Source organism: Phoxinus phoxinus (genome assembly GCF_949152265.1).
Source record: "Phoxinus phoxinus genome assembly, chromosome: 9".
NCBI classification, from domain to species: domain Eukaryota; kingdom Metazoa; phylum Chordata; class Actinopteri; order Cypriniformes; family Leuciscidae; genus Phoxinus; species Phoxinus phoxinus.
In genome coordinates, this window is record NC_136884.1 from 23594785 (window position 1) to 23666873 (window position 72089).

Consider the following 72089-nt stretch of genomic DNA (forward strand, 5'->3'; position numbering starts at 1 on the left):
TCGGTATGGAGTTGGATTCAGTGCTGAACTGCTCGGATACGTTCAAAGGCAGGACAGCAGTCCAACTGAAATTGTTTCAGAGGCTCCTGGGGCATATGGTAGCCACAGCGGCAGTAACACCGCTCGGTTTGCTACATATGAGACCACTTCAGCACTGACTTCATGGCAGAGTCGCGAGATGGCCGTGCAACGTGGCACTCACCGGGTGATACTGACACCGGCGTGTCGCCAAACCTTCAGCCCATGGTCAGACCCTTCATTTCTACAAGGAGTACCGCTAGAACAAATGTCCAGGCATGCTGTGGTGCCTCTGCCACTGGCTGGGGGGGGGGGGCACGTACAACGGGCATGCGGTCTTTGGGATCTGGACGGGTTCCCAACTGCGTTGGCACATTAACTGCCTCAAATTGCTAGTATTACATCTTGCTCTGAGCTGCCTAAATAAGCTACTACAGCACAAAGATGTATTGGTCCGTATGGACAACATTGCGACTGTTGCCTACATCAACCAACAGTGCCCCATTCAAGCCTTTGCAGTCAGTAGATTTAAAGATTTTGTCTATGAAGCCTTTGCTGTTAGTTGCATTGGCCTCCATCAAGAGGATAGGGGACTTGCAGGCATTTTCGGTCTACGAATCGTGTCTAGAGTTCGGGCCAGGTGACGCCCATGTGGTACTGAGACCCCAGCCTGGCTAGTTCCCCAAGGTTCCTACCACTCTCTTCAGGGACCGGCCAGGTGGTAAAGATTCAGCCCGGGCTTTGCTCTGTCCCGTCCGCCCTCTGCGCAGACTAGCTCTTTGTCTGTTACGGATGCCAGCAGAAGGAAAAGGCTGTCTCCAAGCAGAGGATGGCCCACTGGATAGTGTATGCAATCGCCTTGGCTTATCAAGCACAAGGCATGCCTTGCCCACTCAGGTTGAGAGCCCACTCTACTAGAAGTGTTGCATGGCGCCTTACTAACAGATATTTGTAGAGCTGCGGGCTGGGCAATACCCAACACGTTCCCTAGATTATATAGCTTGCGTGTCCTCTTGCACCACAAACGGGTAGAGGCACATACACCCTGACTTTTTGTCAGCTTGATGAGCATAACTGCGCTTATTCTCCAGAGAGTTCCCACTTGGGTAAAGCCTGTTGAGTCCTCCGTCACCCTCGGCAGTCGGACGTGGCGGAGCGTCTGGCGCCAGGTCTGTTTCCGTTGGATCCATGAGAACCGGTACTAGGCTGGGTGCTCTTGTGGGACCCAGAGGGGATCCTATATGTGCATTATTCCACGGTATAGCTTCTAAACGGAAGCCTGTGTCTTTCCCTTGGGGAAGCCCCCCTTGTGAGGCTAGAGCCACCCCCGAAACATTCCATATGTAGTTCGGCCCTATGGGGTTAGTCCATATGTTAAACTCCACATAACTCCCTGGGGGTAGGATGTGGCTTCCGCAGCGTTCTTTTTCCAGTGAAAGGGGCACGCTTTCCCAGTATTATCCAATAGTCTCACTGAATGGGTCTTGTGGAACAGCAGTGATTGACAACCCTGTCCCATCGTAAGCCCTAATAGGCAGGAGGGATCAAGAGCTAATGCATGGCACTGGAAGGGGGCAGCAGTTGTGGCGCTTTGGTAGGGATTCCCTTTTGTCAGTCACCAACGTGGCGTTGAACGTGACAGACTGAAAGGGAACGTCTCTGTAACGTATATAACCCTCATTCCCTGCTTTGTACCCTGCTGGGTGGCCGGGTCACCGGCTAGGCTTCTCAGCGAAAACCTGGAGATGCGATGCACCTGCTTGCTCATTGTATACACGCGCTGCGAGGTGGAGCAGCTGATGCAATAACCGTTTTGTTACACTCAAAGTAGATTGGCCTCTCTAGCAAGATTCCTACTCATTGATCACTGATTGATTGCGTCTCGGTTACCTCCTTCAGGGAACGAGGGTTACATACGTAACTCAGATGTTCTTTCTTCAGTCTCACATGTGTTTGTGAGAACCTCTCTGCTGCCAATCTCCTCTTAGGTCATGCACAACATACCATAGGAACAACGGAATTCTGTATAGATGTTAGCTGGTTTGTGGTTTGCCAACTCACATTTTATTGACCAAAGACATCTCAGTCTGTAGTTATAGCTCAACCTGCCTTGCATTCTTCATTGTCCAAAAAAGATAAACGGTGTAGAAAATCAAATTATTATTATTATTATTATTTTTACCCTTAAAAATCTTCTCTATCTCTGCACCGTCTTGACCATCTGGAATTATTCACTTCAATCCAACATATGTTCTAACATTCTTACAGCAATTAGATGTTTTCTATACACCTCTATTGATCTATCCATCTAAAAAGTTGTTAAATTATTTTTCCTCTTTCAAATACTGATTATAAAATTAGTTACATGGTAAAACTATTTATAAATATCTAGTAACACTGACTGACAGTTTATCATATAATTTAGACCTCTTTAAAATAACCTGACTTAATCACTCTCTCAGAGCCTGACAAGATTGTTTCCCTGTGTTTTGATTTCATTAACACACTTATAATTTTAGTTATTTACCCTTTACTGTTAGTAATGTGCACATAAGACGTACTTCAGACTTTGTTAAAATATTTTCTTAATAATAAGTGAAACAGACATCTCTAGTGTTTTAGCAAGCTTTAACAATTGAACCCTTCAAAAAGTCCCCTCTCCTCGTACATCACCTCATAACACAGGTAACCCCTGTTTTTAATCCTCTTTACTTTTCATCATTCTCTGAGTAACTTTAACTAGATTTCCCTCGTGAGGCCTTTCTGGCACCCACGGAGGTCTTGGATATAAATCAGGAAATTCATCATCGTCATTCAGTCTGATCATTTGATAACCAACTAAGTTGGACACAGTAGTTTTGATTATTTAAAAAATGCAAGGCCAAACACGTTTATTAAAATGATAATAATAATAACACATTCAATCATACCGTGCAATCTCTTGCATTGCATTTCATAGAGAAGACTTTGCTCTGTGAAAATATCATAGCCAATAGGCTATACTAGGGACTTTAGCCGTTAAATATCTTTGCTGCATTGGATCAGTCTCCTTTCTAGAACAGCCAAGAGCTTTCTAGCCTCGCTCACTTCTGACACCATTTGTTATGGAAAAATTAATATTCAGTTATTTGTGGTGAGTATGCAATAAACCAGGTAGACCAAACCGTGTCTTTCTTGAGTTTTATTCTTGCAAGAAGGCCATTCACACACAGACATCAGAGATTTCTGCCGTGAAAAGACAACCTCGCCTAGTGCGGGGTGTTTTTATATACGCACACACATTACCATATTAAGAAATGGAAAAGTACTCAAGAGTTCAAAATCTCAAGTCTAGCTCCTGGAAAAGATAGTTTCAAGGATGTGCAGCTGTGTCCATAGCCACAAAAACAAGTTGTTGTAACTTCTTATTAGAGCCTGCCAGTAAATTTCCACATAAGCTAAGCAGACTCCATACAAATCATATAAAGTACAAAACAGAAAGAAATGCTAAGAAAGAAATTTTCCACTACACCTGCCACATTTTTTTTAAATAATTGCTACATGACTAGAGAAAACGGGGGAAAAGGCTTTGCCAAATAGGTGTGAAAACTTCAATACCTATACTGCAATGTTGCCGCCCAAGGCAACTCCCAGCAGTCTGCTATGGATGCGCTTAACCAGAGTCAAATAGCACCTTGCTTTAGTAGGAAATGCTTCTTAGCAAATGCGTAGTCATAACTTTTTTCTTCCTGGGTGCAAGAATTCAAAGAGTAAACGTATAGCGTAAGTGAGTTTCTTTCGGTTGTAGCAACCAACCACGTTGTAGGCAATGGCAAAAGGCTGCAAAGAATCGTATATATGGAGAGGATGCTACGATGGAAAATCTGAAAAACTCTGTGTTTGCAGTCAACAATTCAAACAAGATGACCACCAACAGTTTTAGGCCAAACAGAAAGAAACTGCCCTTCTGTTAGTTCCCCACGAAGCAAAATGCTGTCACGTACAGGTAAGAAAGCTGTTGTCATAGTGTTCCATTTTTACCATAAAAATTATGTTTAAAGAGTAGACATAAAACAGTTATTTATGGGTTGGTTTATACCTTTTATAGGTAGGTTTATAACCTTCTGTTGGTTTGACTGTCCTTGGGTGGGGATAAAATAATGTGGAAGTATAATCTACAGTTTTCACAAAAGCCCAGACATTTGTTGACAAATAAATGTGTATTTCTCGGTTCAGGCAATACGGAGAACGGCTAAACATTTTTCATTTGCAAGTACTACCAATATTGTAAGAGTACAAAACAGCTTTTTATCAGTGACTGTTCATTTGATACACACATTTTAGTTGTGCAGTGAAACTTTTTCCACCGTGAAATCACCTTTATTTATATAGCAATTTATACAATACAGATTGTTTCAAAGCAGCTTTGCAGTGATAACAGGAAAATTATGCAGGTATAATGCTTCTCTACGGTGTGAATTCTCATGTGTTTTAAGGTTTCCTTTTTGATTGAAACTCTTTCCACACTGTTGACAGGTGAAAGAGCTCTCTCCCGTGTGAATACTCAAGTGCCTGTTAAGGGTTCCTTTTTGAGTGAAGGTCTTTCCACACTGATGGCAGGTGAAAGAGTTATCTCCAGTGTGAATTCCCATGTGGATTTTAAGGTTACATTTTTGAGAGAAGCTCTTTCCACACAGTTGGCAGGTGAAAGGCTTCTCTCCAGTGTGATTTCTCATGTGGGAATCAAGGGATTTTTTATATGTGAAACTCTTTCCACACTGAGGGCATGTGTAAAGCTTCTCTCCAGTGTGAAGTCTCATGTGGAGTTTAAGGTTTCCTTTTTGAGTGAAGCTCTTTCCACACTGTTGGCAGGTGAAAGAGTTCTCTCCAGTGTGTATTCCCATGTGGATTTTAAGGTTTCCTTTTTGAGTGAAACTCTTTCCACACTGTTGGCAGGTGTAAGAACTCGCTCCAGTGTGAAGTCTCATGTGGATTTTAAGGTTTCCTTTTTGAGTGAAGCTCTTTCCACACTGTTGGCAAGTGAAAGAGCTCTCTCCAGTGTGAACTCGCATGTGCCTGTTAAGGGTTCCTTTTTGAGTGAAGCTCTTTCCACACTGTTGGCAGGCATAAGAGCTCACTCCAGTGTGTATTTCCATGTGTATTTTAAGGTTTCCTTTTTGAGTGAAGCTCTTTCCACACAGTTGGCAGGTGAAAGGGTTCTCTCCAGTGTGATTTCTCATGTGGGCATCAAGGGATTTTTTATATGTGAAACTCTTTCCACACTGAGTGCATGTGTAAGGCTGCTCTCCAGTGTGAAGTCTCATGTGGATTTTAAGGTTTCCTTTTTCAGGGAATCTCTTTCCACACTGATGACATGCAAAACAGTTCTCTCTCGAGTGAATCTTCATGTGGTTTTTATAGTGTACTTTACGTGTGAATCTCTTTCCACACTGATCACATTTGAATGGTTTTTCTCCACTGTGACTGTTCATGTGATACTTAAGGTTTAGTGATGCTGTGAAACTCTTACCACACAGTCTGCAGGTATAAGGCTTCTCTCCACTGTGAATTCTCATGTGTTTCTTAAGGTTTCCTTTTTGCGCAAAACTCTTTCCACACTGAAAGCAGGTGAAATAACTTCCAGTTACTGTCTTCAGAGCTGTTTGTCGTGAGGAAGTCTTGTCAGTCTGTGAGCAACTAAATGCTTTTTCTCGAGTTAAAGCATGATGTTTCTGGTACAGGTCTTTCTCTTCTTTTTCATTCAGGTCTTCACGCTCCTCTTTCAGTGGCATCAGGTCTGAGTGAAAAAGAGACCTAAAAGTTAACCCCAGTTTAATGGCACAAAGCAACAAACATTTAGACATGCAAGGCATCAAAGTCAACAAAAAAGCATCAAAACCAAAAACGTGTATGTTAGATCCCATAACTACTAAGACACTGAAAGAGGTGCAGAGAAACGCCTCGTCAATAGTCAAATATTTGCTTTATTTAGGACATGTCCAAAAACTTCAATCAAACCCTTTAAAAAAACAGTTACATTTTGATGGTCTCTTTTACACATTCTGTTGACTATAGGAAAAGATGCACCTACAGGTCTACAAACTCTTGAGTATTAATACAGATACAATAACTTGACATGTACTTACAAAGTTACTTACAGTCAGTCAAATGTTTGAGGGACCATCAAAATAAAGGGTTAGCATATTAAGCAGTCTACTAATACTCTAATGAGAGTTGGTGGACACATAGGTGCAACGTTACTTAGGCCCCGTTTACACGATGGGAAAACGCAGATATTTCTCTGCGTTTTGGCCTGTCATTTACACGAAAACGCCGTTTTTATCCCAGAAAACGATTATTTCTAAAAACTCCGGCCAAAGTGGAGATTTCTGAAAACGCCGGTTATATGTTGTCGTGTCAACTGGGAGAAACGGGGTTTTAGGTTCTCTCTTGTCGATTCTGAGGATTCTGATTGGCTTGCATGGCTTTATCCTTCTCCCTACACTGCCGCCCATAGGTTTAGCATAGTTATAAAGGCGCTCGACGGCGTATTTATGCGGGTTGTGTGCACGATGTTATTATTGAAAACGGAGGGGGAGAAATATTCGTTTCTCTAAATACCCGGCTATGTGTAAATGTGGCCTTAGTCAACAGAATGTTCAAAGGGGACCATCAAAATAAAGTGTAAACACACAAATTAACTTCTATTAAATTCTGGCAAAACACAATCATTAGTTATTGGATCAAAACCTCTGCAAAAAAGATTCTATATCCTGATCGATTTACTGTTATTTAGTTTTCTAAAGTTAAGAAATGTTGTGTTCTTCTGATTTCTTACATTTGTAGAACAGCCTTCTTCCAACTTAAAAAAGTTGCGATAAATAAGCTCAAGTTGGTTTAAAAAAATCAGCATCTAGAGTGTTTAACCCTTGTGCATCAATTAAAAAAAGTTACACATAGCTACATAAAAACTGTCAAAAAAACTGTCATAAAAATTTGAAGCTTGGGAGCACAGGCTTACATTTGGTATCATTTTAAAGAAGACCCTTGGTAGATTATTGCTGAAGTAAAAAATATATATATATAAGTACATCCAATTTTTTTTTATATTGGTTTAAGTTTATGAAAATTATTTATGAACATTTTTATATAAAATATATATTTTATGAAACAAGTTGAACTCTAAAACGGCAAGAAAATCAAAGCCATATCTCTAAACAAGTTGTGATCCAAATTTGAGGTTGATATCTCAAAAAATGAGCTTTTGGTAAGATCTTGTTTGGGCGCAGTAACAGATTTTCCCTATTGGATGCCAGCAAAACTCCACTGGTGAATACAGTAATTGTATTTGTGATTTGCAGTTGAGTTTCTCTTTCAATATTAGAAACACACATCTTTTTTTATAACGCACATACCAACCACACTCTGACATCCATACCAACACAATCACACAATTATTGTTGCATAATTTATCCAATTGGCTCTATAATATGCCGAAGCAGAAAACAGGAATAAAGCGAGTATTTTCTTTATAGGCCAAACCTGAAAAAATGGCACCATCCGATTAAAAAAAATAGTAAAAAATTTTAAGCCTTGCCAACAGAATGAAAGCCTCTTAACAAAGATTGCATCATTTTATAGTTAAACGGCCCTGACATTAAAACATTCAGTTTTAATGGGTTTCAATGGAGACATTTTTGTCCAAAAGGCGCTGAGAGGAAGTATTTTGTGTAACTTGTGCAAAATAGATTTTTTTAAAGGAAATTTTTTTAAATTTTGTGAAAATTTACGGTGAATTCAGCTGTAACATCTCCCTACAACGTTCTCACTGCAGTATTCTCTGATCGTTGATTCGCTGAAACCCTTGCACCTGCGTGTGAGAAGTTCAGAGAAAGTTCAGACAGAGCATAGGTTCAGAGTCGGAGCCCACTGATGCGCGTTTGAAAGTTTGCGCGGCAGAACATTTCATATATATATATATATATATATATATATAAATATATATATATATATATATTAGGGCTGTCCGTTATCAACGGCGTTAACGCAAACCCATTTTAACGGCGTCAATTTTTTTATCGCGAGATTAACGCCTAGCAAACTTTGTAGTTTTTTTCACATGCTTTTGCAACTCCCCCTTCATTATTTTTCTGCTATCCGAAGTGCCAAAACATCATATGGGGCGACCGTCCAGCCTTGACTTTTGTTAGGACAACTGGTTTAAAAACAGTTTAAATCAACTTAAATATATCCCTTTTCCTAGTTGGCATAATTTCAAACATGTTTTACATCCATTGACAAAACTATAAAGCATTTGCACATATATTTCTATCATGATATACAAACAAATGTTGTCCGAATTAAGTTGATTCTATCCATATCATCCAAGGCGACCAACAAACCACAATTTTGGGACCTTTATTTTGAAAAACATCTCAAGGATGGGATATTTCATCAGCCAGACACAAGTTAAGACCCCCTGGAAACAACTGTAAGGTAAATCAGTCTCTCTTATATAGTAAGAAAAAGCTGTGTTTTAACTGCTGTAATGTCGTAGTCTCTCATATAGTAAGAAAAAGCTGTTTTTTAACTGCTGTAATGTCGTAGTCACTTTTGGTCATCATGTGGGGCGACCACCCCAAAACTGTGAATTATAAATAAAAAAAATCCCCCAAATCTATATTTTGATGATAAATTTGATAGTGCTTTGTCACTAGAATAAGCTAGTTTGGTTTCTGAGGCTAACTGTTAGCCTGTTATACTTGAGTGAACTTGAAAACATCATATGGGGCGACCGAGTATCATGTGGGGCGACCACTGCTGAGTGTTTTAAATGATAGATATATGTCCTATATTTGTAGTTTTAATTTTGTAAATTTGTAGAGTTAATTGTTTAAGCATAATTATTTGTAATTGTTTAAGCATAATTATTTGTATATTTTAATTATTTGTATATTATATATATTTTTTAATTCAGCCATTTTCCATTCCTTTTATAGGGATAAACATTAATTTTTTGTTGTAGTACAATCCCTACAGGAAAAATGTAACAAAAAAACTACACAATGACATTCTATTTATGTGACTATACATGTATTAGTAATTTAAAACAAGTTTTAACCTTTTTAACCTATTTCCTAGATGGCACGATTAACAAGCAAAGAGAAGACTGCTCGTTATAGACGGAAAGTCAACTCCGACCCTGCAGCAAGAGCAGAGTATCTTGCAAGGAAAAGAGAGAGGTAAAGAAAAAAGAGCTTCAGTAGCAGTGAGCTAGAGTCACTAGAGCTACAGAAAGTAGGAGACCAGGGTAGATCAAATAAACAGTTTAGACTGTATGCTACAATGAGCTATTAAAGGGGTCATGAAATGAGAAACCAAATTTGCCTTGATCTTTTGGTATATAAGAGGTCTTTGTACCATTAAAACGTCCTGCAAGTTTCATAGCTTAAGACGTCCTCCCCATTATAAACGAATCATTTATTTAATCAAGCTCTAAATACAGCTCGTTCTGGATCCATGGTAAGAAGTGACGTCACGGTACGAAGTGACGTACCAGCGTTTGCATATGACCACCTCCAGCGCAAGACAACTACGCTCATTTCGTATCGTTGTCGCGCCCCGCGCGCTGCGCGCCTCACAAGTGTTCAGTCGATGGACAGCGAGTGGGTCTGTGTACAGGGAAATTACGATGCCACGCAGATGTGATGTTCCTGGCTGTGGACAAACAACATCTTTGAATACGCTGCGAAAGATCCAGTCGTCAGGGAAAAATGGATGCACTTTATTTTTTGAGGACGTCCCAGTCACGGCAGTGTTAATTTAAGCGTTTGTTCTATACATTTGAAGGATGACTGTTTTGAGAACAAATCCCAAAATGATGCTGGCTTTGCCAGAAAACTGTTGCTCAAAGATAAGTCCGTGCCGACTATTCTGGGCTCAACAACGACGACACAAACTGTAAGTAATGTATTTAAAACTTTAAACTACTTTTTAAATACGCTGAATCCACAAATGTTCTGGCTGGGGCGTTAATAATGGATGCATAGGCACTGACGTTAGCCAATCATAACAGTGGGCGTTAACACTGAACTCTTAAAGGGGAAACACCCCCAAAACAGACTGTTTGAATCAGAGGATGAGAAACGGGGTGGGAAAAGGTCATAAATCACTACATTTTAAAAGTTTTTTTGTAAAAAAAACTATAGTAATACTATAATTGCACCTAAGGGAACATAATAATAAAATAAAAAAACATGTCATGACCCCTTTAAACATTGGTCACCGAAACAGCTGTTCTCTAAAGAGAGTAGGTTCAGGATAAGGAGGAAAGAGCAGATTGTAATGTAGAATGTTGTAGAATGATCATCTTGTTGTTGATGAACAACTCTGTACACTATTGTTTCAGCTACCAAAAAAGAAAGCATGAGGGGAAGAATCCAAATGTGAAGTCAGATGAGTTATCAGAGAGGGAGAGGAATAATCTGAGAAACAAGTGGAAGGCTGCATCCAGAGGATACAGGGAGAGAAGAAAGATGGAGAAGGCAATGTTGGACCTGACACCTCAATCCATAGAGAACACTCTTCCAGATCCAGCAGATGTAGAAGGAGTGGAGGGGCAGCAAGAGAGTCCAGGGGGGTGTGTGGTGGTGGATGCTCCACCTCAAAATGAGGATTTCCATCCACAGATGTCCTCCACACCAGAGAGAAAAGATAGAGAAACGTTGTAAACGACTGCAGGCTGAGAAGCATGAATTAAGAAAGCTAAACATAAATCTGAGGAAACAACTTGCAAAGATGAGAAAAGAAAAGGGCCAGAAAAGGTGAGACGAGGGCAAAAGAACGGTTAAACCACAGTGAGAGGCTCAAGCCAAAAGGGGGGAAGAAACTGGCAAAAGAGAGAAAGCTGGTTGTTATTAGTTTTCTGACTAGCGATGAGAATAGTCGACTTTTACCAGGGAAAAAAGATACCATCACAAAAAACAAAATAAAAGAACAGCGAAGAATTCTCACAAAGCCACTCACAGAGCTCCATGGGCTGTACAATAGTGAAATGAAGAAGAGCCTCCACCTATCTTACAGGCAGTTTTGCTAGAAGACGCACGCCCCTTCTATGTCACTGAGCCAAAAGCCAAGGATCGGGACACATGTGCATGCATGGACCACGAAAATGTCCACCTGCTGGCCAACAAGCTCTACAGCAGAGGGCTGTTGAAAACAAAAAGCATTTCTCAGCTGCTGGTTATGATAGTGTGTGATCCAAAAAAAAAGGACTGTATGGACCGTGTTTGTGCCAAGTGCTGCTTTGAGGAGGTAGAATTCCCTGAGACAGAGAGCAGCTCAGAAGTCACCTGGGAGCAGTGGAAGAGGGTAACTTCCACAAATGGAGAGAGAATGTTTGGCAACATGGTGAAACAGATCTATAGTGGAACCATCAAGGACTTGATGGAGCTTTTCTCTCAGAAGTTAGAGTCCTTGGCGATACATCAGTTTAAATGGCTGCACCAGGCAGAGCAGTTCCGCTACCTTAAACAAAACATCACAGGGTGTGAAGCTGTTTTTCATGTTGACTTCTCAGAGAATTATGCATGTAAGCCAGGGATGGGCAACTTCAGTCCTGGAGGGCCACTGTCCTGCAGAGTTTAGCTCCAACCCTAATTAAACACACCTGAACAAGCTAATCAATGTTTTCAGGATTACTAGAAAAGAGTTTTTGTCAGGGTTGAAGCTAAACTCTGTAGGACAGTGGCCCTCCAGGACCGAAGTTGAACATCCCTGATGTAAGCTGAACACAGAGGTTCAGGCATTTCACTTTGGAGGTAGCAGACAGCAAGCGACCATCCACACAGCAGTCCTGTACACTGTGCATGGAACAAAGTCCTATGCAACACTCTCTGACAGCCTGCGCCATGACGAGCGGGCGGTGTGGGCACATCTAGAGCCCATCTTAGGAGAGCTTCGTGAAACCTTCCCACAGATCACAACCCTCCACATTCAGAGTGATGGTCCGGTTACACAGTACCGGAATAAAAACAACTTCTACCTCCTCAGTACTGTCCCTTTCCTTTCTGGGTTCACTAAGGTGACCTGGAATTATTCAGAAAAGTCTCATGGGAAAGGGGCCCCAGATGGGATTGGTGGGGCAATAAAAAGAGAAGCAGATCGCTTTGTCCCAAGAGGTGGTGAACTTCAGACACCACAGCAACTCTATGAGATGCTGAACACAAGATTAGGCTCAAGCATCACACACTATTGGGTAAACAGAGAAAGCATTGAAAAGTGTGATGAGCTAATAGGCCGTATGGACAGCTGCACTACTTCCTGAACTTGTGCAGGCTCCTTTGTTTCCTGTCTGCCAGGATTGGCCAAACTGATTAATCCAGGTGTGTCTGACCAATAACAATAATCAGACACACCTGGATTAATCAGTTTGGCCAATCCTGGCAGACAGGAAACAAAGGAGCCTGCACAAGTTCAGGAAGTAGTGCAGCTGTGCATAGGGCCTATTCCTGACAACTTGGAGGCTGTGAAGGGCACCTTTAAAATACACCAGGTTTGGTCTACCCAGCCTTCACAGATCACTCACAGGACTGTGTCATGCTTCTGTAGGAAAACAGACAGGAGTCCATGCCCTTGTTACAAGCGCGTAACAGTAGACCTGAGAGTGAGATGCACTGTGTGCAACACTGAGAATCCCCCAAGCTCTCCTCCTCAACCACCTAGGGAACAAGAAAATCTAGATCTTTGTGGCAAGTTTGTTTATTGTCATTTATGATGAAAAGCCTTATGTTGGCCAAGTGCTTGAGGTTGTGGGAGAAGAAGTGCAGGTCAATTGCATGATACAATCTGGAAACAAAAACCTCTTCATGTGGCCACAAACTGTAGATTTAATTTTCTACTACAGAAAAGATGTGCATGCTGTGATCTCAGAGCCTGAGCCAGCAACATCACGCTTCTCAAAGCTGACTCTCCAAGATTGGGTGAAGTTCAAACTTTCTCAGTTTATGGCAAGCAAAAAAGCCGGTGTGTGTGTACACTCATAGACAATGTGTTAAAATTTTAAATACGAGGCGCTGCGCTTCTCGTCCGGTGTGCGACCCCCTTTAACGTTACGTTTTGAGTGGATGAATGATGAGCGCGAGACGCCGAAATGGATGCCAACAAGATTCTGAATGGAAAGTTTACTTTTAAAAAGTTGCCGAATGGTTCAATTGACAAGACCAAAGTGATCTGTGTGTTGTGTCGTTCTGAACTGAGCTATCATCGCAGCACGTCCAGTCTGAAATACCACTTGATGGTCAAGCACACACACAGCTGATGCGTTTCTACGCTCACTCGTCAATATCAGTAACGTTACCTCATCAGTATTTCTTTCACCCTTTTATTGATGGACAGTGTTACATTGTGTGAGAGATTATTTGCTCCAAGTGAGAATGTTAGTGTGAAAAATTGAACACAGATGCCAATGTTGTTTTCAATAAAAAACATTTGCACAAAGCCAGCTGATCCACTTTTCCATGTTGATAAGAGCATTAATGGGACAAAGAAATCCGACATTTATGGCGCTTTTCCACTGCACAGTACCAGCTCGCCTTGGCTCGCCTCGCCTTTGTTTGGTTTTCCACTGTGTAAAAGTTGTATAGTGTCGTCACTATTCACTGCGCCATCATTGCATGCGCCAGACGGAGAATCCTGAATAACCCCGGCATTTTTAAATAGTTTGACCAGAGATTGCGTGATATACCCATTACTATATTATGTAAAACATACACTCGATTTCCTCCATTGTCCTGTGTGTGTATGGGTAGCGGGTGTGTGTCGCGTCGCTATGACGACCAGGTCCTATTGTGGAGGTACTATCTGCAATGGAAAACGGAGCGAAAAGCGAGCCGAGTCGAGCTGAGCTGGTACTGGTAATGGAAAAGCGCCATTTGAATAGATAAAAATGTGTGATTAATCGCGAGTTAACTATGACATTCATGCGATTAATCGTGATTAAATATTTGAATCGTTTGACAGCCCTAATAAATATATATATTATATATATATATATATTAGGGCTGTCAAAAGATTAATCATGATTAATCGCATCCAAAATAAAAGTTTGTGTTTACATAATATATGTGTGTGTACTGTGTATAATTATTTAGATAAATAAAAAAAAACACAATCATGTATATATTTAAGAAAAATTGGTTATATTTATATATAAAATATTTATATATAATATAAATTATATAAATGTATATACAGTATATAAATGCAATTATGTCTTAAATATATACATGAATGTGTGTGTATTTATACATAATAATTATACACAGTACACACACATATTATGTAAACACAAACTTTTATTTTGGATGCGATTAATCACGATTAATCTTTTGACAGCCCTAATATATATATATATATATATATATATATATAAATATAAATAAATGAATGAACACGTTTTACACATGAATCCGTCTCTTCTTTGGTCAACAGGTGTGGTAAACTGGAACACATTTTCAGGAGCATACAGAACTCCGTCTCTAATCTCATGTTGCATTCGATGCAATTCTCTCTACAAAGACTGTGAAGCCTACAGTGGATGCGGACCGAGGGGAAAACTACAAGGATTAGATTCTGTTTTTATGTGGCTGGGGGCACTATCTGAGATTCTATTGGATGTAATGCTGCAGCAGTAGCCCAGAACAGACAATATTAGTGCCAGAACATATTAGATTGGGTTTGCATAAAGCCTCATTTTGTTGCCTTTCAATTAAAAGATTTTGTTATGCTTGTTCATTAATCTCAAAAGTATCATAAGATTTGTTTGTCAGCGGTGCATTTAGCCGTTCATTAGTGCTGATTATATCAGTCAAAAAAAATTTATCAGCAGCAAATTAGGCATACAATAAGACATCAAAAGATGTTTAAAATTATTTATTTAAAATTCCAAAAAGGATATATTAGTGCTTGCTCCACACTCTACTTGAGGTGGGACAAATAATTGATAAAACAATATATAGCAATATGGTTTCTTGCAATACATTATCAGTACCCTTGCACTAATGCAGATTGCAGCTTGCTTTACTGTATACCAATTACCAAAACAAGCATTTCGGTTCTTGAACAGCAAGAGTCAGTTTAATCATCTCTAGTGTTCAGTTTATGTTAAGCTTGTTCGAAAGCGATTCGAAAGCATGCTGTCTGTTCTCTTATCGCTCTCGCGATACTTTGATGTCATACGCCGACCGGTCTGTGCAGCGCTGCTTCAAGTTAAACCCACTTTAAGTTAAAAAAAAAAAAAAAAAAGTCTTGCAGGCTGCAGACAGATTCTATTGAATGCCATCCACATCACGGCAATTTTGCTTCAGCAGGTAACAATCACCAAACCGGCTCCGTGTTTATCACACTAACGTACATATTTTGCGACAGCAAATAAAAATTATTAATAATTATGAAGGCTAGATTCAAATAAATTGATACAGTAAATTTTTATAAGCTCATTTTTAGGACTGCACAGGTGCATTGGCTGGTCCAGCCTGAAAAATACGCTTTTTTAAACTCTTTGAGCATAAGAAACATTGACAGTTCATGTCAAATTTTGTTGCTGATTTGAAATATGTTATTTAATTGTGAGTTTTGGCGAGCAGTTTGAGATTTCAGGATTCCCCTATTCAAGTAAATAGGACTTAGTCTTGGATGCCCGATATAGGCGAAGGTGTGGCAAATATGGCTGCCAAATGAACAGAATTTCCTTGACTTTTGGTATTGTGTTAATTATTTTTTAGGCTACATTCATATTATTTTTCCTAATTTAATGTGTAATGCCCAGCTTTGAGCGACCCACTCCATGTCAAATAAAACCACTTTAATTAGGACACACATACTTTCGTCCAAACATATTCATTTCTGTAGAGCTGGAAATTGATTGAGGAACATTGACTGAGTTCTGCTTTAGAAATGAAACTAACCTGTTTGTTCCTCAGTATCTTCTTGTTTCACTCTGAATGTTTCTTCAATCTTCACGTCTTCACTCTCTTCTTTAATAAACGCCATCTTTATAACAGTGTCACGTGGATCTCAGTCGCTTCACCAGGAGTTTTTCTGTGTGTTTGTCCTGTTTAAGATGAGAATAATTAACAGAAAGAAAAATAAGTCCAAACTTAATCTCTGTGTGCGTCTCAATTAGCTCCCTAGTTTATTTGCCAGTGCACCGGTAAGAGAGACAGTTAGAGGGAATGGCTTTAAATTGCCTGATAAGCCAAAACAAACTCAAAACTAGCACTAAATTACTAAATAAAATAAAAAGCTATACAGACACTTTACATTTTGTTGTATTTAATGATTTGTAGATTTCATAACATTTGCAACTGGTTAATAAAAGTTGTCATTGTTTGTGTTCTCGTTGCATATTACACTACATTTACCAAAATGCATCGTCAGCATGAGATGAATCAGCACTTCAAAACCACTGAATCATTTTGCAAAGCCTTATTTAGTTCATTTGATGTGGAGTTTCATCACTAATTGCCAGGCTTGTGGATTCGAGTCACGTGACTTGGGCCGATCTTCCACCGTCGAGCCAAGCCATTCTCGTTACCCAATCCTTCCATTCTGTGCCAATCAGGAGAACAAAACGCATTAGACTGTATTGCTTTCGTAGTGTAAACGCTCATGTGGTCGAATGCGTTCGAACAGCCACAAAAGACCACCAACTCTCCATCTACTGGCCAGACGGATTTAAGCTGTCAGCTGAAGACCCAAGGTTTGGTTTGAAGATGAAAAACATACCAAGCACAATGTTCTTTCACCATTTCTGATTTCTAACACACACTTGTTCGGTGTCGTATTGCTGCTTTCAGAGCAGACTATTACTACTATCAGAGTTAGACCATGCCTAACCTGTTCCGGGGCAGGTTATGTGCCGAGTAAGAAATCTCTCTCCCTCTGTTAGTCTTGCTCCAAATTAAAGGTCACTACAAAGTAAAAGGTTTTTTTTTAAATACAAAAAACTTGTCTTGCTTTTAGCAATGATATTTTATGACTTAAATAATTATTATACCCCTAATCCATTATTTATGAGCAATTTTAGATTAACAATTATTATTAAACATTTAGTTTAGATGAACATAATTACAGATAATATGTAATATAAATAATGTAGATAAAGCTTAAAAAATACTACGTATAGGCTATAGTAGAGACTTGGATATGTAACAGTGGCAAGAAAAAGTATGTAAACTCCTTGGAACGAACTGGTTTTCTGCAGTAATTTGCCATAAAATGTGATCTTATCCTCCTCAAAGTCTCAACAATATACAAACACAATGTGCTTCAGCTGATAACACAAACAATTCTAATTTCTCGTGTCCTTATTAAACACACATTTTAATCATTCACAGTGCTGGAGGAAAAAGTAAGTGAATCCATAAACTAATTACTTCAACAAAAGCTAACTGGAGTCAGTAGCTTGCACAACAGGAGTCCAGTTAATGAAATGAGTTTGAATATTAAAAAACAAAATACATTTACTTATTAGGCTTATATATTTTGAGAATCTGAAACAGGTTTGGCACCTGAAAAACCACAGACAGAGGCAAGTTGAAATTGACATGGTTCAGTATTTAATGTATATTAGCTAGATAGTTACTGTGGACATCAACTACAGTTTTGGCTTGAATTATTTTGCCTGCCTCGTTGCTTAAACCAGCTAAATTATATTATATTGTGTGTGTGTGTATCGATCTCCATGACAGCATTCAAATTAAGTTTGAATAATTTATCAATGTTGAAAGAACATAATATTATAACATTTAATATCGGCCTTAACTAAAAACACTTTTATTTATCCAACCCCAATCTTATAAATCCATTTAATGATTTTTTTCTTATTTTATATAATATTTATACTATAATTATTGTTATACACATCATTTCATCTATCAATTTTCCAAATGTAACGCATTGCATTATCAATGTTATACTTAAAGTACCATAAATGTTTTTCAAATAGCCTACTTTGAATATAGCGCATACTAAGATAGGCTACATTTATTAATATTATTAAATTCCAAATAGTAAAGAAATCAAAGATGTTGATTCTCAAAAGATTTCCAGGTTTAGGTCACTCTCAGCCGATAAGATTTCAAGTAGCATTTTCATCGGTCAGTCGTAGAAATATATACTGATTGTTTGATAACTTTTGACAAAGTTTAATTCAGACGCTTTCTAGTGCAAGAGCACGTAGAGATTCGCGAGTGCACAAGACACCGGTTGAGCGCGAACGCGCAATATCTAAGCGAGAGGAGAGGCAGTTCATGAGAGTACTGTAGCCCACATCTGTCCAGTTCTGTGCGTGAGTCCGCGAGCATTACATTGAATCCTCGTAATTTCGAGAGAACATTATAGGAAGCAAAATGAGGAGCACCTTTTCTGGTAACGTTTCTCGTGTGGATACGAATTACTCACACAAATAACGTTCATTAACGTAAGATAAAGCAATACAATATTACATTAAATAATAATTCACTCGTTTTAGATCGTTAGAAAGAGCTGCAAATTTGACTTTTATCGATTTAAATGCTTAAAAACACCAACCTTTCTTCAGCCGAATCACAACAGACGAGGGGTCTCGGCGCAGCCTTATGACGTCACACCACCAGACCAAAATAAAAGTCCTTAATCTTAATTTTTATTTTAGTTTTATGGCAGTTGGTAAACCAGCTTATTGTGCATATTCCACTACCTACTTAGATGGAGTGTGGAGAATTGACGTTGAATATATATGGATGAAGACTTCAGATGCAAAAGCCTCTCAGAGCCATCTGAAAATTTCTTCTAGAATGATAATTTTTACCAAGTTTGTATGTTTATGTACAGTTTTTTCACTTTAATGGCAATGAATATTACCTATTAATTGTCATTAAAGTGAAATTACTGAACTTATATATACAAGCTTGATAAAAATGCCCATTTTAGAAGAACATTTCAGATGGAAATTAGAGGCTTTTGCATTTGAAGTTTTCATATATATATATATATATATATATATATATATATATATATATACATACATATATATATGTGAATAATAAAGCATAGTAATCTAAGTAATATCTCTTAGTGCCTCTATGTTGTAATATTCCATCCTTGTAATCTTCACACAAGGATATAATCTGGCACAACATCCTGATTCATGCATCTAAATGTTATTTCCAATGTTATAAAGTGACTAAGTGAAGAGTGTTTAAAAATATATTATGCTGTCTTTTCTTTTATTGCCAAAACAACTTTTGTGTACACATCCTTCAACAAGTTCTGTATTTAATTACAATGCAAAAAAGTTCCACCATTTCTACATCTGCATTGCAAAAAAAGAAAAGAAAAAAGAATCGCTTAGGCTATTAACATCAAGCATAAAGATGAATTTTTTTATTATTGCAATCGCGCACTTTTTTTATTGCCAAGGCATGAAAAGAATAAATAAGGAACTAATGCAAACATGCAGACTTAACATAAACTGGATATAGAGAAACCAACTAAAAATTATTGAATATCACAACTTCACCTTTTTTAAAACAAATTAAAAGGAGATCAGAAAACGTTCACTTTCCTGCGTGTTTGGAAGATGGCACGCTACACAGGTGAGGAAGCTCTTCAGCTCGTCCTGGATAGTGACGAAGAGATCACATTTTCCTCTGGAGAGAGCGGGACTGACCGTTTGCATTTTGAATTGCGACTTGATCCGTGGATACAATTTAGGATGAGTACGTTTTTTATCTATTTATATTATTTGGTCTACTGATCCAAAATACTGCAAAAACAGTATTAATTTATTCCTGTGATGCAAATCATTACATTAATTAATTAATCATAAAATCATAATCGTCATGATCCTTCATAAATCATTCTAATATGCTGATTTGATGCTCAAGAAACATTTATTATATTATTATTATGAATGTTTAAAACATATATTAGGATTCTTTATTGAATAGAAAGTTCAAAAGAACAGCATTTTTCTGAGATTTAAATATATTGTAATCAGAAATGTTTCTTGAGCAGCAAATCATATTAGACTGATTTCTGAAGAATCATGTAACACGGTAGACTTGAGTAATGATGCTGGAAATTCAGCTTTGATCACAGGAATACATTTTAAAATATATTTAAATACAAAACATTTATTTTAATTTGTAAAAATATTTCACAATATCGCTCTTTTTGCTGTATTTTGGATCAAATAAATGCAGCCTTGGTGAGCAGAAGAAACTTCTTTAAAAAAAACACAGATCTAAAACTTTTGAACAGTAGTGTAGGTCTAACGTTTTAAGTAAAGTCTTTGTGTAAAGAAAATGTATAGTCAGATTACTTTTAACTTAAACTTGATTTTGTGAATAAGCCAAAACAATACATTCAATACATTGATCGCCGACAAATGCCCGAAATCATAGGCAAATCAGTGCTAGTTCACGCAAGTCACAATCACGCAGTGTGAATTATCAAAGACGCGATCTGAGAGAATCGTCCCTGACACCCGTGAGATATTTGGCATGCTAAATATCTGGACCCGTCTGCGATTCAAAATCCTGCTGTGTGAAAGTGTTCTGACTGAAAACTACAATGGCGATGACCTACAGCCAATGAGAGAGAGCAAGAAACAGGACAGCGGGATGTTCGGGGAGGAGTTATCCAGAATATCAGTATTTTAATAGATATATTTACAATTATATCAAACAGAAACACAAATTATTCATTTACCCCCAACTCTCTTTGCAGAAACGCAATCCTTGCTCCCCGCGTCTCTCCAAACATTTCCTCCTGCATAATCTGTTTTTTTTTTCTTCTCCTTTTCGCTGCAAATCAGCACACAGACAATTTGGATCGCAATCTCTGCAGGCTATCATTTTTGATAACAATCCGTGATGTGATGTGCGTAGGTTTAAAAGAAACCTCCTGTCGCTGATCCATCGTGCAGTGTGAACACACTAGCAACTGAATGTTACCCCAGATAGTCGTGCAGTGTGAAAAGAACAGTGACCCGACTTACGCCGCCTTCACACTGGCAGTTGAAATCAGCTCCGATACGGCAACGAAACGACCGGAAGTCATTCATTTCCTATGGAGATTCGCAGACCGCATGCGAATGAGTCCGAATCGGGTCCGAACGAGTGCGGTGCGGAAAAAATCGTGTCCGTTGGTCGCCCGGATGCGTTGAAAAAATTGAACTCTTGCGAAAGGCTACGGACGGTTCCTATCCGACAATTCCAGCGGAAGTTTAACGTTGCTATGGTATTGATAAACAAACCTGAATTCTTAACTTTTTATAAAATTTTATAATGATAAGTTGTCATGTCATTTTTTTATTTTCATGATTTTCTAACATTATTAGGGCAGTTAATACAATTAAAATGAATAATTAAATATTGTGACCCCCGGTCATTCACAAAATTCCCGCTCATTCATAAATTCCATGATGGTAAATCGTCGGCTGGTCAATGCTCTTGCTGTTGCTCTCCTATACTGGAGGCGCAAGCAGAAAAAGAAGAGATCCGTTTGGGTGAAATACTACCTGGCGGAGAGGAGTCAATATGGGGAGTTTCACCGTCTGGTGGGTGAGCTGCGTCTGAACAACAGTGAGGATTTCAGGCTGTCAGTTTGACGAAATCCAAAATCCGTGTTGGTCCACGGATCAAAAGAATCAACACCCGGCTTCGGAGATGTATTTGTCCGGCAGAACGCCTAGCCATCTGTCTCCGGTGAGTTTCTAGTCTGTCTCTATCCCCTTGATATTACATATCACATAGATCTCATCATTATAGATAATAGGTATATTGCCTCAGCGTTTTTTCTTATTTCAATATTATTATAGTCTATTTTGTATTTCTATGAAGCTAAAACCAATTGTATTTTCTTCTTTTCGCCCTTAAACATGATAAGATGATAATATGTCCTTGTGTATCTAGAAAGGTGTCTGCCAAATAAATGTATGTATTAGTATTAATATTATATTTATTATTAATATTTTAATTATGTTCTTTCAGACACCTGGCGACTGGTGACTCCTACCACTCCCTCTCCTACCGCTTCCGAGTGGGCTGGAGCACTGTGTCACTCACTGTGCCTGAGGTGGCCAAGGCTATCTGGGAGGAGCTAGTGGATGTGTACATGCCTGTGCCAAAGGAGAGTGATTGGCAGGATATTGCAGAGCAGTTCCGGGTTAACCGTGACTTCCCCAATTGTGTAGGGGCCATTGATGGGAAGCATGTGCGGATCGTGGCACCACCCAATTCAGGCTCCCTTTTTTTTTATTATAAGGGGACCTTCTCCATCGTGCTCCTTGCGGTTGTTGATGCCAACCTCTGCTTCCGCATTATTGATGTGGGTGCCTATGGTCGCGGGAGTGATGGAGGCACACTGAGGGAGTCTGCCTTTGGTCGCGCTTTCCAGGAAGGCACCTTGGGAGTCCCACCAGATGCCATCATCCCTGGTGCAGAGGATCTCGGGCCACACACCTTTGTGGGGGACGAAGCCTTTCCGTTGCGCCGTCACCTGATGCGTCCATATCCTGAAAGGAACCTCTGCAGACGCCGTCGGATGTTCAACTACCGCATGTCTCGGGCAAGAATGGTAGTAGAGCAAGCCTTCGGTGTGCTGGCAGCCAGGTTCAGGATCTACCATCGAGTGATGTGCCAGCATCCACACAATGTGGAGGTGTGCGTGAAGGCAACCTGTGTCCTCCACAACCTTATTCGCCATGATGCCCCAACACGCCCCAACAGATCAAGGGAGAATCGAGTGCCCAACCCACCCCTCAGTGTCTTGCCCAGTGTCATCCGACAAGGTGCCAATAATTCCACCGCGGAGGCAGTTCGTGTCAGAGAGGCCTATACGACCTACTTTTACTCTGAGGCGGGAGGTGTCCACCGACATGATCCCGTGTCATAATTACAGACAATAACCAAAAGGCCCTTTAAGGGCCAACCACAATGTAATTTCTACGCTTTCTATTTCTACGTGTTTTGTGTGTGTGTCGCAGTGTCTTCTAGCTCTCTCTCTTGGAAAAATAAACCACAGTACTGAATAATAGTTAAAGGTGCTCAATAAATATGAATAACCAGTAAAAAGGGAGCAGCTTTAAATCCCCCCCTGCAAATCAGTTGAGCCGATATGTTTAATAGTTTAACAAACATTAAATAAATGGCAAAACTGAAATTATACTTAAACCTTCCTCTCTTCTTCATGTTGTACAGGCTCGGCGCTACTGTGCCATCAATGCCACAGTGCCAGTACTGCAGCGGTACTATGGGGGGGAGGACACTCGGCCAGACTTCAGGCTGGGCGGAGAGGCCATGCAGCAGCTGATGGTGGCCCTGAAGACAGACAGGCAGCACGGATGGGGCCCGACCCTGGAGACACTCGTGTTCCTGTTCTGGCTGGCCACCGGTTCAGCCTACAGAGTTGTCTCCAGGGTCTTTAGCATGCCACTTCCAACAGTGCACAGGGTTGTACACAGGATGGTGGATGAGGTGGTGGCTGTGCTCCCCCAATTTGTTCACTTCCCCCGCACACAGGAGGAGCTCCAAGTGGTTGGGGATGGTTTCGGTCGTTTGGCAAATCACCAAGCATTTGGCAAGGCAGCAGGGGCAGTAGACGGCTGCCACGTTCGAATTAAATGTCCCGGCGGCCCTGATGGTCACGATTATAATAACAGAAAGCTCTTCCCTTCAGTGGTGCTCCAGGCAGTCTGTGACCATCAGGGTCGCTTTATTGACATCTTTGTGGGTTACCCAGGAAGTGTGCATGATGCACGCATTCTTAAGAACAGCCCCATCTACACTAGGGGGTGTAAGGCTGGTGCCAGTTCGTCTGAGCGCCCCCTAGGTGAAACAAAAGGCCCTTTTGGGAATTTACACTTGAACTGAATCTCGCATATGCAACAGGACACAGCTCACACCACACACACACCCACACACACCATCTCTCCCTTCAACCCCCTCCTCCTCACCTGAAATACACTGAAAACCTATGCAATGTTGTGTGTGTATGAAAAATGTAACTATGTGTTTGGTCTCATTTAAAGTGTCTCAGTGCGCCTGGTAAAATGGTCTCACTCTCCCAATCATAATGAAAAGCTAAAAGAAGTTCTAAGATATGAAAATTGTGATGTATCCTCTGAAGGTGTGCAACCCCCTGATCTTCCATTCAAACTACCTCCTGTATGTAAATAAGTATTCACTGCTACAAGTACCAAGAAGCCATTTGGTTGCTAATTTTGATCTCACATTGGCGAACCCCTCAATAGGGGTCTGAAATCTAATTATAATGACAAACACCACCATTTGGTGGATTTCTGGGTTTATAAGGAAAAGAAGCAAAAGGTTCTGGGATGTGTACGCGATGTGTGTAATTTTGTTGACAGGTAATAATCTCTACAAATTCTGTGATTTCTGATACGATATGCTTAAACTGATGATTTTATCTTTTGAATTGGACTTTGAATTATTATTTCATTACCTGGTCAATAAATTGTAAACGTTTGATTTTATTCTGAACGACTCTTGAGACTCTTTTCCCAAATAAGATTAACGGATTCGTATGTTACCACAAGGCTGCTTCAGAGACATTAGCGACGGCTAATAACTGATATCAGGAAAGTTTGCAGGCTGCTTGAGTGAGAGGATGAGTTTGTCCGTCTAGGACCTATACGGTTGATTAATCTAGCTTGGACGCTTCCGACGACTTCTGTTCTAATTTAATGTTACCTTAAGTAAGTGCACGTGAACCATCGCGGGCTTGGCCAATCCAAAGCCATTAAAGAGAAGTAAAATTAATCTGCTGGCGTCTTTAATGGTGGCCAAAACCTACCAAGGTAAAAACGGTTAAATTAAGTCCCTGAAGGGCATTCATGAGGGCTACTGAAGATATCTTTGATTGTTGCGTGTAAAGATTATGCCAAAATCCTAGATATTTAGCCATTGCCTCTGCTCCTGACCTTCAGGACTGAACGCTTGTGCCGGAGACCTGATAAAGGAACTCAAAGCGACATAGTGTCCTGATCCTAACGGGTAAAATATAAACAAGAGTCTAAGAATAATCAATATTCGTTCATACTTTAATGATGCCCAGATATCATTAAAACCCTTTCATTTATGGAGTCAGATGAAATAACGAGAAAATACATATGAGAATTGTGTTCCATTTAATCTTGTTTTGTTGCGTAAAAGGAAGACAGTAACGCGCAAAGACCTTCCCCGCTGTTCGACTGCCCTCATTGGTTCGAATTCAGACGGGATTTTACAGGGGACTTACCCTCCGCCTGGGTATTTTCTCCTAGCTGATGGTGGCTACCCATGTCTACAGGAACCCCTGGCCCTTATCACACCATATAAGAGGCCAGTGAGAGGCATGGCAGAGCAAAGGTTTAACTACCATCATTCCAGAGGTCGCACAATCATTGAGCGTGCATTTGGAATGATGAAAACCTGCTTCAGGTGCATCTTTTTAGAAGCACTTGAAGTACATACACTGTTTGTCCCTAAGGTAATAAATCATTGCAATATTTCTGTTGTGAATTTCTTAATCAAAGCATAGTATACTCAACATAACAGTATCCTTTTGCTCTGCCTTGTGCACAGGTGGTGACGGCTTGTGTTATTTTGCACAACATTTGTGTTGGTGTCGGGGATGTGCTGGAAGAGGTTGTGGAGGAGGAGGACAACCAGCTACCTGTGGAGCTTGATGGTGGGGAGAGCCGGAGTGGAGCTGCTTGGCGGGCTGCGCTGACCAACGAGGTGTCTGCACTCCACGAGGCACCTCTGGACCATGAGTATTTTTGCCAATAACAAAACTTGTTTAAGTTGTTGTATATAGTTGTAAATGTTTAAGTTGTTGTATATAGTTGTAGATATGAGAATGTTGTTAAATTAATTTGCTGCTTCATGTATATAGTTGTCAATATAGAAATATTTAAATAAAAATAAAAAATGTAACAAAGATGAAATTAATGCTTTTTGTAGAGCTTGGAATACCTAATCACAAAACGTTGTAAATAAGGGTGAGGATATTGTCAATACATTGTTTTAGGTTCACATGCTAGTTATTTGTTACCAAGTTTTTCTTTCTATTGCAGTCTAAAGAACAAGGTTTTTAAAAAATGGATATACAGTTTATATTAAATATTTAAGGGGCAAAGACTAAACCAGTTCAATTTAATTGACTTTTTTTATTTTTTCGCCAACCTCTCCAACAGCAAAAAAAAGCGGTTTGACCTCTCTCTGGCCTCTGCTTCCCTCCTCTCATCTGCCTCCCTCTGGTATTTCATATCCTCTTTTAGTAACTGTAAGATTGGATCCTCTCGCTTCCTTCTCCTTTACTCTCCTCTGTGCCCTGCTCTCTCTTTGCTGCTGTCACTCACTCTCTCCTCCTCCTCTTCCTCATCCTCGTCTCTCCCTTCATCTACCTCTTGTGCAGTGCTTGGCCCTGGTTTTTCCTCTTGGATCGAGGCAATAAGGCAAGGCGAGACTGCTGCAGACTGCCCTAATGCCTCGTCCATGAGGGCAAACCAGGTCCAATTTGCTGCTGTTGCCTTGCCATCCTCGGTCCCTTGACCTGTGGCAGGACACTTACATTCCTAAACAGTGAAGATCAGAAAGTTGTGATGATGTACACTACCGTTCAAAAGTTTGGGGTCAGTACGATTTTAAATGCTTTTAAAAAGAATTCTCTTCTGCTAACCATGATAAAAATACAACAAAATTCAGTTATATTATTTCAGTGTAAATCAGCTGTATGGTAACGTAAATATACTTACATTTAAAAGCATATTGCCCCGTTATTGCTCCGACTCCGCTAACGTCCGACATTTTGTATTTTTTTAAAAACAAGATAGCAAAGCTGCGTGCATAGGATTGTGGGCGATTTGAGAGCGCGAAGTCTACACATATGCATCCTTTCCTGTATATGGGATATTTTCCGAACAAAGGACTCCGCCCTTGGTTGAAATTCTGAGGATCCTCGTCATTGGAACAGTCCTTCGACGGATGTCGATGACGTAGCATCCTCGAAATTCCAGCTTCCGAGGATCCTTCCTTGACATTGAGAAACGGCTAGATACTGACAATATCAATCGTTCTAATCTCTCCGCCATTTTTGTTCTACTCGCTTCTGAAGCTTTCCGACGCTTTTCAACGGTGTAGTACGACGTCCACTGGGGGCGTATTGCGTGTTATGGAGCTGATTTCAACTGCCAGTGTGAAGGCGGCGTAAGTGTGGAGCTGCACATGCTCACAGGCAAACTGTACAGTGTGCCAGGTCACACAGGAGTTGCAACACATGCGTCTGTGTTTATGTTGGCTGGAAACACAACATGGTGGAAACATAGTGGCATATCATTATAGTGGCAATTCTACCAATGGAGCAGAGTACAGGCCAATTACCGAAATAATACTGAGGGTAGCATTCATGGGGCTACATGTGCAAATCCTTTGGGGTCGGCCACACCAAGACATCTGTGCCACATCCAGCCACAATAGACAGGATTCTCTATTTCATGCTTGATGTCCCACATCTGGTATAAAGTGCCCTTGTCTGTGGACAGGTGTTCAGAATTGAAAAGGCCATCAAATGAAAAGGACATCATCTTCCTACATGATAATTCTGTTCTGTAACCAAGACCGCATTAATGCACGGGCTTAGCTGGGCTACAGCCCAGGGGCCTCCCATGTTCAGGTTCATGTTGAGCTGAAAAGGTCATATTGTTTTGTAACTTCTCAGGTTTTCTGTCAATCACTCTAATCACACGTTACATGTCTGCTGATTGAGAGACCCACATGAACCCATAAGCCCGTTCACACAGTCGCTAGTCTCTATACTGTGAAGTTGCTTGTGGGTGTTGGTAGTGCTGTCGCTCTAATGTTATTGGTAGACTGCTCGTCTGGCCATATCTATACAAAACACCATCACAAGTGATACAACTATATAATTTTAATTTGACTAGGAATTAGGCTCAAAAGAAACAGTATGCTGTTGAGAGAGTGTTTTTATATTACCACACAGCAGTGTTCAGTGGATTAAATAATCATTAAATCATTTACTAGATTAACGATCGATCAATCTACAAATTAAACTCACTCATACTGTCATAAATTACTAAAATGTCATCCGAATTTGACAAATAATCAATTATCTTGTCCCTAATAGTCAACATAATGCAGAGGAAACTGTAAAGTGAACTGCAGCAGTGCTAAACTTGCATCATAAAACTAAAACACTCAAACTTTAAATGTATGAATTAAACTCACTGGGACTGTCGACAGTTTCTTTTCCATGCAACATTTTATTATATCCTTGTTTGTGGTTAGAAGAGTTTGAGGGCGATTTCACTGTTTTATATGAGTTGACTGTAACTGTCTTGCCTTCGAGACGGTGACGGAAACTGTGCTCCACTGAAAGGCTTCTTTCCTATTGGTTGTCGCTCGCAAAAATCGCTTCTCAGTTGCATAAAGTTGAAATTTCTCAACTTTTGTCATGTACCTCTTGTCGCTTGACACGCCCACATTCTGTCGCCAACGGTCAATGTCGCTCGTGTCGCCGGAAGTCGCCAAAGCTCCATTGAAATTAATGGGATTGTGCCGCTTTGTCGCTGCGTGTCGTTGTCGGTGTGAACGGGGCTATAGCCTATAGGCTTACATATCAGAATGTCTACAGTTAGTTTTGGGGTGTGTCTGTGTCCCTCTATGATTGAGTGACATTGTCGGGGAGTGGAAAATGGAAAATTTCGGGGAGGACGTTTGAGAGTGGTGCCTAGAAAAGAAAAAAACGTATTAAGAAGGAGTTGCGCAAAAAAGATCTACTAAAGAGCATCCCAAACCTCACCGGATTTTTTAAACCAGCTGCTACTGAAGATGGACCCAGCACCGGAGGAAGATCTCTATCCCACACACCGGAGGGAGTGGAGGAGGCGCAGGCTGCGCAGGTGGATGTACAGACATTATACTTTTTTTTAAACGAGACTCTATAAATCGAAGGGATGGGGGCCCTCAAAACCTCTCAGCCCCGGGGCCTAACATTAGGTTAAGGTGGCTCTGTCTGTAACTCTTGAGTAGGCCTATCGTCTTCCATGATTTCTATTCTGATTTAAACCTACGGTCCGCTCTGGTTCAAACTGAAAAGGCTGAACGGCAGATGTGTTCATCTCGCTACAGTCAAAACTTAGCTAGTTAGCCGGTATGTTGGAAAAACAATAAACGAACTGCTACAACGGCTAGGCTACAACCTATACAAGTCACTAACCAGAATGCACTGAGACTTAAATAATTATGGCGGCCTACGAGTGAAAGGATTTTCTGCTGCTGCGCTGGCTGATATAACATCATTTTTATTCATATCTTTCACATCTACTGCAGTCAGATTCACCCTTGTTAACTCTAAAAGAATCACTCACATGGCTGGGCACTTGTAATGAGACGTTAGGGATGTTAAGAGGCTAAAAGCAGGTTTAAAACTTGCCCCCTTGTAAGTCAACAGGGTGCAAATTTTAAAAAGAAGATAACACGGTGTAGGCAACACCGATTTTTGTCGTTGTTCTCCTCTATTGACAGCACTCCAAATTTACTAAAAATGAGCTCAATGTTAAAATTGACCGGAGTTCTCCTTTAACAACCATGCGTTGCTCAACATACGTCACTTACTCAGTTGCTCTGATTGGTTCTAGGTCTATCCAATTGAGTGCAGAGGCCTTTTATTTCCTGTTTCGGTTGAAACACGCCCCATAATCACAGCCCAATGGAGCAGTATCAGACTCACATTCTGACAAGAATCTGAGTATGAAGACGTCAGGCTACACAAACTCATGATTAGTGAAGATATTAACTAAACATGAGCCAATGAAGAGCTATCATTTGCTGAAAACCCTTGTCATAAATTAATCAAATTCTCTCACTACATAACATCCAATGCAAAATGTTATATGAAAAGGACAATCTTTGAGCTTTCACAATCTTTTTTGTTGAAAGTTCATGATGCATGTGGGGAGCATCTAGGAAATTTTACATGTCCTCCAAATATCAATCCAGGCATAAACTATTGAAATATAAATTTGTATTCATTAAAAGGAAATTAAAACACTTAACAGTTATAGCAATACATTGGCGCACAGCAGAGCCAAGTGCATTTAGCATTACACGCCTGGACAGGACATGTCATACAAACACAGAGTCATCCTATGAAAAAAAAAGAGTTAAAGGTTAAACATTTAACTGTAGTATATTCAAGCCCGATCTCATGAAAGTGCGTATCTATTGAATATTCAGTAAGATTAATGAAAGACATTAATGACCATTTTAAAACAACCTGTTCAACCATGTAAAATGTATTGAGCTCAAGCATTGAGTCACGTGAACTCTGACCATACCCAATGGTGTAGTTTGTAAAAACAGCATTTATTTAAAATATAAATATTTTTGTAACAATATACACTACCATTTCAAAAGTTTTGGGCCAGTAATTTTTTCATTCAGCAAGGATTTGTTTAATTAATCAAAAGGGATAGTATAGATTTATATTGTTAAAAAATATTTATGTTCTTTCAAAATTAACATAAATCTTCATCTGACAGTGTTCAATACTTAGGGAGTTGACAAAGGTCAACCAACTGAAGCTTACAACAACTAATTGACAAGACAAAATTTTAAGACAACTAACTAAATTTTAAAGTAATATTTAATTTAATACAACAATCCTTCCAGTGGTTTGTTTTTCTCCTTTTAGCGGTACAGGGTCTCCAGTAGGTCTAAGAATACAAGAAGCGTATATGTTAGGTTGAGTGTAATGTAAGCATTATTATGTAGCAGCAACATTCCCAATGTGAATCCAAAGGATCTGTAGCCTGTCTTCAAACCGCATAAATTATACATACATTTGATTTTTGATTTAATTTTACATGTTTGTTTTATATGAAGTCAAGTTACATCAGGGTTTGCTATTGCTGTGATCTCATGTGAGTTACAGGTTGTAAAAAAAAAAGGTAAAAGAAACGTGTGACAGAGTTGATAAAACTGAATATTTTTCCACTTTAACCACGAGTTGTACAGTGGAGTAATTTTGTTTATTTTCTCAGTTGTAGCTGCCTTAATATACATATCAGAAATGACGAGATATATCCCACAACTATTTACAGAAACTATTACACTGGGATGACGGAGTTGACATGTTAAACCTGTGAACACAGAGACTTCAACATTGTTTGAATAAAATATAAAGAAATATAAAACTTCCAGAACTATGGTTGCATCCGAAAAACGTAGGCCGCTGACTTAGATAATGACTTTACATGCAGCGTTTGATTTCAGACAGACTTCTGAGGCAGTTACGATTTAAAGGCCGTGTTGCAGGTAAAATTTTTCAACGAATTTGTGCAATTTGCTTGTTGGTAGTGAACATTTAAACTGTTATCCGTTGTTTTTTATGTTGTTGGGTATCACAAAACGGAATATAATACGAAAAAGTAGGTACTATCTTACAGCGCCAACGATTCCCCTTTCCGCCACAATGCATTCCATGACGTCACCTTGGGGAGAGAGTTTACCAAAGCCCGCATTGAGAGCGTTGAGAGTGACTAGAGAGACGAGTAGTAGACGAGAGTATTCAGATAGCGCAGATTATAGAACATGATCATTGTCTATACAACACATCTATAGTCACCTATAACTGTTTATGTTGGTTCATAAGACTTCGTGAAAAAAGTAAACAAACAATACTCGTGCGTGCTGGCTTGAAGGGGACCATGATCCTGCCTGAGATGTGTGTATGCTATCTTCAGCACAAACGGATTCAAGCAGCATGCATTCAGCATTCAGTCACATCTGGTCGCGGGGTGAGCTCCTCGACCAGCGACCCAAACACACTCACTGCCCAACAGCACAAGCTTTCCAGCGCAGTTTCCACGGGATGGCACCGCCCGCGCGAGCACCTGCCAAACACCGCGACAGACACGCGGCGGCTACGTTTGCAACAACATTTTCAATGTTCAAGGAAGAGAAACACTTAAAAATGCCCATATAGCTAGCTCGATGCCTTCTATTTATAGATGACAAAGACAAAGTTTACCAGTACTATGACAAAGGCTAACGGTAACGTTACTTATCTGAACTAACGTCATGATCACCGCCACTATAAAGAAAACGTTGATTTTTCACTCGGTGCTATTCAATGACAGTAAAAAAAAATATGTGTCGTTATCTCATTGCTGCGTTGCTAAATGATAGCAACTCACCAGGACACTTCACCAACTCTCCAGGACACTTCACCAACTCTCCACTCATTCTCCTCGGACCATGCACTTCATCGGCTTTGACGGCCATCAGGCTACCTTTCCTCCACGTCTCCCCAACGTGACGTCATCGCCGAATTGCGTGAAAAAAAACGTTAATACCAAAAACGTAAAAAACTGGTATTTAAGACCATTTTTGATACATTTTAAAAATGATATACATATCTTGAGTGATTTATGTACCAATTAATCGACAGTGGTGGTGGTTAACCTGCAACATGGCCTTTAATGATCTACAGCAAAATAGAGCTTTGGTTTAAAAAAATATATATATTTTAATAAACTTATAAACATATATTCAAATAATACTAACAAAATTATTTTAAAATAAAAGCAATGAATGTCTAGAGTATCCAGATTTCCTTTATATGTAACTAAGTCTTTAAGTATTATTTATTTTTTGAGGATTTTTTTTATTTTTAACATAAAGAGGGCTTTTGTGTGTTTTGTCCCCCTTATCTCAATCAGTGATTATTCCTGAGCTCTGGTGGATTTAGAGTTGGGGCAGAGTAACAAGTAACGTGTGTATGAATGCAAGTATGTGCATATGGAAGAGATAATTTTAAAATGATCTTTAATAATATGCAATATGTAAACCATATAAAAATTTGCACACAAAAAAAAGGACTTTTATTTTGGCGCGGACATATGACGTCACAAGTCGGCGCCGCGCTACTGCATAGGATGTAATTCGGCTGAAGAAAGGTTTGTATTTCAGTCATTTAAACGGTTTAGATCGATGCAAATTGTTCAATCAATTTTAGAATCGTTTTTACAAGAGATGTAAAGTTAATTATATATGTTTGAATGTAACATTATAATGCTTTATATATAATTAAAGAACGTATTTTTATTTCTATAAAATACCATGTAGGCTATTTTAAGTAGAGATGAGAGAAACAGTGCTTTTTGAAACTCAGTCAATTGAAGCAAATGCTGCATATAATTCTGAATTGGGAAACAAAGATGTATCTCTGACGACGAGACGTGTAAGAGAACTTTTACTAACCATCTTCAAAATATTTTCCTAATACTGTATTCTGTATAATATAATCTACAAATCGATAAATACCAAATGTAAAGCATAAGTAATATGAAGTTTCTATATACTTTTTTTATTAATATTACTTTGTAGTGCTAATGGGGCCATTTAAAGGATTAGTTCACTTTTAAAGTGAAAATTCGGTCATCATATACTCACCCTTAAGTTGTTTCAAACCTGTATGAATTTCTTTCCTCTGCTGAACACAAAGGAAGATATTTAGAAGAATGTCAGTAACCAGACAGTTTTTGGTTCCCATTGACTTCCATAGTATATTTTTTTCCTAATATGGAAGTCAATGGGACCCAGAAACTGTCTGGTTACTGACATTCTTCTAAATATCTTCCTTTGTGTTCAGCAGAGGAAAGAAATTCATACAGGTTCATACCATTAACTCACTCTGACTGACTCTCTTACCAGTGCGCTGAACTACTGAACTAGAGCTGATTGAGATGCACCGAGATATTTAGCTTGGATTTATTTTCTTTCTGTTAATTGTTCTAATCTTTAACTGTGACGTCTAAACACAGAAAAACTGGTGAAGCAACTGAGACACGCTGTTATTAAGATGGCGTTTATTAAAGAAGAGAGTGAAGAAATGAAGATTGAAGAAACATTCAGTGTGAAACAAGAAGATACTGAGAAACAAACAGGTTAGTTTCATTCTCAAAGCAGAACTTTAATTCTTGTTTAAAATGGCCAGCTCTACAGAAATGAATGATATTTTTGAAGAATGTTTGAGTGTCCTTATTAAGGTGGTTTTATTTGACATGGAGCGGGTCGCCACATGTGGGCAGACATGTTGACACATAGGGCCCTATCTTGCACCCAGCGCAATTGACTTTATACACCGACGCATGTATCATTCCTATCTTGCACCCGCACACAGCGGACTTTTCCCTCCACAGACGCACGTCGGTAAATTAGGGAATGAACTTGCGCTCGTGGGGGCGGTTCAGCGCAAAGAGGAGGCGTGTTCCGGCGCAAAATTTCCTGGTGCTATTTTCCAGTTTTAGAAAGCAATTGCGCCACTGACCAGGAAAAAAACAGTCTAAAGACAGTGGCGCGTTGCGCGTTAGTGATATGGTATTTTAAGGGCGCGTGCTTGGCCATAATGTAGTGTGTTAACGCGCATCGACTTTGATTCTCTAATATAAACAGACGCAGCAGTTTTCATTTTTGCAAATCATACATTATTACAAGGAAAAATATGAACACACGAGGGAAATCATTGTTGTGTCGCCTGTTTAACCGAAGCTAATTTGGGTGGGTTTCTCCCATCATCCCCATTGTCACTTCTCTGTGTTTTACGGCCCTGACGAGAACGTCGGCCTCCTCGGCTGTGAACCGCTCCTGGCGTGCGCCGGCAAATCCGCTATTATAATAGCGATCCGCCGTGGAACAAGCGCGTCTGCTCTTAAAGGGAATGTGAGAGGACGCTCTGATTGGTTTATTTCACGTTACGCCCAAACCACACCTATGAATAATGAAACTACTTCAGACCAACCCCTTTTAGATTTGCGCCAGGCGCTAGAGTCGTTTATCCCACCGGGAAAATAGCAACAGCGCCGGGATCCGCCCACAAAGTTACTTGCGCTTTGACACTTGTGTTTCAGATCGTTAAAATAGGGCCCATAGACATAGGTTGGAAAAACACAATATTCATTTTTTTAACCAATTAAAAAATTTATTATTGAGATTCAGGAACCTCTCTAATTGGTAGATCACACATCGGTCCCGACACGTCTTAATAATCACAATACTACCGTTAGTTTACAGCATAACTACCTTACACAAAAGCTTGTGCTTTCAGGTTTTTTCTTTTTTGCATGATGATAAATTGCATTTTAAGTAGTTAGGCCTAAGTCCTGGTCGTACGTGCGTTTGTTGTGTGGTGGGGTGCGGTGTTGTGAAGGGGGTAGAAACAAATCGGCGCCTATGACCTGACACATACTAATGTTCCCTTCAAGTGCACGTGAGAAGATCCTACTTAATTTATTGCAAGATATAATGAATGTCCAACTAAGGTAAATAATACAGAAGTAGCATAAACAAAACAAATATTTTGAGTAACATTAAACCCAATGCCTACTATTAAACAGAAAACATTGAAAACCATTAATTTATATCACTTAATTATGCATCAGTATCTAACAAAATCTTGAAACTGTGAAAGTGATACAACTTTAAATGTATTGTCAGTGTTTTTTTTCTTCTTCTAAAAACCAGTGTTGTAAATTCGACTTTGTATCTAGGCAGATTGATCGAAAACCCATTTGTGCCCTTTACTCCTGGAAGTACTAACTTTTAAAAAGAAATAATATTGAAAAATATATGTGTGGCAGTGAGAAAGTCATTGTTCAATTTAAAACAAAATGCAGTGAATGCTGTTGTACTGCATTTATGAAAAATGCTCTTTTTAATATGCCAATAAAAATACTGCAGGCTTTTCAAATGTTTATTCATATTAAGCAAAATAAGCAGACAAATGCTTACTTTAGCGAGCTGTCAGGTATTTGCGAGCTAGTAGTGGAAATCTCTTAAGTGAGAACGAGAAGTTTAAAGCTTACAAGGCTTCCGTGCATCGACCGCCCGCAGTTTCTTCTGGAATATTTAACGGTTTGATTCTGTCAAATCTGCATTCGATGCATTCTCGATATCAAGAACAGATCTGGGTTATTTCATGCTTCCTCTTTACTTGCGTTCTTGAGTATTGGAATTGAACTTCGACAGTTGATGATGACAGTACTGAAGCGGCGAAGCTAGCGGCGACCCTGCCAAATTAAAACAATGCATGCACTGAGACAAAAATGCATTTGCCCACCTATCTAAATGTAGGAAAGACGGTGAATAAGCCCTATTTCAAAAAACGGTGGACTGTTCCTTCAAAAACGCATATTGAAACAGAAACAGCCATAGTCTATAAGAATACTAAAAAAATACATTTGTTCCAGCTGGAACAAACACTTCAAAGAAATGATTAATTAGTACACCACTGCAGGGTTAAAAGAGGCCGAAAGTTATTTTTTTTCCTGTCAGAAGAGCCAGAAAGTCACTTTGGAGCAGGCACAACAAACGAACAATGATGCTAGTGCTAGCATTTCAGGCAGGACAGCAGACAGCAATGCGAAATATTGTCCTCGAGATTTTGGTTCTAATAATTCAATGGACCATTAATATCAATGGTCAATTATTCTGCTACGGTTACCACACCTTAAGACATTGTTCGGATTAGGGATGTGCGCAACAACTAATTTAATTTACATATGGTCAACACTGCTGCTCATTTCCAATCTTTTCATATCAGGCTACCAGCTTCAAGCTAACATTCAAGATATTTAAATACATTTTCAGCTCAACTCAATTTCAACAGCAGCGAGTGTTTGAAATAACTTCCGATTGAGATCCGATTGGGATTCTGTTCACCGTATGAGGCAGATGTATATTTATAAGCGAAGCGAAGCTAAAGGCTACTTATGCTAAGTTAACCATTGCAATAATACACATTTGATATTAATCGTTAAAAGATTGCAAGCTCGATTCAAACACCCACGCGATCTTATTCCTGAATAACAAGGATTCAGCTATGTCTTTTAACCTTTGACAAGTACGATCACAGCGAACATTCAAATTTGTGTTAGTGATGCCGCTGATCCAGAGAGAGCAGATGTCATGTAAAGATATGAAACGGCTTCACAAACAGGCTTTACATCATTATTTCTGTGTTACAGTCATTCAAATTATCACAGAATCATTACACTAACTGTTCGTCATTGATTCATTCAAGAGATTTGTTCAAAAAAGCTGATTCATCCAGTAATGGAACAAGTGAAGTATTTGAAACTGCAGAAAGTAACATTTTATCAGAACCTATAGTAAATACATGCTATTTTATCTATTCAGAATCGTTCTCTATTTAAAAAAAAAAAAAAAAAATGTGATTCTTAATTTATCCAGAATTGTGCAGCTTTATCATATGATTATGGAGAATACCAGAGACAGCTTGAAGAACTTAGACAAATCATATATGATTTTAATTTTATATTTTAATGATTTAATGTTTCATCTGTCTTTTCCCTGTGCCTTTATTGATACCGGACTTGTGCATCTGCAATGACAATTTATGACATTTATGTACTCGTATAACTTGCACAGGGTTCCCACGGGTCCTTGAAATCCTTGAAAGTTTGTGAATCGGAAAAAAAGATTTCAAGGCCCTGGAAAGTTTTTGAAAACGATCATAATAGATACAAGTCCTTGAAAGTGCTTGAATTGATTTTGTGCAAGAAGTTTTCTGGGAAAAAATCCATATTATTCCCTCCGGTCCGCTAATGTGTTACTTCGTCAACACTTTGTGCCCTATACGTACTAGCTTGCTTGATTTACGTTAGTTAAGGCTGATTTATACTCCTGCATCGGGTGTACACCGTAGTGTATGTCGTAGGCTACGCACGTAGGCGACGCCGTCGTGAGCATCTATACTTCTGCGTTTATGTCTGCGTTGCTCTGCAGTTACATCGCCGAAACGCTAGTTGGCGGGAGTGGGTTCTAATGTTCCACTGTGTATAGATTCCTCGTGGCTGTTTTGATTTGGCTACTACAAGCAATGGCGACTGAAAGAGAGCGGATCATGTTGGAGCTGGAGCTTATCGAGTTGGAAAAACAGTAAATTTTAGTGAAATTTCTAAATTTTCAGAACTTCAGAATTTAAAAATGGCGGGCGGTGCAGAAGAACACGCCGGAAACGCGTAGGAGGAAACGCAATGCTACCAAGCCGACCAATCACAGATCTTGCGGTCCGCATCGTCGTGACGTGCAGTAAAATTTTTGAGGAGGTGCGTGTCAGAGTACTGCGAAGGGTACGGCGTATGGTACTCGTCTATGCGTATGCTACGCCGTACCTACTGCGCGCACCCGACGCAGAAGTATAAATTGGCCCTTACGCGCATTTAGGCGCTTCGTTAAAAGAGAAGTTCACTTGAAAATGAAAGTTAGCCCATGATTTACTTCTCCTCAAGCCATCCTAGCCTTTATATAGGGAGCTATACAGCTGGTTACAGGACATTACAAGTTTTTTTTTTTTACGCCTCCAAATGGCACTTTTCTCTCTTCAAATTTTTTTTAAAGGCTTCCACTTTTAATGTGAAATGTGAAAATAAAAATATATATATTATATATATATATACTGTATACATATATTAGTTCAAATGGAAAAAAAATAGCTCATACATTTTTTATAAATATTGCGTAGTATCATAAAATCCCTTCAAAATTCGAAATAATCAAAAAATATTATTGAACAAAAATATATTACATTGCTTTTCCTGGGGGAAAAAAAGAAGTTGCATGTCAAGGCTTAGGTCACTTTTACGCGACAGAGCCAAGTGTGACCCCTAAATGAAGATGACCAGAGGGTTAGGTCCTTGATTTTTAGGCTATTGGACCTGGAAAGTCCTTGAAAGGTCCTTGAATTTGAGGTTAACCAAGGTGTGGGAACCCTGCTTGCATAACTCCTCTTTTCTGTCTCTGAGCTCCCTCTGATGCTCCGGCTGAAAGGATAACAGTATAGTGAGGTGGGAGAGATTGCTCAAATCCCTTCAGATCACATAATTTTGTGGAAAATTTATATTTTAATAAAATGGCAAGTTTACCCCAAGTGTAAATTACTTAGGGTAAGCCTTATGGAGTTGTATTGTGCATCCCTGTGATCACAAATGGAGGCATCCGTGACTGAATAAGAATGCGTGTTCTCTTTTTAAGTAGATTTCAGTCCGCTGTAGGGATGTTAACCGATGACCGCTTGACCGTATCAACGTTAACCGATCAAAGTTTTCGGCAGTCGGTTAAAAAAGAAAAGAAAAAGTGATCTCTAAATTAGGCTAAATAGACAGTGGACTAAACGCTACTACAGTTAGCCATCTCATTCAAAGATCTTTTTGTGTGACGTGAACAAATCCCTCACTCAATTTTTAAACGCCTTTATTTTCAACGCGATCACCTTGTGCCCAAACCATTTAGAAACTAAGGAGCCATTTGTCCTCCGATTACATACAAGCTCCTCGTGCCGCGTTTGCGGGACTCGTGTTTCGCGCTGTAGGGGATTTTAAAAAAGTGACGTGAGTGGAAGGGCGGCGCCATGTGTGTGTGTGTGTGAGAGAGAGAGCGGGAGGCAGAGCGACAGAGAGATGCGACAGAGTTGCGAAATTGCAGGCGCGGCTCGAAATGGCTGTTATTTCAAATAGCGTAGCATATTTTAAACTAATCGGTTAACAGGTTTCAACCGGCTAATGAGGCTCGGTAGTCGGTCAATAATTTTTTTAGTTTTCACCATCCCTAGTCAGCTACTTGTGTGATGTTGTACAGCGGGTTTTAGGGTAGGGATACTGGCCCAACAGTGGAAACTCAGCTTGTTTTTGCCTCGTGGCTTGAGGTCCTAGGCTATTGGCCCCGAAAGCACGTTGTTACCTCAGGCTCGCACTGACCCAACAGTGGAAAAGTGGTTTCCCAAACCTGGTCCTGGGCCATGTTCCATTGTCCGATTGAATAAGTGTGAACGCTGCCATCTGATCAAGTGAACCAAAAAAAAAAAAAAATGTATGTCACAAGATGTGATCATAAAAAGGACAGTTCAGTACAGGCATAGAAATTACCATCTTCTTGCTTGTTTTGACTTCTTTACACAACTTATAAGCTCTTAGTGAGTTCTTAGCTGGTAAAAACGCCACCATATGAACACGCATACAACAAGCCCAGGATGTAGCCTGTAGGATGAGCATGTACTCTACTCTAAGTCATGCCATGAACAAACCAAGAGTGTGAACAAAGCTTTAGACAATGTAGTCACAGACTTCCTTAAGTACTTTAAGCTTCAGGTACTTTCTGTACCTGAAATGAATATTACAGTTAGACCTTACTTTATTTGTAACTTGTTATATTGTATTTATCTATGCTTGTAATTAGTGTATTTGTTCTTATTTTTTACTAACTGGTCACTTGCCTTTATAATGTTTGAACTATCAGGTAGGCAAGTAGTTTTTGCTGTGGTCTTGGAGTACTTAAAGTGCGCTATAATGACGCTTTTCCACTGCACAGTACCAGCTCGCCTTGGCTCGCCTCGACTCGACTCGCCTCTGTTTGGTTTTCCACTGTGTAAAAGTTGTACCAGTACCTGCTTCCAGATACTTTTTTTCGTATCACCTTCAGCAAGGTTCTAGCCGAGCTGAGGCGATACTAAAATGTGACGTGACACACGGCAGACTGCTGATTGGTCAGAGAGAATCGTCACTATTCACTGCGCCATCATTGCACGCGCCAGACGGAGTATCCTGAATAACCCCGGCATTTTTAAATAGTTTGGCCAGAGATTGCGTGATATACCCATTACTATATTATGTAAAACAGCATACACTCGATTTCCTCCATTGTCCTGTATGGGTAGCGGGTGTGTGTCGCGTCGCTATGACGACCAGATACTATTGTGGAGTCGAGTTGAGCTGGTACTGGTAATGGAAAAGCGCCATAAGTAAAAAATTTAAAGCAAAGTTTACTCAAATCCCCCATCTCTACAATTTATTTTTCTTGCTGATCTGAAAAATTATCCGATCCGTGACTCAAAAATCGTAATCTAATCCGAACCGTGAGTTTTGTGATTCGTTGAACCACTTCAAGATAATGTTGTGGTCTGTCGTCGAAATATCTAATAGCACTAGAAAAGAGATAAAGCTGGTAATTTGTAGCTTGAATATGCACAGTTTCCTGACTGAAATTCTTTCATTACTGTGTTTCTGCCAAACTGAACACAGTTGAGAGGACAATATTTGTCTAATATATTAGACATAAATGGCAGATTTGAGATTAAACTATACCTGACTAGTTCTTCTAAAATCTAAATCAAATGGTTTTCTTTTTGATAAGAGGAGTTTGATCATTGCTAGCTTGAAAGTATTTGGGACATTTCATAAAGATAAGAGTTAAAAATATTGAGAAGAGTTAGCTAAACCCGTGGGACACACTTAACAACTGTAAGGCCGATTATGAATGTAATTTGATACTTACGAGTGATCATGCCCAAACAAGCCGAGTCAGAGACAGTTACGTTCAGTCGGTGTTTAAAATCTGCTGCAGTTGGAAACAGTCTGTAAGTCAGTTCAGTTTTAGACTGTTTAGACAAAGGAAGATATTTTGAAAAATGTCAGTAACAAAACAGTTACCAGGTCCCATTGACTTCCATAGTATTTTTTTTCCTACTATGGAAGTCAATGGGACCTGGTAACTGTTTGGTTACTGACATTTTTCAAAATATCTTCCTTTGTGTTCAGCAGAAGAAAGAAATTCATACAGTTTTGAAACAAATTGAGGGTGAGTATTGCCCCCGGCATTAGTGAATAGCGAATGTATATAGGATCTAGTCTACATGTTGTTGTTGTTTTTTAATGCTTTATATGTCTTAATGTTTTGAATTGTGTCGCTTTGTCCCATTAAACTGGGGTTATTTGTCTTCTCTTTTTTTTTCTTTTTCTTTTTTTTCCTTAGATCTGATGGCACTAAAAGAGGAGAGTCAAGAGGACAAGGAAGTCAAAGATTTGTATGCGAAACATGATTTATTACCTGGAGAAAAATCTTTGAGTTGCTCACAGAATGAAAAGACTTTGTCACGAAAAAGATCTCAAAATACAGAAACTGGAAGTTATATCACCTGTGAATATTGTGGAAAGAGTTTCATAAAACATAAAAATCTTCAAGTTCACATGAGAATTCACACAGGAGAGAAGCCATTTACTTGCCAGCAGTGTGGAAAGAGCTTTGCTCAAAAAGGTAGTCTTAAATCCCACATGAGAGTTCACACTAAAGAGAGCCCTTTCACCTGCCAACAATGTGGAAAAAGTTTCACTCAAAAAGGAAACCTGAAAGTCCATATGAGAATTCACTTTAAAGTGACCCCATTCACTTGCCAACAATGTGGAAAAAGTTTCACTCAAAAAGGAAGCCTTAAAGACCACATGAGAATTCACACTGGAGAGAACCCTTACACATGCCAACAGTGTGGGAAAAGTTTTATTCGGAAAGGAAACCTGAAAGTCCATATGAGAGTTCACACTGGAGAGAGTCCTTACACCTGTCAACAGTGTGGAAAAAGTTTTTCTCAAAAAGCAAGCCTTAACTGCCACACAAGAATTCACACTGGAGAAAAGCCTTACAAATGCCCTCATTGTGAAAAAAGTTTTACACATAAAGGAACCCTTAATAAGCACATGTCAATTCACACTGGAGAGAAGCCGTTTGTATGTGGTCAGTGTGGAAAGGGTTTCAGATTTACAATAACCCTTAATTACCACATGAAGATTCACTCAAAAGATAACTGTTTTATATGTCATCAGTGTGGTAGAAGTTTCACAGACAAGAAGCACCTCAAGACTCATGTTGAAATTCACATCGGAGAGAAGCCTTTCATGTGCCATCACTGTGGAAAGACTTTCAAAAAAAATGCAAACCTTGATATTCACACAAGAATTCACACTGGAGAGAAGCCTTACTCCTGTCTTCAGTGTGGAAAGAGTTTCACAGTTAAAGGAAACCTTGACATTCACTCAAGGGTTCATACTGGAGAGAGGCCTTACATGTGTCTTTGGTGTGAGAGTACTTTCAAATATCATAGAGATCTGAAATTGCATTTGCAAACTCATTCTAGAAAGAAATTACAAAGATCTGAGTGTGACAAGAGGATTACGAAAAGGAGCGATTTAAGAAATTACCTGAAATGTAATTTGCAAACTCATTCTAGAAAGAAACTGCAAAGATCTGAGTGTGGCAAGAGATTTACAAAACGGAGCAATTCAAGAAATGACCTGCTCATCCACTCTGGAGGAAGGCGATTTAATTGTGACCAGTGTAAAAATAAATTTATTTTGCCATCACACTTACAGATACACATGAAAAGTCACACAGAAGTGAGACCCTATACTTGTTATTTTTGTGGAAAGCGTTTTAAATGGCTCAGCAATTTACAATGGCACCAGAAATTATCTATCTGTGTGAAATCAAAGCTACGTTCACACCGCAGATAAATGTGGCCCAAAATGGATTTTCTGCTCAAGCGTGTGTGTGTGTGTGTGTGTACATTTTTAATTTGTGAGGCTGTTCACGTGACCTTTTAAGTGGCCCGTATCAGATACTCTACTATGTTAAGTGATTTGGCCATGTTTAATTCTTCTATTTTTATCTTTCATCTCCTTATACTCTGCAGTTTATTTTCTATTGCTCTTGTCAAGTACATATGAATGCCTGTGGCAACACCCAACTATCTCCTTCTGCTATAGTTTCAAATATTGAGCAGTTGTGGTAGACAACCTATAATTTAATTTCAATTGTATAGAGTTGTTGCTCATACATTTCAGTATAATACTTTGAAATAAATAAACTGTATAAGTCTATCAACATTGCATTCAGAAAGAAATCAGACCTTTCATTTTATTTGCCTTTTGCCTTATCCATTATCAGGGCCGGCGCTAGCCATTTGGGTGCCCTAAGCACAAATGCTTGGTGGTGCCCACCCAAACACCCACCCACCCAAGGAATAACAATCATTCAGAATTTCTTAGTTAGGTTCTCTTTACTTCCAAAATTACTGCTGCAAATAAATAACTTTACATTAACAATGGCACCAAACATGACAAGAAATAAATAATATAAAGGTTAAAATGATAAATGCCAAATACCACCACAATTACTCTTTGTAAGTAAGAGTAATATTTTCCCAGCCCTAATAATTTGACAACTCTGTGAATATGAAAATATACAAACACTGAGATTGTGGGGGGGGGGTTTTTCTAATTGCAGTTTCACCAACAGATGTTGCCCTTGGCCTATGAACCTCTTGAAAATGACCGCATTATCTGCATAGAACAACAACGAAAAAACGTATCTAAGCGGTCTAATTTGGCAAAATCACATCACGTTCAGTTGCAGGGTTTTTCTAAAGTTCACCTTCATTGTATTGAAGCGAAGAAATTACAATAGAGAACGTTCTGCACTAATAGCCTATGCACACATCTGTAACGTAATAGCCTACCTAGGGGGAAAATTAGCTTTATTTGTCATTCAAATATGACGATGAGGACCCCAACGATTGGCCTTCCTTTCCTTCTCAGACAAACTAACTGCATCTTTAACAGCCCAAGTTTCAAAATTTCCCGGGGGACAAACCCCCGGACCCCCGTTAAAATAAAAGAGACTGGCACAGGAGATTCACCCTTTTCTCGACTAATTTGGTCTAGGCATATATTACTTTTGTATTACTTTTGTATATTAATATGCTTTAGACATATTTTATTTATTATTTATTTATATTATAGTAGCCTATTGTGATTATTTTTCACGACCCAGATTTTTTGGTGCTCCCCCAATCACTTGGTGCCCTACGCGCAGTGCGTGATGTGCGTGTGCGGAGCACCGGCCCTATCCATTATAACCAGGTTGGGAACTACTGCATTAGGGTAGGGATGCGCTGATCCCCATTCTTTGCCGGATCGGGTATTGGTCAGAAAGGGCCGATCCAAATCCGATACTGTGCATACGATTCTTTGTTATTGTTAAGCCCCACAAAAGGCATAAATGCATTATAAAGCATCACGTTTTCGTCCACTATATTCCAAGTCTTCTGAAGCCATTCGATAGCTTAATGTGATGTACAGATTAATATTTAAGTCGTTAAATTAAAGTTCACGTAAACTCCAAGATCATTCAATGTTCCCATTCCCATTATTATACTTGGTTTGTAGATAAAGGTCTATGGTTTTACATAAAATTACTTGGCTGAAGTTTATTACTTTTTCTAAATCATTTTTCTTGCTACCTACAGATGGTACTCAACCAGAATAAGACTTAAAATGGCGGGTGTGTATTTGCTGCCTTTGACCGCTAAGAGGCGCTACAATCGCAGACTTTGAAAAGTGTCAGTTTATTCTCTCTATTGCGTAATCTGCCGCCGCGCCGCGGCTCATTGAGAAGGATTGAAATGTGGTACCAGATCAATTCAAGTGAAACATGTAGTTAAATGAATTCATATAATCACAAGACTGAAATTAAATGTAGGCCTAATACATTTAATAAATAATGAAAACATTTCAACACAAAACATTGCAATAGAAAAATATTAGGCTACATCAATGAGGCTTTGCAAGAGCATCGTCTTATCAGCGGACCGACAATAGCGCAGTGGACAACGCAACAGCACGAGCTTCACAGAGCTTCAAGCGATACGAGATCGAATCTCATTAGATTTGGCTGACAGTGTTAATGTTTTACCATTCTTGATGCTTAGATAGGTAACTGTTTATTGAAGTCAAGCGTTTTGTTTAATTATCAATGGCACATTACAACATAAATTTGCTACATTCCAGTAGAGCCGCTGCACAGACGACAAAACTGATGAAGGAAGACATGAAATCAGAAAATGAAATTGACGAAGCTATCTTTAATCTGCTAAATTATTGTTTTGTGAATCATCCACGAAATTGAGATGACTGACATTGATACCCGCCATAGCAAAGGAAGAAATTTTTAAAAACAGATCCTGGACATTTCAAGGTTTAAATAAAGTGTCGGGGGCAGTTTATTTATTTAAAACAGGGTTGCATCGAGTTAGAGTTTATTAAGTAAGAAACAGAATCTTATTCTTGCGACATTTTAAATCTGTATTGCCAAAGAAATTGCAGCTAAATAAACAATTAAAACAGTAGGCTAGTCTACAAAACGAAAATAGTTCAAAGCAACATAAATTAAGATCATGCGTTTTTCTTTGCTTCTCTCTCGCGCTGGATCTCTTTTATTTTAGTTTATTTAGTCTCCCTGCACTGCGTGCGCCGGGTCTCTCTCGAAATTAAACAAGATTTCAGGGTAAAACCCCATTATACAGCTGATAATACTGTAGTATATTGCTGTGTCATCCATACAAATCACGAAAAAAAAAACTGTAACAAATGATTTAGCCTTTGTTGCTTCAAAGACACAGAATGCCTGGTTGAATTCACCGTACAATAAAACGAGGTGGATCGCGAATAAAAAGCTCTGTATCTGCTGCTCACTTGCATTCGTTTAGTTGGCAAGAACGCGTTTCGTCGATAGTTCATGTTTAGATAATGCCAGATTGTTGACAAACACACTGCTCAAACATGTTAAAATTCTACAAAACCAGTTGAAACAAATGGATTGAACACTTCAACTGAAAGTGTGTGTACAACCTCTTTAAATACAATACATAAAACTACAATATTTATAATTTAAGTGCCTACATTTGGACACATCGAGAGATTTATCTTTAAAAGTATTTTGCCTTTGCCTGGTCATCAGGCTCTCTCCATATGAAAGACAGAACATTAACACCTCCTGAACCCCCAACCCCCCACAGGCGATCTGAGTTTGAGACCGACTTAAAACAAAGAGAGCTATGGGTAGATAGGTCGCACTCCCCTGCTGTCAGGGTTTGAAACACGGAGAGAGATGACGTAAGTTGTAAACACACTTTTATTGAACAATGCAGTTGCGGACACACAGTGGAATGGTAAGTGAGACAGTCTATGGCAAATATGGAGAGTCTTAGCTGAATGATTGATTCCGTGATGTGTATTCAGGTGTGGATCCAGGAGAGGGAGTTGAAGAGAAGGAGCCTTGATGACTGGACTGAGACGAGACGATGGGATCCGAGGAGGAATGCAGGTAAGCTCGGGTAAGTAGCGGGTTAGCATAGGAGAGTGTTCACGGTGGGTCTGTGGTCAAGTAATGACGAGATCAGACAACGGAGGTGAGGTGAATGCTGGGTTATAAAGGGAACTGGTGATGAGTCACAGGTGATGGGAATCAGTAATCAGGGGAGTGTGAACGGGTGATTGAAGGAGTGGGAGGAGTCAGTGATGATCTGGGAGGTAATGGAGAGTGATGTGAAGGTGGAATCCTGACAGTACCCCCCCCCTCCCGAAGCGGCTCTTGACGCCTGTGAAGGATGCTGTCGGCGGCGAGGTCTACCCCGACCTCTGGGTGCTGGTCGATTGGGATGTTCCTCGTGAAACTGGGAAAGGAGAGTGGGATCCATTACGTCGTCGCGCAGCACCCAAGAACGTTCCTCCGGCCCGTAATCCTCCCAGTCAATGAGGTACTCGAGACGGGGACCTCGCCGCCTGGAGTCCAAGATGGAACGGATCCTATAGATGGGCTCATCCTCCACAGGCACCGGAGGAGGAGGAGGTACGTCAATGGCAGGTGTATCTGAAGGAAGAGGAAGGACAGGGTCAACGTACGGTTTTAGCAATGACACATGGAAGGATGGTGAGATGCGATACTGCCTTGGGAGTGTAAGTCTGTAGGTGACCTCGTTCAACTGCCTCTCGATGGGGAAAGGTCCAATGAATCGAGGACTCAGCTTACGACATGGCAACTTGAGACGAATGTCCCTGGTGGACAACCACACCTTCTGCCCAGGCTGATAAGAGGGAGTTGGTAGTCTTCGACGATCAGCCTGGGTCTTGTGTCTCCTTATTGCCTGTTGGAGATGAACGTGAGCTGAGTCCCATACCCCCTCGCTCTGCTGGAACCAGAAGTCGACAGCTGGAACCTCAGATAACTCCCCAGACCAGGGGAACAGAGGAGGTTGGTAACCGAGAATGCATTGGAAGGGAGTAAGACCAGTGGTGCTTTGTCGGAGAGAGTTTTGAGCATACTCAGCCCAGGGAAGGTAACGGTTCCAGCTGTCCTGGTACTGGTGGCAGTAGGTCCTTAGGAAGCGACCGATTTCCTGGATCTTGCGCTCAGTCTGGCCATTGGTCTGAGGATGGTATCCGGAAGAGAGACTGACAGTGACCCCGAGTAGCTGAAAGAAGGCACGCCAAACTCTGGAGATGAATTGGGGACCTCTGTCAGAGACGATGTCCTCCGGGATTCTGAAGTTACGAAAGACTCCCTGGAAGAGGGCTTCGGCGGTTTCCAGAGCAGTCGGCAGTCCTGGTAGAGGGATTAATTTACAGCCCTTAGAGAAACGATCAACGACTACAAGTACCGTGGTGAAACCATCAGATGGAGGAAGGTCGGTCATGAAGTCGATACCGATATGGGACCAAGGACGCTGAGGAATCGGAAGGGGCACCAATTTACCCTCTGGCAGTCTCCTCGGGGTGTTGACAATGGCGCAGACTGAACAACCCTTGACGAACCTTGTTACATCCTCGGAGATGGTTGGCCACCAGTACCGTTGACGGAGAAGCGAGAGGGTACGCTTGCTACCCGGATGTCCAGAGCCCGGTACGGAGTGAGCTGAGTCCAGAAGAGGAGTTCTTAGATGTTCCGGTACAAAGGTACTCCCTTCTGGACCTCCCGGCGGAGCAGGATGGAGACGGTTTTCTTGGTGGATCTGATTGTCAATGTCCCACACAATCGGACTGAGAAATAAGGCTGGAGGGAGGATAGGCACAGGTTCACTATCTTCGTGAGGGACTTGATGAATTCTAGAAAGAGCATCAGCTCTACAATTCTTGCTGCCTGGACGATATGACACCTTGAAGTCGAATCGAGTGAAGAAGAGGGCCCAACGTGCTTGTCTCGGATTTAGTCTACGAGCTTCTCGTAGATACTCCAGGTTTCGATGATCCGTGATGACCTCAAACGGATGGTTAGCTCCCTCCAGCCAGTGTCTCCATTCCTCCAGGGCTAACTTAATAGCCAGTAGCTCACGATTCCCGATATCGTAGTTTAACTCCGCCGGGGCAAGCTTTTTGGAGAAGAAGGCACATGGATGAAGTACGGAGAGATCCCCCTGCCGCTGAGACAAAACGGCCCCCACTCCTGAGGATGAAGCATCGACTTCCACGATGAATGGTAGATCAGGATTAGGGTGAGTGAGTATTGGAGCAGAAGAGAAGGCTTCCTTGAGCGACTGAAAGGCCTGTAGAGCCGCAGGTGATAAGGACAGAGACTTGGGCCGACCCTTCAGAGCAGTGGTAAGTGGAGAGCTGAGTTGACTGTAATCTTGAATGAAACGTCGATAGAAGTTGGCAAATCCTAGGAAGCGCTGGAGTTCCTTTACAGTAGATGGTAAGGGCCAGTTTAGAATGGTCTCCACCTTCCTCTGGTCCATCTGGATTCCATCTTGGCTGATGATATAACCGAGGAATTGAACAGTAGTGATGTTAAACTCACACTTCTCCAGTTTGAGGAAAAGCTGATGCTCGCGTAGTTTCTGGAGCACTTGAACGACATGATGATGATGTTCAGCCTGGGAAGATGAGTATATAAGTATATCGTCGATGTAGACGATCACGAAGCGATTGAGGAAGGGGCGAAGGATCTCATTCATATACCCCTGGAATACTGCTGGAGCATTTGACAGTCCGAAGGGCATCACCTGATATTCATAGTGACCGGAGGGAGTCACGAAGGCGGTCTTCCATTCATCTCCGTGGCGGATACGGATGAGGTTATAGGCGCTTCTAAGGTCTAACTTGGAGAAGATTTGGGCGCCTCGGAGCTGTTCCAGAGCAGCCGGGACCAGAGGAAGAGGATACCGAAACTTCACTGTCTGAGAGTTAAGCTGACGGTAATCGATGCACGGCCGTAAGCCTCCGTCCTTCTTGGCCACGAAGAAGAAGCTCGAAGCGGCAGGGGAGATAGATGGTCGGATGAACTCTTGCTGTAATGCCTCTTCTACGTACTCCTCCATGGCCTTCTGTTCCGGGATGGACAAAGGATAGATACGGCCCTTAGGTAGAGTTGGATCGGGTAGCAAGTCGATTGCGCAGTCCCATGGTCGATGTGGTGGTAATTTGGTGGCCAGCGCCTTACTAAATACGTCCTGGAACGCCCGGTACTCCACTGGAATTTCATACTGACGTTGAGTCTCAGGGCTCTCCACAGAAGTGGAATGCAGTGACACTTCTGAGACATCAGACGAGGATGGAGGGATAATATCCGAAGAAACTTCTGAGGAAGGACTCTCTAATTCAGCGGATGACGGAGAAGGGGTAACCTTGGTGATAGTGGTTAGACAGGAAGAATGACAGTCCGAACCCCATTGGAGGATTTCACCGGTCTTCCAGTGGAGATGGGGTTGATGTTGTATTAACCACGGGCGTCCCAGGATGATTTCGGCTGTAGACTCCTCCAGCACCATAAAAGAGATCTCCTCAGTGTGTAAGCATCCAATCTGCAGAGTTAACATGGGAGAACTGTAACGGATTCGACCCCTTCCTAGCGGTTTACCTTGGATGGTATGAATAGCGAGATCGTACTCAAGTCGTTTCTTGTTCAGATTCATCTTCTGGAGACATTGGGAGGAGATGAAGTTTCCCGCGGAACCGGAGTCAATGAGGGCTTGTACTGGGAAACAGAATTTAGGGGTTATTAGATGGACTTGAGTTTTGATAAGATGTTCGACGCTAGGAGGATGGTAGATTGAGCTTACCGCAAGGCGCGGAGGTCGAATGGGGCAGCTGTTGAGTAGATGTTTGTCAGAAGCACAATATAGACAGAGATGGGCTTGCATTCTTCGTTGTCGTTCAGAACGGGTTAGTCGAGAAGAATCAATTTCCATAGGAATAGGTGCTGGAGGAGTAAGATGAGCAGGTTGGGACGCCGGGGGCGGAGGAAGTGCAGTGGGTATATTGACGTCACAAGCAGTTAGTAGTTGAGAGACTCTGATAGTTTTCTGAATGAGCGCTTCTATGCCCATGACGTCATCGTAAACCACGACCAGCTGACGGATCTTCGGAGTTAATCCTTGACGATATGCAGTAATTAAAGCGGGTTCGTTCCATCCACTAGCAGCAGCGAGGGTTCTGAATCGAAGGGAATATTCAGTCACCGAAGAACGGCCTTGTTTTAGATGGAACAGCTGATCGTGGATAGAGAGGGAAGCCACGGACTGTCCAAACACATCCCTAAAGTGTTGAATAAAATCCTTGCATACACGAATGGTCGGAGAATTGGAATTCCAAAGAGATTGAGCCCACTGGAGGGCGGAACCGGTGAGTAACGAGATGATGAAAGCCACGCGGGCGGCGTCATTATGGAATTGTTGTTCATTCATAGTGAAATATAAAGATACCTGGAGGAGGAACCCACTGCAATCCTCCGCCTCGCCGGAGTAAGGCGCTGGTTTGGCCATGGGACTGGAAGAGGCAGTGAACGAAGCAGCGGGTGAATGCGGAAGTGGATCCGGGGATGGACTGGTTGAAGCAGACGCTGATGCGGTGGGCACTGGGTGAGGAACAGCGTCTCGTGTATCCGATTGCATGTTGTTGGTCTGATCTTCTGTCAGGGTTTGAAACACGGAGAGAGATGACGTAAGTTGTAAACACACTTTTATTGAACAATGCAGTTGCGGACACACAGTGGAATGGTAAGTGAGACAGTCTATGGCAAATATGGAGAGTCTTAGCTGAATGATTGATTCCGTGATGTGTATTCAGGTGTGGATCCAGGAGAGGGAGTTGAAGAGAAGGAGCCTTGATGACTGGACTGAGACGAGACGATGGGATCCGAGGAGGAATGCAGGTAAGCTCGGGTAAGTAGCGGGTTAGCATAGGAGAGTGTTCACGGTGGGTCTGTGGTCAAGTAATGACAAGATCAGACAACGGAGGTGAGGTGAATGCTGGGTTATAAAGGGAACTGGTGATGAGTCACAGGTGATGGGAATCAGTAATCAGGGGAGTGTGAACGGGTGATTGAAGGAGTGGGAGGAGTCAGTGATGATCTGGGAGGTAATGGAGAGTGATGTGAAGGTGGAATCCTGACACCTGCAGCTCCCGCAAAATTATTATAAAATTGACTTTTTACAATCATTTTTACATAAAAAGAGTTGTTTTTGCACTCTGGATTTGAGTGCAATAATACGGTAGGATGGATCGTCTTCCTCCCGGATAGGCCTATTTCTTGATCTCTTTTCAAATATTTTATTATTTTTTATTTATTTTTTATTATTTTTTAAATCTGACAATAATTCTAGTTTCTCAGATCTTTATTATTTTATACATTCTTGTTACTTAAAAATATATGCCTCTTGCGGGGCTGTTCTAACTTCTATTATTAGAAGGGTTTAGTGAGGGAAGTTCGTATGGTTCATGTTTCTTTTTTTGTTATCTTGTTATTGTTGTTCTCTGTGTTTTTGTTTTGTTTTTTTGTAACTTCCTTAGTGGGGTCGCGCCTTACTTCTCTTAGTATTGGCAAGAGTATGTCAAAGGGAGGGTTGTTTTGGGACATCTATATTCTTTATTTGACCATAAATGTCACATTTATAGGGCTTGTATACATATTGTATGAGTTTAAACCATGCAGGATAACTTAACGCAGCGGGATAAGGGGAGACAATTTACTATGGTCACTTGGAATGTTAAAGGATTAAATCATCCCGTTAAAAGGGGAAAAGTTTTGGCACACCTAAAGATGCTATCTAGTGACATAATTTTTCTCCAAGAAACGCACCTAAATAAAAATGAATACATTAAATTAAGATGTAGATGGATTGGTCAAACTTATCATGCTACATGTGCAGTTAGATCAAGAGGGGTGGCCATACTCTTCAGAAAGGGCACACCATTCATCCATAAGACAACTATTGCAGATAGGGAGGGAAGATATCTAATTGTTATTGGAGATTTATATTCATTACCCATAACTCTGGCTAACACAGACTCGCCTTCATTTTTTAAACATGTTTTTGCTCAGATTCCTTACATCTCGCAAACCAATTTACTCATTGCAGGTGACCTAAATTTAGTTCTAGATCCTTATTTGGACAGATCATCATCCCGTAGAGCACCACCTTCTAATTCCAGCATTTTCATGAAAGAATATTGTAATAATTCAAATTTGTTTGATATTTGGAGAATTTTTAACCCTCGAGACAGAGCGTACTCTTTTCACTCCAATGTGCATAATGTATACACTAGAATCGATTATATCTTGGCTGATGCTAAATTGGTGCCACTGGCCAGTAATGTTGTGTATAATGACATAGTGATTTCAGATCATGCTCCTCTCTCATTCTCTTTAAATATAGCTAACCTGCCTCATTGTGACAGGATATGGAAACTGGATCCACAGCTTTTAAAAGAACCACAATTTTGCAATTTTTTAAACGAACAAATTTCTTTTTTCTTCGAGATGAATGATCTTCCTGGAACGTCCCCCTCAATACTGTGGGAGACCATGAAGGCATATATTAGGGGTTGTATTATTTCCTTTCAGGCTGCTAGAAAGAAAAAGAAAAGGGCTGAGTTGGCAGAGCTGGAGCAACAAATGAATAGATTAGATAAAGAAAATGCAGTGCATCCATCCATAGAGATTTACAAGAAAATTCTCTTATTAAGATTTAAATACAATCAGATTCTTTCAGATCGCATAACTAGGGGATTTTTGTTTACGCAACAAAAGTTTTTTGAATTTGGTGATAAACCTCATAAATTACTGGCTAGACAAATCAGGAAAATAGAAAGTGATCATACTATAAGTAAAGTTAAGTCAGAAAATGGTGCCTTATTAACATCTCATACGGACATTAACAGCAGATTCAAACAATTCTATGAGGAATTATACTCCTCCAGGGCCTTAAACAATGACCTGGCCGCTGAAAATTTCTTGGATAGTTGTGATCTCCCCACTCTAGCTCAGAAAGAACGTGACTTCCTCAATGCAGAACTTTCAGTTTTTGAAATACAAGATTCAATTAAGTCAATGAAGTGTGGAAAAGCCCCAGGCCCTGATGGGTACTCTTGTGAATTTTATAAAGAATTCAGTGATCTTTTCTCACCTTATTTATTTAAAATGTATTCTCATGCAAATACTGTTGGTTTTCTACCTCCTACGTTAAACGAGGCTACCATAACAGTACTACTTAAAAAGGGAAAAGATCTAGAAGAAGTAAGTAGCTACAGGCCAATTTCACTTTTGTCATGTGACCAAAAAATTCTAGCTAAAGCTTTGTCCAACAGGCTTAGGTCTGTAGTTGATAAACTTGTTCACCCTGACCAGACAGGATTTATACCAAATAGGCACTCCTTTTCAAATCTTAGACATCTTTTTAATATAATTTACTCCCAAAACACACATGCAGATGACCTGGTTGTTATTTCTCTTGACGCAGAGAAAGCTTTTGACCAATTGGAGTGGTCTTATCTGTTTAAAGTTTTAAAAAAGTTTGACATTGGTGACCGTTTTGAAAAATGGATAAAAATACTCTACCATAAACCGTCTGCAAGGATTCTGACTAATAAGATGCTCTCTTCAACGTTCCACCTACACAGAGGATCCAGACAAGGCTGCGCTTTATCTCCTTTACTTTTTGCTTTAGCACTCGAGCCCTTAGCTCATACTATTCGTTCCGACCCCAATATACATGGATATAGCACAAAGAATACACTAAGTAAAATTTCACTGTACGCTGACGACATCCTGTTATATATAACTAAGCCTCATTTTACTATCGCAAGAATCTTGGAAATTATCTCACATTTTGGTACATTTTCAGGGTACAGGATAAACTGGTCTAAGAGCGAATTAATGCCTATAAAGGTTCGAGATCTTTCTGTCGTACAAAGCTTCCCCTTTAAAATAACACAGCAAAAATTTCCGTATTTAGGAATTGAGGTTACAAAGGATTTTCAGTTATTGTTTAAGGCTAACTCCTAGTGTCTAAATTGAAAACTAATATTCAGTTTTGGAGATCACTTCCTATTTCATTGGTAGGTAGGGTTAATATTATTAAAATGATTTTTCTTCCCCAAATTCTCTATCTTTTTCAGAACATCCGAATATTTATACCCAAGACTTTTTTCAAGCAATTGGATTCAATCATTATTCCTTTTTTATGGGATTATAAAGCACATAGAATAAGTAAAGCTCATCTTTTTAAACCTAAAGCTGAAGGCGGATTGGCACTCCCTAATTTCTCTCTTTATTACTACGCCAGTGCTCTTCATACTATTATAATGTGGCTAACTTCACACACCATACTTGGATACAAATGGAAAGAGAAGCATGTAGGCCGCATGATATTGGGGGAGTGATCTTGTCTCCTATAAAGATAGCAAAATTGTCTTACAATCATAATTGTATAATCCATAGTGCTATTCGCACTTGGAAGCAGATTAAATCAAAATTTGAAATTAATTCCTTATCTTTCCTCTTACCAATTGAAGGGAATCCATCATTTATTCCTTCTACAATGGATTCTGCTTTCCTAAGGTGGAAAGATATGGGTATTCGGAAGGTTGGTGACCTATTCATTGATGGTTCTTTCATCTCCTTTAGTCAACTGCAGGGAAAATATGGTTTGCATAAAAACAATTTTTTCCGATATTTGCAGCTCAGGGACTATGTAAGAAAACATTTGCCTTGTCTAGATGAGGCTTCTTCTGCTAAGTTTGATGATCTTTTATGCTGCGTTCACACCAAACGCGAATATGCGTCAAAATTCGCGCCTGCCGCGTCTGGTTATTCGCGTGACCACTTTGTGTTCATTCGCGCGTCAAGAGCGGAATTGACGCGTTTAAAAAAAAAAGTTTGAAGCGAAATTTACGCGCGTCACGCGCGTCAAGAGGCGAAAGTCAGTTTCGAGACCCGCTGGCGGCCATCTTTTTACAAGATGTCTGATGAGCGATCATTTACCGAGATAGAGTCACCGCACTGTATTTACTCTGGAGAGCAGAACAGCGGCGTAGGGATCATCGTCGCCGTATTTGGGTCCACCAGACCCTTCGGAGGCGAACCCAGTTTGGCGAATTTCACCATTTGCTCCAGGAGCTGCGGCTGGATGACGGCCGGTTTCAGCGGTACTTCCGCCTGTCCCGCGCCCAGTTTGATGACCTGCTGTCCCGCATCGGAGCGAGGATCACCCTCCAGGACACCAACTACAGGCGCTCTATACCAGCTGCGGAGCGCCTGTCCATCTGTCTTCGGTTAGTAAATGTATATGCTATTTTAAATACAGTATTTGCTATGCTATCAATATTTTTTTTAAACTGTGGTACGGATACCACTGTTGGCGCTCTTTCTAGTGATAACGTAAGTTACTCCGTTAACTGCTATAACCTAACGTTAAGTTAGACATCAACCTAGAAATTAAAATATTATATTGGCAGACGTGATACTGTCGTGTCTCTGTAATACAGTGATCTTTCTAGTGATACTGAGTTAGCTATAACCTAGACATCAACCTAGAAATTAAAATTATATTGGCAGACGTGATACTGTCGTGTCTCTGTATAAAAGCAGGCTCCTGATTGGTTAACGCGGCGCGAATTTGACGCAGAAGTTCAGATTTTTCAACTCGGGCGGCAGACGCGAATTCGCGTCAAACGCGTGAATGCACAAAAAGCACAATTCGCGCTTAACGCGCGTATCGCGCCAAACGCGCCAAACGCTCAATTCGCGTCATTCGCGCGAACTAGACGCGCGAATGAGGCGAATTCGCGTCTACCGCGCCGCGCCAAACGCCTCATTCGCGCCGCAAGAACTCCAGACGCGGGTAAACGCGCCTTACCATTGACTTAACATTGAAATCACTCGCGCCTGACGCATATTCGCGCTTGGTGTGAACGCAGCATTAGGGCTTGGAGGTGGGGTTAGTCACTTGATTTCTCTACTGTATAATTCTTTACTTTCCAAAACTTTACCTTCAACACAGGGTATAAGATTACAGTGGGAGCAGGAAATGGGGGTGGAGATAAGTGACGAGTTATGGGTTAATGCATTAGAGAATATTCATAAATGCTCTGTTAACTCTCGGCATTGTCTTATTCAATTTAAGATTATTCATCGACTTCATTATTCTAAATCAAAGCTGCATACAATTATGTGATAAATGTCAGACAGAGGAAGCCACACTCTTGCATAGTTATGCTCTTTGCTCTAAGTTAACTCCATTCTGGACTAATATTTTTCAAACTCTGTCAGAAATATTACATGTGGAATTAGAGCCTGATCCATTTGTAATGATATTGGGATTATCAAAAAACATTATTTTTCAAAAATCTCAACAACAGTTGCTGTCTTATGGACTTCTTATTGCAAAGAAACTATTACTTATGTTTTGGAAGAACACCAAAGTCCCTACTGTTAAAATGTGGTTGGATGAAATGGTTAGGTTGTTACATTTAGAAAGAATTCGTTTTTCCTTATCAAACAGAACGGATCAGTTTGATAAGATCTGGTCTCCCCTTCTCCAATACCTTGATAGCATAGTTTAAGTTGTGGGTTTAATTAGGCTAAGTGTGTAGCACTGATTGTCCCAGTAGTGTGATATGACTTGTGTCCCTAGGGTGGGGTGGGTGGTATTGGTCTTGTTATCGTGTTTTGTCTTTTTTCTTTCTTTATTTGTCTTTCATGTTTATGAGGAATCATAAAAAATGATGTAACAATGATTGTCAAATTTTTGGATTCCCTAATAAAAACATTTCAGAATAAAACAAAGAGAGTTCATCATTGGGAAGCGCTTACATGATAGCTAAACATGTTGGAGTAGATCCTCTGCACCTCTCGGTTTCATACGGATTACCTAATCAGGTAACATTTATTAAATATTTAGACATTTAAAGGCTTTAGACAAAGCCGATTTCTTATTTTGACTGAGCGGAGGCAAGTGGCTTTCGGTTCATTTTTGTGACGCGCAGTTCCCGGAGACAGAGATGACAGATACACTTTTGTCGTTAGCCTAGAAATATGAATAAAAGTTTACAGTTTTGAACGATGTAGGCTACTCTACTCTGATCTGTATGACTAAAAAACTACGGAGTAGCCTAAAGGGCCTAAGTTATTTTAGCTGTCTGTTATGAGAAAAATAAATCCAAACCGAACACTAATTCAACATGCCAGAATGAAACCTGACTTTAGAACAATGGATAGCGCCACTCGGCGTGGTGTGCCAAAATACTTAATTATAAACTTCAATATTTAATTCAAAATAATCTCAAAACGCTTTGTGACATTTTGAAAGCCGTGCATGCATTAAGGCACTGGAACCATGAACGTAACTGAAACTGGTTCTGATTTTATTGTTTGTCGTTTAAACGTGCCTGTTGCATATCTTTACATTATATATTTTAAATGGTCTATTGGTGAAGTAATTTATAACATTGATTACTGTGGAGGGAGTGGGGATTAAAATAATTCAGCAGAAGCAGGGATGTTTAGACCAGAAGGAAATCCCTGTCCCCCCTGGCAAATCGCACCTTGCTTAAAACCATGTTTTTACAAACTCTTTTTAGGAACCAAAAAAAAAAAAAAGGCTATCCTGTATAAAAAAATGTTTTGTTTGTTTGATTGTCTGCATTAATAATAGGCAATGACATGCATTAATAGGCTAATATAAAATGTACAATAGTCTATGTTTGTTCGGGATTCGAACCCGTGTCATCCAATTGATCGATACGTAAGTTCTACCACTCGGCTATGAATTTACTCACTGGGAAATGCCCGGTTTCTCCAGTGTGTGTTCTCCAGAGAAGCGCTCATCATTCGTCTCATTCCTCAATAGAGTAGTAAACAAATAATCAGCTTCATTGCACCTAATTTATTTTTGTTTGTTATTAATGGTGCTTGCCTATAGGCAAAGCAACATTAGTGTTATTGCTCATACTTATTATATTTATTAATGGTGCTTGCCTATAGGCAAAGCAACATTAGTGTTATCTTGCATACTTATTAATGGTGCTTGCCTATAGGCAAAGCAACATTAGTGTTATTGCTCATACTTATTATTTTTTTTTTTATTATTATTATTCTTCCACACAAAGTTCGGCGCGTAACTCGCCCCGCACCGTTTGTCACAGACCCCTGAGTGAGGTGTCAAAACGACCGGCTCATTGAGGAGAGGTGTGCTATATCTTTTCTAAGCGATCGGGTGTACGATGTTTGCACAGCGGACGAAAAAGCGGCCAAAAAAGTCCCATTGACTTAACATTGCGGAATTTTCAGAAATTCAAATCCCAACTGTCATTTTTCACACACACAGACACAAAGGGCCTGACACCCCTGCATGTCTCCCCCTCTCTCTCCCTCAGAGGATTTATATTATCCAGCAGCCAATAAGTAATGGCCTAAAATCTTCATAGCCACACCATAGCAACCAGTACAGCACCCTAGCAACCATAGGCTATAGGCACGAGGCCGCAGGCCTCGTGCATTCATTATAATGCACTCGTTTAATAGAGATTTTAAATACTCTATAAAAACTCACTCGTAGGCGGCCTCGTGCCTAACCTTAGCCCTAACCCCATAGTAACCATCTGTGGTGCCCTAGCAACCACCCAGAACACCCTAGCAACCATAAGCTGTGGTGCCCTAGCAACCACCCAGAACACCCTAGCAACCATAAGCTATAGGCACGAGGCCGCAGGCCTCGTGCACTCATTATAATGCACTCGTTTAATAGAGATTTTAAATACTCTATAAAAACTCACTCGTGCCTAACCTTAGCCCTAACCCCATTGTAACCATCTGTGGTGCCCTAGCAACCACCCAGAACACCCTAGCAACCATAAGCTATAGGCACGAGGCCGCAGGCCTCGTGCACTCATTATAATGCACTCGTTTAATAGAGATTTTAAATACTCTATAAAAACTCACTCGTAGGCGGCCTCGTGCCTAACCTTAGCCCTAACCCCATAGTAACCATCTGTAGCAACCACCCAGAACACCCTAGCAACTGCCTAGCAACCACCCAGAACACCCTAGCAACCACCCAGAACACCCTAGCAACTGCCTAGCAAACGCCTAGCAACCACCCAGAACACCCTAGCAACCACCTAGCAACCGCCTAGCAACCACCCAGAACACTCTAGCAACCGCCTAGCAACCGCCTAGCAAAACTCACTTGTAGGCACCTACGGCCTCGTGCCTAACCTTAACCCTAACCCCAGGAGATGCAGATATACACTAAGAGCCTAGCACCCTAGCAACTGCCTAGCAACCACCCAGAACACCCTAGCAACCGCCTAGCAACCACCCAGAACACCCTAGCAACTGCCTAGTAACCACCTACAACACCCTAGCAACTGCCTAGCAACCACCCAAAACACCCTAGTAACCACCCAGAACACCCTAGCAACCAACCCAAAACATGAATAAGCCATATCTCAGCAGCAGAACATCGTACAGACATGGTTGTTGGCTCGTATGCAATCATGTACCACACTCTAGCAACCGAGTGGTGAGTTTTGCCACTGCAAGCACCATTCACATTTTCTTCTGGAAATGTACGTTCTAGTTATTATACTTCTTCCACACAAAAGTTCGGCGCGTAACTCGCCCCGCACCGTTTGTCACAGACCCCTGAGTGAGGTGTCAAATCGACCGGCTCATTGAGGAGAGGTGTGCTATATCTTTTCTAAGCGATCGGGTGTACGATGTTCGCACAGCGGACGAAAAAGCGGCCAAAAAAGTCCCATTGACTTAACATTGCGGAATTTTCAGAAATTCAAATCCCAACTGTCATTTTTCACACACACAGACACAAAGGGCCTGACACCCCTGCATGTCTCCCCCTCTCTCTCCCTCAGAGGATTTATATTATCCAGCAGCCAATAAGTAATGGCCTAAAATCTTCATAGCCGCACCATAGCAACCAGTTACAGCACCCTAGCAACCATTGGCTATAGAGGCTACTCATTATAATGCACTCGTTTAATAGAGATTTTAAATAAGGCCTCGTGCCTAACCTTAGCCCTAACCCAATGGTAACCATCTGTGGTGCCCTAGCAACCACCCAGAACACCCTAGCAACTGCCTAGCAACCTCCTAGCAACCACCCAGAACACCCTAGCACCCCTCTCTCTCCCTCAGAGGATTTATATTATCCACCAGCCAATAAGTAATGGCCTAAAATCTTCATAGCCACACCATAGCAACCAGTTACAGCACCCTAGCAACCATAAGCTATAGGCACGAGGCCACAGGCCTCGTGCACTCATTATAATGCATATTGTGTGTGTGTGTGTGTGTGTGTGTGTGAGCAAGTTTGTGTGTGTTAGAACACCCTAGCAACCACCCAAAATACCTCATAACTCCCTAGCAACACCATAGCAACCACCCAAAACACCTTATAACACCCTAGCAACCACCCATAACACCCTAGCAACCACCCAAAATACCTCAGAACTCCCTAGCAACACCATAACAACCACACATAACACTCTAGCAACCACCCAAAATACCCTAGAACTCCCTAGCAACCACCCAAAATACCTCAGAACTCCTTAGCAACACCATAGCAACCACCCAAAATACCTCAGAACTCCCTAGAAACACCCTAGCAACCACCCAAAATACCTTAGAACTCCCTAGCAACCACCCAGAACACCCTAGCAACGCCCTAGCAACCACCCAAAACACCCTAGCAACCACCCAGAACGACCTAGCAACCACCCGAACAACATGAATAAGCCATATCTCAGCAGCAGAACATCGTACAGACATGGTTGTTGGCTCGTATGCAATCATGTACCACACTCTAGCAACCGAGTGTCGAGTTTTGCCACTGCAAGCACCATTCACATTTTCTTCTGGAAATGTACGTTCTAGTTAATGGTGCTTGCCTATAGGCAAAGCAACATTAGTGTTATTGCTCATACTTATTATTATTCTTCTGTTTCTTCTTCTTTTTATTCTGGACAAAGTTTGGCGCGAAACTCGCCCCGCACCGTTTGTCACAGACCCCTGAGTGAGGTGTCAAATCGACCGGCCCATTGAGGAGAGGTGTGCTATATCTTTTCTAAGCGATCGGGTGTACGATGTTCGCGCAGCGGACGAAAAAGCGGCCAAAAAAGTCCCATTGACTTAACATTGCGGAATTTTCAGAAATTCAAATCCCAACTGTCATTTTTCACACACACAGACACAAAGGGCCTGACACCCCTGCATGTCTCCCCCTCTCTCTCCCTCAGAGGATTTATATTATCCAGCAGCCAATAAGTAGTGGCCTAAAATCTTCATAGCCACACCATAGCAACCAGTTACAGCACCCTAGCAACCATAGGCTATAGGCACGAGGCCGCAGGCCTCGTGCACTCATTATAATGCACTCGTTTAATAGAGATTTTAAATACTCCATAAAAACTCACTCATAGGCACGAGGCCGCAGGCCTCGTGCCTTACCTTAGCCCTAACCCCATAGTAACCATCTGTGGTGCCCTAGCAACCACCCAGAACACCCTAGCAACTGCCTAGCAACCACCCAGAACACCCTAGAAACCACCCAGAACACCCTAGCAACTGCCTAGCAACCACCTAGCAACCACCCAGAATGGCCTAAAATCTTCATAGCCACACCATAGCAACCAGTTACAGCACCCTAGCAACCATAAGCTATAGGCACGAGGCCGCAGGCCTCGTGCACTCATTATAATGCACTCGTTACCTTAGTCCTAACCCCATAGTAACCATCTGTGGTGCCCTAGCAACCACCCAGAACACCCTAGCAACTGCCTAGCAACCGCCTAGCAACCACCCAGAACAGCAACCATAGGCGGCCTCGTGCACTCATTATAATGCATTCGTTTAATAGAGATTTTAAATACTCTATAAAAACTCACTCATAGGCACGAGGCCGCAGGCCTCGTGCCTAACCTTAAACCTAGCCCCATAGTAACCATCTGTGAAAACTACCAACCACCTAGTAACACCATAGCAACCAATAAGTAATGGCCTAAAATCTTCATAGCCACACCATAGCAACCAGTTACAGCACCCTAGCAACCATAGGCTATAGGCACGAGGCCTGCGGCCTCGTGCCTTACTAAATGCAAAACTAAACTAAATAATAACAAAATGCTAAACTAAATTACTAAATGCACTCGTTTAATAGAGATTTTTAATTTTTTAATTTTAAATACTCTATAAAAACTCACTCGTAGCCTTAACCCTAACCCCAGGAGATGCAGATATACACTAAGAGCACCCTAGCAACCACCCAAAATGACTAACTAAATGTTAAATGATATAAGCACGGCTGTGATAGGTCATAGGCACTCGTTACTAAATATTTTAATAATTTCATAGCCACGCCCTGGCAACCACTTAGGGCCCCCTAGCAACCATAAAACATATACAAGCCATATATCAGCTCCAGAAAATTGTAGAAACATGGAGTTCGGCTTTTTTGACTCATACAGTTTATGAGATGATATTCAAAGACTAGTTGATAGTCCAAACATGCTGTTTGGTATAAACGTGTAACAACATGAATTACTTTAATTACAAAATTACTTGTAGTTTCAGTGATTTTTCTTTTATTCCTTAAAAAAAACTTTATCTGTGGCACATAATTATTATTATTTTTAATTACAATTATTTAGATATCTTATTTTATCCATAGGAATGAAACAGTAACTAGGGTAACCAGCATTCGTTTTGCCAGGTTGGGCGGAGCTTCCTTCCCAAATATATTTTTGTGCAAGGGTATAAAATAGTTTATTAGGCAGGGATATAACATATATACATACATATATACTTCTCATATATGTTTGCTCCATTACTGATGATTGACAAGAGCATTACATACATACTACGCACTGTTGCTCAGTATTAAATTATAGCTTGAGATGCATGATATTTTAATTTGCTAACAGAAGGATACACAAGAAGCAAGTGCATGGACGCGCAGGCGGTTGTCGTGGTAACGAACATCACATCAACCTCTTGTGCATCTGTGCTGAGCTTCCGGTGAAATCACAAAACGAAATGCACACGGTATGTCCCTGCTTGATACACAACCACTGATGATATTCGGTTTGGATGAGTAAAAAAAAAAAAAAAGATTAGAACCTAGAACCTCAGACAGGCTTGTCAAAAGTTCTGACTCTAGACCATTGTAGTACACAGTCAAAACTTCTCGGATCTATGCATTTATTCACGTGAAAATGCTCAGCCTCAAAACAAAATAACCATTATTTCTGGAAATATAATCGTAATATGCTGAAATAGACAGTAATTGAATTTAGACACACTTTAATTTAATTATGAAAACAAATATTTTTGATTTTGACAGGGCCAGCAGAGAAGTGGATATAAAGTAGTTAAATCACTATGTGTGACGAAGCCTGCAACAGCTTCATCTCTCCGACGCACGTCAGCGTCCGAATTCACTCACTTCATTACTCCTATAGTGCTATAGGGGTTAGTGAATGAGTGAAGGAGTGAGCGGTTTCGGACACAGCTTCGAGACAATTCGCTTCCGAGTCATATTAAAGATTTGTTCACGATGAACGAATCGTTCATGACCGACTCATCACTAGAAGGTGTGATTCTATTGGTCGTACAATCAAAGCTCGCTGCTGATTGGCTGAGAGATCGACTTCACCGGAGGAGAACTGCAAACTTCCCGCATTATTCTCTTGAGGTGAGTTCAGATGGTTATTGTCAAATATGCTGTTTTATAAAGCCTTGTAATGTCAAACGCAGCTCTTTTTTTAAATTAAATATAGGCAATATTATCTGTATTACAATATGAGATGTGGTTTTTATCGTTTTTGCTAACACTAGAACTTTTTTTTTTCTCTGTCAAAATTGTAATGTATGATAATGTCTAACGTTACAGCGTCTTTGTGTAAAAACGTAAAATGATATGTGTGTTTGTATTGCGTCCTTTGGTTTTTGATGTTTGTGTAGCCATAGCTTAACGTTAACGTTACTCGCTGTGTGAGGAGTGTATTCATTTTGGCGCTTATTTTAACGTTTCTGCTGAGGTAAAACATTTAACGCCCAATCAAAGTTATAGTCTCCGGTGAGAACGGATTTCAGTGCGCGCACACTGACAGTTATCATAAACAATAAAGTGCAAATATAATGTAGGCAATGTTATTGGTATTAATATGAGGTGTAACGTTAGTTTATATCAGTTGTGTTTACACTGAAGCTACCCTTTTCTCTGTAAAGATGGTAATGTATGAAAAGTAAGGCTTACAGGCTAGCCACACTTATATCTTTGTGTGAAAACGTAAAATTATATTTTGTGTGTTTGATTTATTTTACATTCATGCATATGGATGGATGTTAGAATGAAGTGTCGTTGATGCAGGTCGCTTCACGTCAATCAAAGGCAGCGTTGAGCAGTACAGCCAATCAGACGCGTTTTTGCTGAGTTTAAAAATGCAACATCCAATCGAAGGCGGTTAGATTAGTCACCGGTGAAGAAATACGTTGATAGCAGATTTCAGTGCACGCTCACTGACACAATTTTCTAATCATAAACCACAAAGTGCAAATATAATGTTTAAGAAAACAATTTTGCACAGTAGACAGCTTTTTTTCAGGGTTTATCCTGCATTGAAAAATGTTTTGGCTGCCTCCAAAGCGAATTTTTGTCCCGCCAAAGCTTGATTTGATCGGTGAGTGATAGATTACTGCTGCGCTTGTGACAGGGCGCGCACTGAAAGAACGAGCAGAGAGAGAGAGAGCGCGCGCCCCAGCTCGAACCGCGCGCGCGCGCCCTCACCGTCTTTAAAGCACTGCACATCTGTCTCTCCCTCGCTCAATTAATCAAATTCAAATGACACGATGGTAAAAGTTCGGAACAACAAAGTTTCACGATTTTTTTCCTGAATTATCGCTGGGTGTGAATTGTGCTGAAAAACAATTATCTTCTCTGAAAAGCGTTCCGCACATTCAGCTGACATAAACTACACTTTAAATAAACGAGAAAAAAACTAACTTACCCAGTGATGAAATGTTTTCTGTGTTGACAATCTTATGCGATGTCCTAACTACTGGGATAGTAACGTTACACGTCCGATTCGCGAACTATGACTCCTTTGAACCGATTCACTTTGAACTAAATTCACGAGACGTCTGAAACCAATCGATAACACTTTACAATAAGGTTGCATTTATTAAACACTAGTTTAACTTCTAACTTCATTAGTTAACATTAACTATTAATAAACTTCACTTCTACAGCATTTATTAATCTTTTTTAATATTAATTTCACCATTTATATAGCTACATTATTGAAATTAAAAGTTGTATTTGTTAACATTAGTTATGCACTGTGAAATAACATGAACAAACAATGAACAGCTGTATATTTATTAACTAATGTTAAGAAAGATGAATAAATACAGTAACACATGTGTTGCTCATGGTTTGTTATACATTATCTAATGCTAACAAATCAAACCATATTATAAAGTGTTACATACAAATCAATTACTCAGAACACCTCCTAAAGTAAGTACTTTCCCCATTTATTTTAAGAGTGGTTAGCAAGATTTAACCTTAATAAACTAAAGTATTTTCAGGTTATTTATGACAATGTGTAGATTTTTGTAGAAAATTACAGTGGAGTGAGGTGAAAATTTTCAGCTTTTTCCCCCAGTGTTAGCATTATTTGCAATGAAAGTTCAAGTTACATGGGTTGTGAGTGTGGTGTTGAATTTTATGACACTCTTGTTTCTCTGTTTCAGAATACTGTTTTCACGAATCCTTACTGCATTTTAAAGGTAAAGGTTTAATTAGGGACATGGCCACAAATACAAAATGCTTCAGATTTGGCTTCTTGATTAGAAAATAGTTATAGTTAAAAAATTATCAGGATAAAAAAAAAGCTATTAAAATAAAAACTGTTTTGTTTATGCAAGAAACTATTAATTACCCATCCATTCTCCAAACCACTTTGGATGGCCAGTCCATCAGAGGTTTTAGGACGCATATTTTACATAACTTCAAGCTTCAAGATGTACTTCAAGAAAAAGACTCTTCTTGAGATAAAAAAAGATTCTTGAGATAAATATATAATTAATATTGAATAAGTTATGGATAGTTAACTCGAGTTTAGTCATTTTTCATTATGTTGTTATTGTTATTTTTTTTCAGACTGACTGATCAGAGCACAACCTGCATCTTCTGCTGCACTTTTGTCCTTGGTTAGTATTAATATGGTTTCTGAAGCTGTACTATGACATTTTCATCACATCACCATAATTGTAGTCCCTGTGCTCTAATACATCTTTCTGTTCTGTGTCTTTACAGGTTCCTTGTGTTTTGGCGTTTTCTGCAGAGAGCATTTAATTTCTCACCCCCGCTCCCCACAAAAAAAAAAAAAAAAAAAAAAAAATTTTACAAGTTTACACAGTGTCTCTTTCATTGTTGTTTAACTGTTTTGTTTTTTCTTCCTGAGAGTACTACAGTTGTTATCTTTTCAGGCTCAACAGCAGTTACATCGGGAGACGTTTCAAAGTATGTGCCTATCAAAGGGAGAATGTCCTGTCAAAATGAATTTGACTAACAAATAAGTGTATTTTATTATGCATTACTTTTGAGGATTAAAAATAAATACATGGTTAATTTTGATGTTTTGAGTATTGAAAGTAAAATCTCTACTTTTAGAAGTTACCTAGTTAGATAAATTTGTCAACAATTATTCTTTTTATCTCTTCATATTTTAAAGGATGCCGCGGAAAGGAAAGAGATCTCAGGCTCAACAAGTGCGTCGGCGAAAGGAGGACCTTGAGGATGAACAGACCAGAGCCTCCAGGAATAACCGGGTACTATTGATATCTGTGTCTTGGATTTCAACATGCTAATTTCAGGGCACCTTAATGTTTGGGACTAGGACTGTTATGATTCCTCGATTAAATTTGAGTGCTTGATTTGTAAAAAAATGTATAAAAATAGAACAACCTTGATTGCAATTTACACCTTATGATTAAATCCAGCCTAGCGTTAGTTCTAGCTGGTCACTTTAGTCAAGCTCGCATCAGCTGTCTCTCAGCTCATTAGAAATCATTCTAATATGAATATATGCGGATTTGATGCTCAAAAAACATTGAGCTAATAAGTGTATCATAATTTACAAACACATTTTTTGCCTTTTTTTAGTTTCTTTATAACTTTTCAAAAATGTCTTTATGTCAAACACTATGAATTGTGATTTAAAATTTAACACAGAGCACTAATTTTGACCAGCAGCCTAATTTCATGAATGATTATTTACAGGTTGAACAGGCAAGCACCAGTGCAGCTGTAGCTCAGTTTTCGGGTAGAATGCATGCAGAAGGTGGTGATATTGCACCCAGGGTTTTGTCTGTGCAGGCATCTCATTGTCAGGGTGATTATAGGTATGACAGTTTCTCAAGAAATCATCAGTGCACCTGTGTAGCGTTGACATTTTTGGCCAACCAGAGTGAAGGGATTGCGTTCAAGATGTCTGACCTTGATAGAATTCTAGAGGAGGGAGATGCGTTATATGTCAGCATTAAATTGCAGCTTATTGCTGAAAGACAGTTTAATCGCAACCTTCTGACAATGGAGGAAATACCGTTGAGTGTTGCATCATTTAACCGGACACACAATGTGCTGAAGTCAGGAGTGATGATCGGATACCTCAGAGCCACAGGGATCCCTGGCACTGAAGAGTGGTGCATTCCACTCGCTGAAAGACTGCAGTGTCTCTCCACAGATGTCAGGCATGCTTTGCTCATTGTTGCTCCTGAGTGTATTGCTGTGTTCAGAGACGGATCTGGACGGTACGGATACTTTGATTCTCACTCGAGGACTGCTGCAGGCTTGCCCCATCCTACTGGCCATGGAACTGCTGTCATGTTGACTTTCACCCACCTGAGTGACATGGCAGACAGAGTTCTCAAGATCTTCCAGGATCGTGGTGATGAGACCAGCTATGAATTCATGCCTGTATCTTTTGAAACAGAGCAACAGTCTGTCCAGATGCCTTCAACATCTGTCTGTGAACAGGTATCACAAATGATTTCAGCTCTACCAGAACCAGTAACACATGTTGAAGCCAAAGTAAATCTTGTTGGCTCAGGAACTGAAAACCAATATGTGGTAGATAAAACAAATAAGCACAGGAGAAGAAAAGAAATGCGTAAAACATTTAAAATGTCAAAACAAGGCGGAGAACCTAAGGACAGTGCTGCACCTTATGCCACCAGAAAACATAAAAAACGGGATTGTGAGAGACAGAGGTATGCCACTTCTTTGCAATACCAATCAAAGAAAAAAGAAGCAAATAAGGTAAAGTATAATCAAGATGCTCTCTTCCGAAACCAATTGAAATGGTCTATAGTGAGAAGATACAGCACGGATACCGTCTTCCAGAGGAAGATGAAAGGGAATACGAAGAAGAGATACAGCACAGATGCTCTCTTCCAGAAGAAGAAGAAAGACTACATGAAGAAGAGGTACAGCACAGATGCTCTCTTCCTGAAGAAGAAGAAAGACTACATGAAGAAGATATACAGCACAGATGCTCTCTTCCAGAAGAAGAAGAAAGACTACATGAAGAAGAGATACAGCACAGATGCTTTCTTCCAGAAGAAGAAGAAAGACTACATGAAGAAGAGGTACAGCACAGATGCTCTCTTCCAGAAGAAGAAGAAAGACTACATGAAGAAGAGGTACAGCACAGATGCTCTCTTCCAGAAGAAGAAGAAAGAATACATGAAGAAGAGGTACAGCACAGATGCTCTCTTCCAGAAGAAGATGAAAGACTACATGAAGAAGAGATACAGCACCGATACTCTCTTCCAGAGGAAAATGAAAGCCTACATGGTAAAGAGATATGCAGGCGACCCAGAGTTCAGAGGACATCACATCCTGCGATGTACCCTGCACAAGACCCAGAAATGTGCTGCCGATGCTACATATCGCGTTTTTCATCGGTTGCAATGCGCACTTAGGATAAAAAGGAAATATAGACCTTACATCCGTTCCAGCCAAGAAACACCCCAGCCTTTGGTTAACAAAGCGATGGAAAGTGCCATACATGCATTCCGGTGTAAGATTCAGCATGGCCCTACACATGTCTGCACAGTCTGCCACAGAGCCCTGTTTCCTAATCAAGTCAAGGTCTGTAATAGAACGAGATATGACAAAAACGTTCATGTTGCAGCGTCTTGCCTAACCGGGAAGTATGTTCACGCTTGTGATAGTGCCTGCTCAGGTTCCTGCGTAGTACCGGAAGAGAGAAGACAGGAATGGATTTGCCACACTTGTGACAACCATCTTAAGAGAGGACAGATGTCTTCAGTTGCAGCAGCTAACAAACTGGAGTTGCCACCAATCCCTGCGGAATTGGATGAATTAAATGTCCTTGAGCGTCAACTCATTGCAAAAATTTTACCATTTGCAAAAATAGTTTCATTACCCAAAGGACAGCAGAGAGCAGTACGTGGTGCCGTCGTGTGCGTGCCCTCCGAGATGGAGCAGACCGTCAACTCTCTGCCAAGACCAAGAAGTGAGGCCCAGCTGCTGCAGGTGAAGCTGAAGAGACACGTTAAGTTTAAAGGATACCAGCAGTTCCAGACTGTGAATATGCATAACGTGCTTGCAGCTTTATCAAAGCTGAAAGCAATGCATTCAGAATACAGGGATATCTCCATAAGAGAAACTGCTGTATTTGAAAGTCCCCTAGACGAGGAAGCTGATGTCTCTGAAAGTCACCTAGACGAGGAAGCTGATGTCTCTGAGAAGCAACAAGAAGTCGATGTTGCTGAGCAGGATGAGCAACAAGTTAGCGTTGAGGAAAAGGATGAGCTTCGACCCGGCCTCACATTAGACACGTGCATGCAGCCGCCCGACATCGGACAGGAGATCTTGTCGTACGGTGAGGGAATATTTAGTATCGCACCTGCACAAGGACATAAGCCTGTTGGATTTTTCAAAATCCCAAAGTTGGAAGCCATGGCGTTCCCTGTTCAATTCCCCACTGGACAGAATTCCATTGACGAGGAAAGACAAATTTCAATATCTCCCAGTATGTATTTCAACGCGAGATTGTTCAGCGTGGACACGCGTTTTGCAAAAGATCAGAGTTATCTTTTCTTTGCACAGTTTGTAACGGAAACGCACCTGGCTAGAAACAGCATGTCTATCCAGTTGCGAAAAGGCAAACCTATTACAAGAGATGGCCGGAGAATTTCCAACAGACTGCTTCAAGACAACCGGGAAGTTGAAAGATTGCTACACAACAGAGACGCCACACGGTTCATGCAACCACTGAGAGGCACTCCATCGTATTGGGAGAAAACTTTGCGAGATCTACAGGCTATGATAAGACAGTTAGGAGCCCCTACGTTTTTTTGCACGTTCAGCGCAGCCGAAATGAGATGGCCTGAAGTAATAACCGCAATCAAGGCCCAACAAGGTGAACACGTCGACTTTTCCGAGCTTGACTGGACGACGAAGTGTGAAATCCTCCGAAGCAACCCAGTCACTGTCATGCGTATGTTTGAGAAACGGGTGGATGCGCTAATGACTCATCTGCTTTTGTCGCCAGCCCAACCCATTGGTGAAGTTGAGGACTACTTTTACCGAGTGGAGTTCCAAGCTAGAGGAAGCCCACATATCCATCTTCTTGTTTGGATAAAGGACGCACCCGAGTTTGAACAGGACTCTGATGAGGATGTTTGTAACTTTATCGACCGCAACATAACCTGCCGGTTGCCCGATTCCTCGGCTGATCCTGAGCTTCACCGGATCGTCACAGAGGTCCAGCTTCACAGCAGGAACCATTCAAAGTCCTGTAAGAAGGGAAATGTACTGTGTCGATTTGGGTTCCCCAAACTACCGGTGTCTAGCACCAAGATCACTCGTCCGCGACCACAGCGTCCTGAAGAAGAGGATGACAGGGACACTTCTCCATCCGGAAGCTGCATGTTTGCGTCTAAAACCACACAACCACAGCGTCCTGAAGAAGAGCACGAGGAAGCACAAAAGCAAGCGGACAGAAGGAAGTTGAG

At 40.5% G+C, this 72089-nt stretch overlaps 4 protein-coding genes across 7 annotated transcripts; 3 read left to right on the forward strand and 1 right to left on the reverse strand.

Annotated features, from left to right (window-relative positions):
* Positions 1 to 3181: 3181 nt before the first annotated feature.
* On the reverse strand, positions 3182 to 18656 carry LOC307003983 (uncharacterized protein). Of its 2 annotated transcripts, none has more exons than XM_079622919.1 (3): positions 18589 to 18656; positions 15963 to 16108; positions 3182 to 5794 (listed from the first exon to the last, which is right to left on the reverse strand). In XM_079622919.1, the coding sequence occupies exons 2-3, from the start codon at positions 16045 to 16047 to the stop codon at positions 4413 to 4415; spliced, it is 1467 nt and encodes a 488-aa protein (XP_079479045.1). In that variant the 5' UTR covers positions 16048 to 16108; positions 18589 to 18656; the 3' UTR covers positions 3182 to 4412. The 2 variants fall into 2 exon arrangements, with proteins under 2 accessions (XP_079479045.1, XP_079479046.1); XM_079622920.1 differs by lacking the exon at positions 18589 to 18656 and adding an exon at positions 16419 to 17049 and having other exon boundaries at positions 3188 to 5794.
* LOC307003985 (uncharacterized protein) lies at positions 8197 to 11504 on the forward strand. Of its 2 annotated transcripts, XM_079622926.1 has the most exons (3): positions 8197 to 8493; positions 9139 to 9239; positions 10406 to 11504. In XM_079622926.1, the coding sequence occupies exons 2-3, from the start codon at positions 9139 to 9141 to the stop codon at positions 10725 to 10727; spliced, it is 423 nt and encodes a 140-aa protein (XP_079479052.1). In that variant the 5' UTR covers positions 8197 to 8493; the 3' UTR covers positions 10728 to 11504. The 2 variants fall into 2 exon arrangements, with proteins under 2 accessions (XP_079479052.1, XP_079479051.1); XM_079622925.1 differs by lacking the exon at positions 8197 to 8493 and having other exon boundaries at positions 9114 to 9239.
* A 2979-nt stretch (positions 18657 to 21635) lies between the features above and the next one.
* Positions 21636 to 23829, forward strand: LOC307003986 (uncharacterized protein). Its single transcript, XM_079622927.1, has 2 exons — positions 21636 to 21749; positions 22035 to 23829. The coding sequence occupies exon 2, from the start codon at positions 22159 to 22161 to the stop codon at positions 22936 to 22938; it is 780 nt and encodes a 259-aa protein (XP_079479053.1). The 5' UTR covers positions 21636 to 21749; positions 22035 to 22158; the 3' UTR covers positions 22939 to 23829.
* Positions 23830 to 32987: 9158 nt separating this feature from the next.
* LOC307004391 (uncharacterized protein) lies at positions 32988 to 43809 on the forward strand. 2 transcript variants are annotated; one of them, XM_079623538.1, is made up of 3 exons: positions 32988 to 33025; positions 33893 to 34015; positions 41895 to 43809. In XM_079623538.1, exons 2-3 carry the CDS (start codon positions 33931 to 33933, stop codon positions 43424 to 43426), a joined length of 1617 nt encoding a protein of 538 aa, XP_079479664.1. In that variant the 5' UTR covers positions 32988 to 33025; positions 33893 to 33930; the 3' UTR covers positions 43427 to 43809. The 2 variants fall into 2 exon arrangements, with proteins under 2 accessions (XP_079479664.1, XP_079479663.1); XM_079623537.1 differs by lacking the exon at positions 32988 to 33025 and adding an exon at positions 33047 to 33309.
* Positions 43810 to 72089: the final 28280 nt, after the last annotated feature.

Coding starts and splice junctions, on each gene's coding strand:
- LOC307004391 (XM_079623538.1), top strand. CDS start 33,931: ATGGCGTTTATTAAAGAAGAGAGTGAAGAAATGAAGATTGAAGAAACA. Junction 34,016..41,894: donor AGATACTGAGAAACAAACAG/GTTAGTTTCATT, acceptor TTTTTTCCTTAG/ATCTGATGGCACTAAAAGAG.
- LOC307003985 (XM_079622926.1), top strand. CDS start 9,139: ATGGCACGATTAACAAGCAAAGAGAAGACTGCTCGTTATAGACGGAAA. Junction 9,240..10,405: donor CTTGCAAGGAAAAGAGAGAG/GTAAAGAAAAAA, acceptor CTATTGTTTCAG/CTACCAAAAAAGAAAGCATG.
- LOC307003983 (XM_079622919.1), bottom strand. CDS start 16,047: ATGGCGTTTATTAAAGAAGAGAGTGAAGACGTGAAGATTGAAGAAACA. Junction 5,795..15,962: donor AGATACTGAGGAACAAACAG/GTTAGTTTCATT, acceptor TTTTTCACTCAG/ACCTGATGCCACTGAAAGAG.
- LOC307003986 (XM_079622927.1), top strand. CDS start 22,159: ATGCCTGTGCCAAAGGAGAGTGATTGGCAGGATATTGCAGAGCAGTTC.